The sequence below is a fragment of the Peromyscus californicus genome, unplaced genomic scaffold (genome assembly GCF_007827085.1).
Source record: "Peromyscus californicus insignis strain IS unplaced genomic scaffold, ASM782708v3 Scaffold_22__1_contigs__length_63687245, whole genome shotgun sequence".
Taxonomy (NCBI): Eukaryota; Metazoa; Chordata; class Mammalia; order Rodentia; family Cricetidae; genus Peromyscus; species Peromyscus californicus.
In genome coordinates this window covers 31,523,698-31,595,786 of record NW_026294525.1, presented here as the reverse complement: position 1 = coordinate 31,595,786, position 72,089 = coordinate 31,523,698, and the positions used below count along the sequence as shown (strand labels likewise).

Below are 72,089 nucleotides of genomic sequence, written 5' to 3'. Positions count from 1 at the left end.
CTACCAGTTATATTGGTTGGCAAGTTAATCCTGGGGAAGGGGTGTCCACATGTCTCTACTTCCCCAAAGTTGGGATTAAAGGGCACCCCGCTGCTGTGATCAGCTTTTTATGTAGGTACAGTAGTTCTGGACTAAGATCCTCATGTGTGTGCAACAAACGCTTTACCTGCTTAGCCCTCTGTTCAGCCCCTAAGAATACATTCTTAGCTTCTTTTTTTTTTTAAATCCAACTTTGCCTGGCCCCTGTATCCTGTGAGCATCCTTCCCAAATTCTTGTCTCACTTCAGTCTACTTCCATAAAACCAATTTAAGTGCTACACTGGAAAATTTGTCAAAGTCTGAGAATAGACAACCCATAGAAGTCTTAGTGCAGTTTTGTTAAACGTAAGGGCCTAAGCAAACTGGCATGCTAAGATTTTTCAGTACTCCCAGGGGAGCTGGAGCGATGTGAGGGGACATTAGACCAGAAAAGAGGAAAAGGACACAAAGTGGCAAAGCCCCAAGAATCCATGCTCAGCCACATGGGGCGTTCAGGTTGAGGTTATTAAATAACCAGGCTTGAGGCAAAACCCAGAGGGATGTGAGGGAGAGGTGTGTGTGTGGAGGGGGGGGGGACAGGATAGTGAGGTGTTCCCTGCTGCCCTCTGGAAGTTGATGGCTAATAAGGCATCCGTAAATAAATAAATAAATACATACATACATAAATAAATAAATAAATCCTTACACATTTTTCTTCTTCTCTGAATCTCTATTTCTGAGGCCAGAGCTGCCTGCTCACAAAAAAATGACATCATGAAATTTGCAGGCAAACACTCGTGGAAACCCATGAACTGTGGACTGGTGGCTGTGGAGCCCCCATGGGACTGGACTAGGCCCTCTGGATATGGAAGACGATTGTTTGGCTCCAACTGTTTAGGGGACACCCGGACAGTGGATTCAGGGTCTGTCCCTGGTCTATGGGCAGGCTTCTGGGAATCTGGTGCCTGTGGTGTTAACACCTTGCACAGCCTTGGTGCAGTGGGAAGGAGCTTGGACCTGCCGAGGCTCAGTGTGCTGGGCTCTGCTGACTCCCCATGGGAGACCTCGATTTGGGGGAATGTAGGGATGCGGGGTGGCTTGGGAAAGAGGGCTGGGGGTGGGAGGAGGGAAGAGGGGGGGTCTGTGGATGGTATGTGGAGTGAGTAGAAAATTTCTTAATAAAGAAAAATGAAAAAAAAAAACTCCAGATTTTGATAAGTTAGTTATATTAACCATGCTTTCTACAAAGTCAGATCCACATGAGAGCTCTAACTTGTCGATGCAGTAGAAACCGGGAGAGAAATCATAGCCTCTTGTGGATGAGACAGGTTTGAAACTGTACCTGAGCTGCTAAGACCCACGACAGTGACTTTGTGGAAACCACTCAGTAACAGAGGACGCCAGGAGGTCCAGAACAGTTAGGGTAATTAATGTCCCTGATGACTATAATCTCATGGAAAGAAAGGAGTGAAATCCTGGAGGCTTCTGAGAATGAGCACATCTGCTGAAATTTTATAGACTATATGGGGAAAAAAATAAAGTAGCCACAAATTGCATTTGAATAGCAAAAAGAACACTGGAAAAAGTGAAAAACAAAACAAAAGGGTTCTTTTGATATAATAAATAATAATAAACCTGAGCGTAGTAAAGCAATCAATCCCAAAGTTATCGCAATGGGGGAAGGGACCATTACATGTGGAAAGGTCCTTGGATTGTGAAATCTACAAGTGGCTCCCGGGTTCACACAAAGGAGTTTCCTAGTAGAGAAACAGAACCAGAATAGACTGGGTGTGGGGAAGTGGACAGACTGAATGGGAGTGACAGGATCAGATAATGCTTTCCCTGGGGCCTTCCTGTTCTCCAGAAGGGCTAAGAGGGCCTGACTGTTAGCTGGCTCAGGCCACTAGACAGATGGTTAGGATTTGGAGAAAGGAGTCTCAACTGAAGGTTCATCAATATGAGTTTTGGTCTTGGTCGTTAGTGGAGAACAGAAGCTGAAGTTGAGCTAGTTGGGAATGGAGTGCATGTGTGTCTATGTGTGAGGAAGTTCCTCTGTGTCTGGCCTTATCTCGGGGACAGATAGGGGACATTGTCTCAGTCCTATGGGGACTGTCTTTTCCAAAACACAAAACACGGGGGTCAGGGGTTCATAATCATTACTGCTTTCAAGGATCTTGGGCCCCAGGTGAAATTTAGTACTGTTGGACCCCGGAAATAGCCATATGACAAAGAATGAAATTTGTATTGATAAGGGGTGGGTGCAAGGGTACTGGTACTCTTACAGTGTTGCCGCTCTGTGATGAGAAGAACCTTTCTGCAAATGTATAAAAGTTACAAATGTAGTTGATTAAGTCTTTAGCCCATCCACTCTACGTTTGGATTGTATTCTGAGTGTCTGCTGGGAAAAGCATGCTGAAATGATACATCACTGCAGTGTTTTTAAATGCTCAACAGGGTGATGAGATGGCTTAGTGGGTAAGGAGGGCTTTCTACCAAGCATGGTAGACCAAGCATGACTATTTAAATTTGATTCCCAGAACTCACACCATAGGAGAGAACCGATCCCATCACGTTGTCCTCTGACTTCCACAGAAATACCATGGTGCACACACCCCCAAAATAAACAAAAGTAATAAAATAAAATAAAACCCACAATGTTTGTGAATAACATAAAAAGCCTGAAGGTGGGGCATTTAAAGGGCATTTCCACATGTTTAAGAGCAGAATAGCAAGTGGCCACTGGCACAGATAACAGCACTGTGTTGAGATGAACTCTACGTTCTCTGACCCAGTGTGCCTGGTTCAAACAGCAGCTCTGGGATTCACAGATATGTGATTTGGCTAATTCCTTTAATCTCTCGATGCTTTTGTTTCCTCACATGGGAAATAGAAACAAATATATTTTACAGGTTCACTGTGAGGATTACTGGAGTGAATATGTGGCACATGCCAATACAGATGCAATAAAATAGCCTTTATTATCAGAGAGAGAGAGAGAGAGACAGAAAGAGAGAGATTGTGTGTGTGAGAGAGAGACAGAGACAGAGAGACAGAGACAGAGAGAGAGAGGAAATCTAGAAGAACATACTTGTAAACATTCACTTGGTACATTTTGTTTTGTATGCTTCTAAACTTCCATTTATTTCTTTAAATGAGATACATCAGGAAAATTCAGTTCTTCTATTTGAAAGCAATGAATTATATAGACTCTTGGAGTGTGGACTGGTATTCTTTAGCTGGAGACTGGGTGATGGTTATGATAAATGGCGCTGGTGGTGGCACTGGTTACTGGCGGAAAAGTCACGGGCCACGGCCATGACTACCAGAGTTACAAAGAGCTTTATTAGAAAGAAGGAGGGGACAGGAGGGAGGAGAGCCAGGCCTGGAGAGAAAGAAAGATGGCAGGAGCAGAGCAGAGAGCAGGGAGCAGAGAAGGAACAGAGAGAGAGAGAGAGAGAGAGAGAGAGAGAGAGAGAGAGAGAGAGAGAGAGAGAGAGAGAGTGGGAGTCCCCATCAGGCTTTTTAAAGTGGGTACATAGTTGTCCATACCCGTTGATGACGTAAGACGCAAAACCCCAAGCTGTGCATGTGCTGGAGTGAGGGCAGGATCCTAACACTGGGTAAGAAATGTTGTAGCTAGAGATGATGTTGAGCCTGAGAAGATAACTCTCTGGTCACAGCAATTCAAGGGAGAACCATTTGATGTGCACTGAAACTATTCTATAGTTCATTAATACTTTATTGATGTATGGGGATGTCTTTTCTGCATGCATGTCTGTGTATCACATGTGCGCAGTGCTTGCTGAGGTCAGAAGAAGGCATCAGAACTGGACTTACAGATGGTTGTGACCCACTGTGGAGGTCATGGGAACCCAATCTGGGTCTGCTGAGAGCAACAAGTGCTCTTAATGGCTGGAACATCTTTCCAGCCCCCTTGAGTTTATTATTTAAATTTTAAACATTTTTAATTGAAAGACTGCCTGTGACAATAAAGTAATGCATAATTTAAAGGTTTGGAGATAACCAATTGAAGTTTGGGTTGAGATATTCCTACTCACGACCAGTTGGCTCCAATTTTTCTCAAAATTTCCTGACCATGAGAGTCATGGGCAAGATATCAGCACCATGTGTGGGTGATAGATTGCTTCAGGAAGGACATGGAAAGTATTTTGCTAGGCTACAGTGGCAGCAGCAGGATCACCAAAAATGTGTAGGTCACAATGCAGGGAAACACTTTCTCTGGCTCCTTGTGGCCCTTTCTTTGTCTTTCCTTTTTTCTTTTCCTTTTTTTTAAAATAATCTTTTTCTCTCTGTGGATCTCATGTCTCCTCACATTATTCACATAATTTTCCACTTGGACTCATATATTTCATGTTTACTGACAAAAAGTGTGTGACTAGCATTATGGAGTCAGCTCTGTCCCCTGTCACAAACCCAGTGAAAACTGTGAGCAGCCATCAAGCATCAATGAAAATCCCCACCAACAAACAAGCAAGTACAAATTCACATTTAGCCCTGTAAGAGTGACAAAGACATGCTCAGAGACTTTTAGGGTGTGTGCAGGGTCACAGATTAGAAAATGAATGCCATTTGTCGTAGCTCAATGTAGAGTACATTTGATGGGACACACTTCGACAAAGAATGTCTTCAGCCAGGCTCTCCCCAAGCCAGCCTCTCCTCCTCCCAGGGTGCCCTGCTGCTGTCTTTGCTGAACAGTTGATTGTTTACTGGGCCCCTCCCTAAGTAGACTATGAACTTACTCAGGCTGTTCCCTGCATTCTTAGCACCTGCACAGATGCCTGGACTGGAAGGTGCTTGGCAAGCCTGCCTGAGAAGGACAAATATGACCTTGACTTTTCTAACCCTAGTTTAGACGTCTCCTTTATAATCAGGCTAAGATCCCATGGAAAAGTTGTTCGGAAAAGCCTATTCCTCAAGAGGAGGATGTAGGCAGAACACCAGGAGATTTGAAACAGGCACTTTAATTATAATCAGGCTAAGATCCCATGGAAAAGTTGTTCGGAAAAGCCTATTCCTCAAGAGGAGGATGTAGGCAGAACACCAGGAGATTTGAAACAGGCACTTTAATGGAGAGTAGTAATATGATTCTGATGAAGACAATAGTTTTAAACCCTCAGGTGATTTTTATGGAGGGGTAGGTTGGAAAGGAGAGACTCTTGGAAACGTGGACTGGTATTCTTTAGCTGGAGACTGGGTAGGAAATGCTTTGACTAGGCATGATGTTGAGCCTGAGAAGATAACTCTCTGGTAACAGCAATTGAAAAGAGAATCATTTGATGTGCAGTGAAATTATTCTATCATTCACTAATATTTTTAAATGCTGTTTTGTTTTTATTTTATGCATGTGGGTATTATGTCTGTGTGTATGCCTGGTACACTATGGAAGTGTTTGGTTGCAGGTTAGGGGTGGAAGAGAAGTCTTATTTTTTTTAAAAAAAGATGGTTTTTAATGGGACCCAGAGCTATGGTTACAATTACTGTAGTCTGACACACACATCCATGAGCAATCAGGAATTGTTACTTAACAAGAGTAACACAGGATGGGGGAAGAAAAGCTATTCTGGGAATCCAGGACCCAATATGGCCTCTCCCTGAGATCCTGTCTCGTCTCAGCCCTGGAGTCCATCTTGCCAGAGGCAAAGTCATCTCTGTCTCCGACGGGTACAATCCCTGGGCAGAGAGGTCTCATTGGAAAGAAACAGCCCAGGTTTCTCATGCATTAGTTTTCTCTTTTGGTGTTAGCTGGAGTTATTCAAGTTGACCACTAAGGGGCAGCAAATTACAGCAAAATTAGAGAGCCTTCAGCTGTATTGGAGGTAATAGGCTTGAAATAGGCCGGTAACAAAAGCGCGTATCCCAACTGGGTTCCTACGTTTAGCTATTGTTCTCGAATACAGCTTATATTGTTGTTACATACATTATTTCTAAGTTGTGAGAGAATTTCCCTCAGAAGCAAGAAAATAGTGCCTAGAAACGTAACTCTGTCTTACTGTCTTTAAAAAACATTGTATTTCTTTTTTTTTTTTTTTAAAGGAAAATCATTTTATTGCAAGGAACTCACAAATAAAAATATCACACTGCAGGGCTAGAATGGTCATTTTGAAGCCACAAGGTTTTGCTTGGGGTTTGACATGTTCACTGTCAATTATTAAAAACAGCAACAAAAACCAGTTAGATTTATTAATTACTAACATTAATCATATCATTAATACAAACATTATAATAATTAACATTACATTATATGTAATATGATATTATCATAATGTTATATAAATATATCAATATAATAATTAATGTTAATAACATTACATATTAAAAACAATTAGCTTTGTGTCCTTTTTCACAACTTGTATCATTTTGCTTGCTTTCTGTCTTTTCCCCTCACCTAATACTACCCTTTATGGATCTCCTTTCCAAATATTATAATGTGCTCCCACTTAAATCTGTTTACATATATATGTGCACAAGTTATGTATTAAGACCTGTATCTGAGAGAGAACATGCATGTTTCTTTTTTTCAGAGATTGTGTGACCTCCTTCAGTACTATGCATTATAAGTTCTTCCATTTTCCTGGACAATTCTGATCTCATTTTTCTTTCTTGCTGGATAATATTCCTATATATGTACCAGGTTTTCTTTATCCAGGCATTTGTTGATGGGCATCTAGGTTGGTGGCATTTCCTTGCTAGAGCAGGATTCCACATGGATGGGCAAATGTCTTAGTAGTAGGATATGGAAAGGAATATCTGGGTCATATGGTACTTAGTCATTGTCCTTTTACTATAAAGAGACATCATGGTCACAGCAACTCTGATAAGGGAAAGCATTTTGTTAGGGCTGGCTTACAGTTTCATCATGGAGGAAGCAGGGTGGCATGCAGGCCATCTCAGACATGTAGTTGAGAGTGAACATCTGGATCAGCAGGCATCAGGAAGAAAGAGAAACACGGGGCCTGGCTTGGGCTTTTGAAACCTCAAAGTCCATGCCCAGTGGCACACTTCCTCTAGGGCAACACACCTTCTAATCTAAAAGTTGTGAGGGTGAGGCGGTATCTCAAAGTAGTTTTAATTTGCTTTCCTTTAAGACTAGAGATACTGAACATTTTCTTTCTTTCTTTTTTTATTTTTTTTCTATTAAGAATTTTTTTCATTCATTTTACACACCAATCAAAGATCTACCTCTTCCCTCTTCTGCCCCACCAGCCTCCCCCTCTCAACCTACCCCCCACTCCCTCCCACAAGAAGGCAAGCCCTCCCATGGGGAGGCACATCCTGTAGAGACAAGTCCAAGCCCTTCCTCCTGCCTCAAGGGTGCACAAGGCGTCCCATCATAGGTAGTGGGCTCCAAAAAGTCCGCTCATGCACCAGAGATGGATTCTGATCCTACTGCCAGGGGTCCCCCCAAGCAGATCAAGCTACACAACTCTCCCGCCATGCAGAGAGAGGGCCTAGTCCAGTCCCATGCAGGCTCCACAGCCATTGATCCAACTTTCATGAGTTCCCACTTGTTTGGTTTGGTCAACTCTGCAGATTTCCCCATCATGATCCTGATGTACTTGCACACAGAATCCTTCTCTCTCTTTGGACTTCTGGAGTTCTGCCTGGTGTTTGGTTATGGATCTCTGCATCTGCTTCCATCAGCCATTGGAGAAAAGCTCTGTGATGACAGTTAGGGTATTCACTGGTCTGATCAGAATACCCTAACTGTCATCACAGATCGGTGAACATTTTTTTAATGATTATTGGCCATTTTGTGTTTCTTCTTTTGAAAACTGTCTGTTCAGTTCATTAGCCTATTTGTTGACTAGCAATTTTATTTATTTGGTATTTAATTTCTGCAGTTCTTGGAAGTTCTGGATATTAGTCCCTTCTGTGGAATAATAGAGATTTTCTCCCATCCCATGGGCTGTTTGTGTGCAGTGCTGATAGTATCCTTTGCTGTGCAGAAAATTCTTACTTTCATCTGACTAAAGGCTAGTAGTTCCTCCTCCAGTCAGAAAGTTGTTGCCTACTCAGGTACCTTGAAAGTATCCATTAGGTTTTTATCTGGTAGTTTTGCCATTTCAAGTTTTAAATTAAGGCCTTTGGTCTATTCCATACTGATTTCTTTATACAAAGTGAAAGTTATTAATCTAATTTCACTCTTCTGCAGCTGGATATCTAATTTTGCAAATACTGTTTATTGAATAGGCCTCCCCCCACCCCCTGCCGGTGCCTGTTTTTGCCTCTTTTGTCAAAAATTAGGTGGCCACAACTGTGTCTGTTTATTTCCAGGTCGTGTATTCTGTTCCATGAGTACACCTGTCTATTCTTATGGCAGAACCAAACTGCCTTTGTCTCTATAGCTCTGTAGTATAGTTTGAGGTCAGGTATTGTGATACCACCAGCTATGGTTTTGCTCCTTATGGTTACTATGGCTATTCACAGTCTCTGGTGATTATATATTGTTACCTCCCTAGTTGGCAGCATGAACCTGGGAGAGTGAAGCTTAAAAATCAGGTGGTTTGAAGTCTCACGTAATAGCCAACTTTATTCAGAGCATCAGACAATTTATGTTCCAAGGGTTAAGTAAGATCAAATGAGCAAAGATCACATGAATTAATGCTGTATACAAAGACAACCTGTGCTTGGAAACATCATCTGAATAGTAATAGTAGATGATGGGTAATCTGAAGAAAACCCATTCCTCTTTACTAGGTCTGGGAGGGAAACGCAAGCACATTCCAAAAACAACCCATGTTATGGAGGAACAGAGGTCACAGGACTTTTATCTTGCATCTTGCTTTCTTCAAGTTTTCTCACAAGCTCTCAGAATTCTCCTCACCTAACTTCATTCATAGACCATGTTTCAACACATATGCATTCTTAGGTTGTTCTTTTCTCTGAGTCTGTGGAATATGATATGGAATGTTGACATGTGTTGCATTAAATTGATCCATTAACTTTGTTACTATATCCGTTTTCATACTATTAATTCTGCCAGTCCAGGAGCATGGAAGATATCTTCATTGTCCACTACCTTCTTTGACATCCTTTTCCAAAGCCTGAAGTTTTTGTTGTACATGTATATATTTTTCTATAACACTGTGAATGGAACTTGTTTCTTAATATCTTTCTCTGAGAACACATTGTTAGTATATATGTGAAGGCTCCTGGATTTTCTTATATTGATTTTGGATTATGCAACTTTAAGTGTTCATCAAGTCTGAAAGTTTTCTAGTAGATTCTATAGGGTCTTTTAAGTGTAGAATCGTGACATCTGCACATATGGATAATCTGATTTATTACTTTCCTATTTTTATTTATTTCATGTCTTGGTCTTGTCTGGTTGCTTTGGCTAAGATTTTCAGTACCATATTGAACAATTAAAAGGAGAGTAGGCGTTGTTGTCTCTTTCCAGAGCTTAGAGAACATCCTCTTATTGTCTTTGTTTCATATAAGGTTGCTATCTTAGTTATTATTCTATGTCTGTGAGGAGACACCATGGCCATGGCAACTTATAAAAGGATGTATTTGACTGGGGGCTTGTTTACAGTTTCAGAGGGTAGTCCACGAACACCATGACAGGGGACATGGTGGCAGGCAGGTATAGTGCTGGAGCACTAGGTGAGAGCTTACACCTGATCCATAAGTTGCAGACAGGGAAAGACTGGGCTTTTGAAACCTCAAAGCACACACTCAGTGACACACCTCTTTCAACAAGAATACACCTACTCCAACAAGACCACACCTCCTAATCCTCAAACAGTTTCACTAACCAAAGACCAAGATTTCAAATCCGCCTAGCTCTGCCTCCCAAGAGCTGGGATTAAAGGTGTGCACCACCACCGCCCAACTTCTGCTATGGCTTGTTATTAGCTCTGACCCCAGGCAACTTTATTTATGAACATGCAAATAAAATCACATTTCAGTATAAATAAAATAACACCATATTAATAAAATATCACCATAGACATTTTACTGTAGTTTGTTGTAATAATCAATTTTTTTCAGTTCTAATTTTGTTAATTTGTGTTTTTCTTCTCTTTCTTTTTGTTAGATTGTTGAAAAGTTTGTCAATCTAACTAACTTTTTCAAAGAAGCAATTCTTTGTTTTTTTGTGTATTATTATTTTAGTCTCTATTCCATTCATTTCTTTTTTTAGTTTGTATTAGTCTTTGCTGTCTGCTGGGTTTGTGAATGGCTGCTTGTTGTTTTTCAGGAGCCTTAGGTTCATCATTAGGTTATTTATCCAGGATTTCTCAGATTTTTGAATGGGGCACTTACTGCTATAAAGTTTCCTCTTAGGACTGCCTTGTCTATGTCCCAGAAGTTCTTGTAGTTTGTCTTCTCATTTTTATTGTTGTTAAGAATTTTTAGATTTTTTTCTATGATTTCTTTTGATGAACCACTGTTTGTTCAAAAATGTATTGCTTAGTCTCCAAAGCTTTTTGCAGTTTCTCATGTTATTTTCTACTTTTATTTCATTTTAATCTGATAGGACACAAAATTTATCTCCATTTCTTTTGTATTTGTTGATACTTGATTTGTATCTATGATATGATCAGTTATGGAGAAGGTTCCATGTGACACTGAGAAAATGTATATTCCATATCTGTTGGGAATATTTATCCATATTTGATAAGTCTAGTTGATCTATAGTGTATTTTAGCTCTGAAGTTTCTTTGCTTATTTTTAGTTTGGAAGACTTATCCAAATATGAGAGTGGGGTATTGAAATACCATTCCTCATGTTGTGTCAAGACCTACATGGCCTTTTAGTACTTGTCTTATGAAATTAGGGACTCTGGTTTTCAGTGCATCAGTGTTTATAATTTTTTTTACCATCTTGATGAATTACTCCATTCATAATATGTAGTATCCCCTTTTATCTCCCCTAATTAGCTTCAGCTTGGTGTCTACTTTATTTGATATAAGGAATCTCATGCCTGTTTATTTATGGTTTCCATTTGCTTGATAGTTTGTTTTCTATCCTTTGATACTGAACTTTGAAAATCATTATTTGCTAAATGTATTCTTGGAAAAGCCTCCTGTTTCTATTGGACCAGAGAATACTGAGTAACCAGATTTCTGGCTTCAGTGGGATGAGGAAGCATTGAAGGCCAAGGCCTTAAGCTCCATCAGGATAAGACAACACTGTGTTTAGACCTCTGACTTCTATACGGCCATGCCTGTAGCCCCAGTGACCCTTAAAGTCAGTGCAAGGTGTGAACTTCAGCTCCATCAGGATAAGACAACACTGTGTTTAGACCTCTGACTTCCATACGGCCATGCCTGTAGCGCCAGTGGCCCCTAAAGTCAGTGCAAGGTGTGAGCTTCAGCTCCAGTTGCCCAGGATCCCATAAGACTCTAGGGATTTGGCTTCAGCAGTCTCAAAGTGTGGGTCTGGAGTTTTTATTTTGGGGGTCTGCATGGTCAGTGCAAGTCTGGGAATCTATACCCTTGTGATCTGAGAGTGTTGGGGATTTCTTTCTGTATGCTGTGAATGTGTTGCTCTGATTGATTGATTGATCAATAAAACACTGATTGGCCAGGCAGGAAGTATAGTATAGGCAGGATAAGCAGAGAGGAGAACTCTGGGAAGTGAAAGGCTGAGTTAGGAGATGCTGCCAGTAGCCTCCATGAGAAGTAAAGTACCTGTAAGCCACAAGCCACATGGCAACTTATAGATTAATAGAAATGGGTTAATTTAAGATATAAGAACTAGATAGCAAGAAACCTGCCACAGCCATGCAGTTTATAATTAACATAAGTCTCTGTGTGTTTACTTGGGTCTGAGTGGCTGCGGGTGGGACTGGAGAAATCTCCAGCTACATGAAAGGTTAGTTTAGACCTGTGGTTTGAAGTACAGCCTCTGAACAGTAGAAAAACATTGGTGGGTTTGATAGTATCCTGCCCCCAGCAGGTTCACACAATGCTCAGGGTTTTTACTCCATCTGGTGCTTTGTGGGTAAGCTTAACCAATGGCCTCATTGACAGATAGCCAAGACAGGAACACCTCAGCAACCCCACCTAACAATCAGCACAATGTTTTATTAGTGCCTGAAGCTAACATCATACAGATATCCCTCTAGAAAAAGTCACCCAAAATAAAACAACTAAAATAGACTTAGAAGAAGGAGAAGTTAAAATTAAAATACAAACCCACCCCCAGATGTGCAAAACAAGACAAAAAACCCACAAAGAATATGACACGACAACCACCTGTGAATGATCCCTAATCAATAAACTCCCCTATAATAGAATCTAAAAACTACAGAGATAAACTACAGACATAGCTAAAATGTCTGAGAAAAATGTAGCCTTCCTTTTAAAAATAGTTAACAATCATATAGAAGATTCAAGTAAACAGACATACAAATCGAGGAAATTTATCCAAGACTTTGACAAGACATTCTCCAAAGTGAAGAAAACAGTAAATTGGAGGTAAAAGTCCAAAGTATGGAGGGAAAATTCAGCAAGGAGATTGAAAGACTGAAAAAGAAGCAAACAGAAATGCTTAAGATGAAAGAGATGGTCAATCTAATAAGAACCATACCATATAATATTGCTAACAGACAAGATTACATAAAAAAACAAATTTTAGGAATGGATGGCCATGTAGAGACAAAATAAAAACAGGCATACATGAGGACAAGTTTAAGGAGCATAAATGATATTTCTAAAAAGTCTAGGATGTACTCAAAAGGCCAAACCTGTAAACTCATGGTGTACAAGGAGCAGCGATCACATCAACTGGAATAGACAGACTGTTTAACAAAATGATAGCAGAAAACTACTCAAACATACAGAATGAGTTAGACATCCAAACATAAAACTCATATAGAACTCCTAATAGCATTACCAGAGAAGAGAATTTCCATAACACATCATAGTGAGAATATCAAATAAACAGAGTAAAGAAATAATATTAAGGGCAATACAAGAAAAATAGCAACTCAAATACAAAGACAGAAATACAAGATCTACAACAGACTTTTTATCAACAACTGTAAGAGCCAAAAGAGCATACAATGAAATATTTCAGGCTTTGAAGATAAATAGCTGTAAACCCAATGCTAGTCCTTGCAAAGTTGCTGTGGGATGGTCTGTATGTCAAATGTGTTGCTGATTGGTCAGTAAATAAATCACTGATTGGCCAGTGGTCAGGCAGGAAGTATAGGAGGGACTAACAGAGAGGAGAACTGAGAGAACAGGAAGCTGGGTGAGGGAGACACTGCCAGCCGCCATCAGGACAAGGAAGATATAAAGTACTGGTAAGCCACAAGCCACGTGGCAAGGTATAGATTAATAGAAATGGATTAATTTAAGCTGTAAGAACAGTTAGCAAAAAGCCTGCCATGGCCATACAGTTTGTAACCAATATAAGTCTCTGTGTTTACTTGGTCGGGTGTGAGTGGCTGTGGGACTGGCGGGTGACAGAGATTTGTCCTGACTGTGGGCCAGGCAGGAAAACTCTAGCTACAAATGGCGCCCAACGTGTTGGCAAGAGTTTCCACCTAAAACCTGAGTAAAAAGATTCTAAAACGGAGCTAAAAACAGCTCCTAGTTGTCTCTTTTAAGCTAGCGGCAGCCTGTGTGTTTGAGCTACTATGGTGGGTTCCTGGCGTGCATGCTCGACCTGCAGTATGGCGGGAATGAGGCCTCTGCAAGTGGCACATTAAGCTGTGTGGTGGATTTAGCCTTTGCTAGTACAAAACAAAACAAAACAAACAAACAAAAAAAGAGGTTTCTGGGCTACACGCTGCTTTGATAGAAGCATAGACCCACTATTTCTGAGAGTTGATGGCTCCCAGAGCTGGCGGAAAGCGTACCACCGCCATGTTGGGAAGCTGAAGTGGGTGGAGCCAGCAGCCATAGCGCCAGCACCGTTTCAGGCTTAGAAGGCTGCAGTTTAAAGCAATAGGCTCAAGCTAATATAAAAAAATAAGCCAGTAAAGATGGCTACCACACAGAGAATCTGGATTATGTTCTCTTTGATATTCGTAACTGAAGAAAAACATTTGATTACAAAAGCTATTGAGTTATGCCGAAATGTATATTTTAAAGGTACCTTGACTTCAAAATTTGGATGTAAAGATATGTTGCTTTGGAAAGGAGGCTCTGCTTTTGTTTCCACAGAAAAGCCAGAGGCTATGGATTTGTTCCAGATTAAGACACATCAGGTTTGACCAGCCAAGACCCCCTGAAAGGTCTCCAATGACACCATGGCCCAGATGATCCAACATCCAGAACGGTGTAAAGGCAACTGGCTCAGACAATACAACCTCATGGACTATTCCATAATCCTAAAATTTTCTTTGTGTCCCCATAAGATACAGTGCCCCCCTCCAGCAGGAAGTAGTAAGAGAAGCTATGCCCAAATTCCCAAATATACCAAGCTGACTTTGGAGATGTGTAAAGGTTAAAACCTTCCTTTTTAAGAAAAGAAAAGGGGAAGTGCTGTGGAATGGATTAATTTAAATGGATTAATTTAAGCTGTAAGAACAGTTAGCAAAAAGCCTGCCATGGCCATACAGTTTGTAACCAATATAAGTCTCTGTGTTTACTTGGTCGGGTGTGAGTGGCTGTGGGACTGGCGGGTGACAGAGATTTGTCCTGACTGTGGGCCAGGCAGGAAAACTCTAGCTACACAAAGTTGTCTTTTAAATTTGATAGATTGAAAAAAAGATGTTTCAAAACAAACACAAATCAAAGCAGTTCATGACAACCAAGATATTACTGCAGAAAATTCTTAATGGAATACTCTACAGCCAGGGAGAAGAAAGGGAGCCTCTCCTGTGAGAACAGATGAAACTATACACTTCATGAAAGGAACAGAGTACACTCAAGAAAGAAACAGCCACATCTAATACAGCAAATAAACAAACACTGAAAAACTAATAAGAGAGGAAGAAAAGAAATACCAATAACCCAGAAAATCAGAATGACATGTAACACATTTGTAGGAAATGACAGACTCCTCTCTAATAACCTCTGGTGTGAAAGACCTCAATTCACCACAGAAAACAACCCCAATTAACTGACTAGATTATAAAACCAAAAACCAATTCTATGTTTTCTCTAAGAAATACATCTAAACACTTTATTCTTAAAAAAAAATGTACATCTACTAGTTTGTGTGCAAGGGCGATCATGACAGGGCACACTTGTAAAAGTCAGAAGGCAGCCTGATAGAGTTGGGTCTCTGCTTTTACCACATGATTCCTGGACACTCTCACCAGCTGAATCTTTCTGAAGGTTCTTACTATACCTAACTTGTTCCATGTGCCAAAACAGGTACAAAATCTCAGGCAATGTTTTTCTTAGGTCATAGTGCAGAGCTATAAAGTCATTAATCTATTTCCACGTGATCTGAGAAAAGCATTTTCATAATCTTACAGTGACATTTAGGAGATGCCTGAAAGTTAAGATTTATTATGAATCATCCCATTCCCATTCTTAGTATGCTGGGTGATTAATTATGACATGCAAAAATGATGACCTCCACATTTTACTGAGAACCATTGCAATGCAAACGTCCAGATCTCCCCAAATGGTTTCCAGAATACTGTAGCCATTATCCTAAACGTGATGATGTCACCTTGAATTCCAGGAACAGCAGAGCTTCCTAGACAGATCACCCCATGATGAGACCATGCCTAAGCAGAAACATTAGTTTATGGGAATTGGTGTATCTCCCAGCAATAAAGACATTTTTTGAACCATCTTAAAAAACTAGAGTAGAGATAATGATCCACCAGATCATATGTTGATATAGACCACTTAATTATACATATATGCCTCTTGCCCATAACTTCAGTTTTTCCCCTATTTAAACCAAAAGTCCATGTCTATATTGTGAGCAAAAACTTGTGATCATTTTGCCAGTTTATTTGTGCTTCTTCTAAGTATCACCATATCAATTAAATCTACTTTCTTTGGGGAGAGAGAGAGAAAGAAAGAAAAAGAAAGAGAGAAGGGACAGAGGGAGAAAAGGAGAGAGAGAGAGAGAGAGAGAGAGAGAGAGAGAGAGAGAGAGAGAGAGAGAGGATGATGGCCTCTCCAAATAAATCTTTCTTGTCTTTTGGAGTACAATATGAATCTTCTCATTTCTTTGCGGGACATCTTTAATTCAATATTTCTGTACTGGAATTCCTGTCCCCTTTTCATTATCCATACTTACTCCTCTAGCAGGTCACATAGGACAGAATGTTAGAAATTGTCTTGGAATTTCAACATTTCTCATCCATATCATCAAGGCTGTTTTGAGGTAGAGAGGCTTAGGAAATATTTCCAGGCAGTAGAACCTAACTTAGATAAGAATCAGTAATGATTCAACCACTGCATAGTCTACTGGGAAAGCCACACAATAACATTCAACCTGATGTCTGTTTTGTCACTGTGGACATGGGACATACTTGTGTCACCAGATGTGAAGAGCTCTACATCAGTCAATGCTTGTATCACACCTACAGATTCTGAGCATGCATCTACATGTATCTTTGCACATTGAGAACATGCAGGGGGTGGCAAGCAACATTTCATGGATCCTGATGTCCTCTCTATTGTTTATTCCTCACTTTTAGGTAAATATTTGGGTATTGCACACTCAAATAACACATATACTTACATTCAACACACTTTCCTCCTCTAAAGTTACATACAAAAGTTCCTCTTCATATAATCACCCCTTACATAACCCAAAATTTATCACAGGAACAAGCAGTCCTCCCAGATACTGCTTCCAATTCCAAGTCTATGCCTTCTGGATGGCATCTATTCCTCTCCTATTTCTGTTAAAGTCTCCTATGAACAGTCAATAACCTATGGCTAAAAATATACAACTAAACAACACTTGTGAATCTAATAGTCATCACACTATTGAGAAGATGAGCTGCTTCTGCATTCCTATATGTATAGGCACAATCCTATAGCACATCAGTGTGATACTTCATTTCTTTCAACATAAATCTGCCTTGAACATTGTCCTGTGATGTATGTGAGATATGTCATAGGTAATAGGTGGTGGGGTTAACAGAACAAGGCAAGTGGAGAAACTAGATTTAGGTTCACATAAGTATTTTTACCACAGTGACAAATTCTGGCTTTCCTAAGATAGGTAACATTCTCTCTAACTTGTTTCCTGGTGTGTGGCTGTTCTGCTTTTCTGTTGAAAAGTAAGGAGGAGCTGGGCGGTGGTGGTGTATGCCTTTAATCCCAGCACTCGGGAGACAGAGTCAGGCAGATCTCTGTGAGTTCAAGACCAGCCTGGTCTACAGAGTAAGATCCAGGACAGGCACCAAAACTACACAGAGAAACCCTGTCTTGACAAAAACAAACACACATACAAAAAAAAAAAAATGTAAGGAGGGATGTTCACCATGTTCCGAACCTTCTTAGCCTCTATTTCTGCTGCTATGACCATTAGTTCATAAAGCTATTGACCAAGCAGCATTTTGGTTGAGAAGTGAGATTAGCTAGCATCTCTAAATGGACTACCTTCATTCCAACTTGTTAATAGTTTTCTCTTTAGGTGTGCCATTTGATAGGTGTTCACATGGAATATAGTTCTTTCCTTTTGGAGCCCATGTGAAGAGGTCTATTCATCATATCATTTGCTTAAATCTCCTTGCTATCGGTCCTTTCATACTGATTCTTCCAAGGTTCTGATTATCCAGGTAAATCGATACAGGTCATCTATATAACTCAATATCTAAAGACATCTCTTGTTCTAAATTAAGTGTGCATTGAAAAGTACCATGGTACCAAAAATTTTGTTTACTGAATTTATCCTAGCCATGATCCATAATGGTTATCTCCAGTATGACTATAATGTAATAGGTTTTGTGTTACAAGAAGTATGTGCATATTTCTATGTGCACAAAAACTAGGCTTGATTTCGTTCCTTTTTTTTTTTATCAAGTCATTATGGACATCCAAAAAGGTTGTCAAAGTAAATGCCAAAGTATGAGGGTGGTGGTTTGAATAGGAATGTCCCCCATAGAATCATGTGTTTGAATACTTGGTCCATAGGGAGTGACACTATTAGGAGGTGTGGTCTTGTTGTACTAGGTGTAGCTTTGCTAGAGGAAGTGTGTCACTAGGGGATGGGCTTTATGGTCTCAGAAGCTCAAGCCAGTCACATTTCCAATTTTCTGAGAAACTGGCATGTTGATTTCCAAAGTGGCTGTACACGTTTACATTCCCATCGGCAGTGGAAGAGTGTTCCCCTTGCTCCACATCCTCACCCACATGAGCTGTCACTTGTGTTTTTGATCTTATCCATTTTTGCAATGGAAACACCAAGGAATCTACTAGAGTAACTCTATCAAAGACTCCTACTAATGGGGGACATAGAGACTCAACAGGCCATCTTCCATAACCAGGCAAGGCCTCAAGTGGAGGGATTAGGACACCAACCCAGCCACAAAACCTTCAAACTACATTGTGTTTTGCCTGTAGAGTGCTTTGGGATCAGAGCCTATCAAAATCCTCAACAAAGAGACTAGAGAGATTTCATCCAGCAACTGATGGGAGCAGATGCAGAGTCCCATAGCCAAACATTAGGCAGCGCTCAGAGAGCCCTGTGGAGGAGGGGGAGGAAGGATCAGAGAAACCAGAGAGGACAGGGACACCAAGAGAACATGGCCCACAAAATCAACTAACTGGGACTCATGGAGGCTCATAGAGATCAGGGAGTCTAAAGGGGTCTGACGTAGGTCCTCTGCATATATGTTATGGCTGAGTAGCTTGGTGGTGTTCTTGTGAGATTCCTAACAGTGGGAGCAGGGCTGTTTCTGACTCTTTTGACTGCTTGTGGGACCCTTTTTCTACTACTGGGTCACCTCATCTAGCCTTGATATGATGGTATGTGCTATTGTAGCGTATTAGGCTATGTTTGGTTGATGTCCCTGGGATACCTGCTCTTTTCTGAGGATAGATGGACTGGGGATGGATCTGGGGGAGAAGAGAGGTAGAGTTGGGATTGAGGGTAGGAGAGGGGGGTGGGGAGACTGTGGTTGTGATGTAATATATGAAAGAAGAATTTTTAAAATAATAAAAACCAAATAGGAATTCAAAGTCAAGAAAAGGAGTTTGTGAAGCTTGAAATAGCACATATATCATTTAAAACTTGAGGATGTGGAAACTCATTACTTAAAAATAGTAAAAGCCAACAATGAGCACATCTGTATGTAAGCCTGAATTTCCAATAGATGCATGTCATGGAAGAAACGGTGATGAGAGCAGCCTGTTCTCTAGCTTAGAGATTAATATTCAAATGTGAGTCTTCTCTTACTCACAAAGTAGAAACTAAGCAGTTGCTTGTCAGGTACACTTCGGAAACCTTCTTTATGTCTACTCTAAGAACTAATTCAAACACCACAGCAACTATTTGTGCCTTGGATGGCAGCATGTATATGCACTTACAGGACACAGCGAATGTACAAACACACTCCAACCCACCCCAGCTACTGACATTCCTTTGTGGTAGGTTTAAAATTAAACTTCCTATTTCTTGATTGTTACATGAGGTGATAGGGAAGTTGGGGCTTATTTTAATAAATTCTTGCTGATTTTAGAAAACTCAAACAGACTATTTGCCTGAGAAATACATCCAGACTGATTATTACAGTAACTGTTTGGTAATAGGTTTCCAGGTTACTTCCAGCTGCTCAGACCATCAAGGTAAAAAAGAAAAAAGGAAAACATAAGTCACAGAAGTACATTCTTTAAGTGTGCATAATGCAACTGTGAGTGAGCTCTCCCAGCCTTCACACTCTATACTATGGGGATTTTGAAATTATGATTCAAAGGCTACGTAATTTAGTTTTTCCATTTTGAAAAGGAAAAACAAAAAGCAAAGTGGAGTTGCTGATCGCTGCTGGGGTGGTGAGCCTGGGGAGACAGCTAAGCAGTTAATAAAACTCAACCGTTGGTGACCGAGCTGTTTTCTCAATCCAGGGGGTCACAGACGAGATTTTGAAAGGGTAAGATAACACTCTCTCTCACACACACACACACACACACACACACACACACACACACACACACAAATGGCTTTTCAAATGACGAATAAATTCTATATTAATAGTATTATAGTAATAATATAATAAATAATAAATAAAATAATAATATAAAATAAAATGAATAGCTAGTAATTTATTTAGTAATACATTTGACTTTTAAAGTGGCTTTCTGGATCAAGTTCCTATTTAATAGCAACTTTGGAGTACTTTGGGAAGTCTAAAATGGCTATAGACAGTACATGGAAAGAATGAATGTAAAGATTATCTTCATTTTACCTAGAGGCTTTTTGTTGTTGCTGTTTGTTTGTTTGTTTATTCTTTACAAAAACTTTTAACGTTGTCACCCCATTTTTGATCTAGGTTGCTAAATGGAAGTCCGGGAAGTTTAAAACTATCAAGGTTGAATGCAATGGCAAGCAGCTTCTCCCCTTCGGAATCTTTGGAGCTCTGCTACGAGAATGTGAACGGATCCTGCATCAAAAGCGCTTACTCCCCTGGTCCGCGAGCCATCCTCTACGTGGTCCTTGGTTTGGGAAGCGTGCTGGCAGTGTTTGGAAACTTGCTGGTCATTATAGCCATCCTCCACTTTAAACAGTTACACACATCTACGAACTTTCTGGTGGCATCCCTGGCCTGTGCTGACTTCTTGGTGGGGGTGACCGTGATGCCCTTCAGCACCGTGCGGTCTGTGGAGAGCTGCTGGTACTTTGGGGAGAGTTACTGCAAGCTCCACACTTGTTTTGACACCTCCTTCTGCTTTGCGTCTCTCTTCCATCTGTGCTGCATCTCCATTGACAGGTACCTCGCAGTGACAGACCCGCTGACTTTACCCGACCAAGTTCACGGTGTCGGTTTCTGGAATATGCATTGCTCTCTCTTGGTTCTTTTCCGCCACGTACAGCTTTTCTATCTTTTACACGGGAGCCAATGAAGAAGGGATCGAGGAACTGGTGGTTGCTCTGACCTGCGTGGGAGGCTCTCAGGCTCCCCTGAACCGAAATTGGGTTTTACTTTGTTTCCTTTTATTCTTCCTGCCCACTGTTGTCATGGTGTTTCTATACGGTAGGATATTTTTGGTAGCAAAGCACCAGGCTAGGAAGATAGAGAGTGCAGCCAATCAAGCGCAGGCCTCCTGGGAGAGCTACAGAGAAAGAGTAGCTAAAAGAGAGAGGAAGGCTGCCAAAACCTTGGGGGTTACCATGGCAGCCTTCCTGGTGTCTTGGCTGCCGTATATTATCGATGCTGTGATCGATGCCTACATGAGCTTCATAACACCCCCCTACGTCTATGAGATCTTAGTGTGGTGTGTCTACTACAATTCAGCCATGAACCCCTTGAGAGATGCCTTTTTTTATCCTTGGTTTCGGAAGGCAATAAAAATTATTGTGAGTGGCAACGTCTTCAGGGGTGATTCATGCGCAACTAATTTATTCTCGGAAGAGGCAGAGGTAGGTTCAAAAGATCATGACAGAGATTTGAAAGTTGGCTTGGGTTGAAGGTCAGAGGCAAAATAAACACTCCAGTCTAGGGAGGCCCCAGAATCGTTCACCCAGTAGGAGGTCTGACATTCAAGGTTTGCTCTGAAGCATTTTTTTTTCCTTAGTGTGTCTGTGCATTTTAGGACTGAGTGACATGTGATCGGATCTCTTAATTCCTTCCAGTGTTGTGTGCTCTTTAATGTTTTTTTTGCTTTGCTCTAAAATTTCTACTTGTGTTGTATCAAGTAATTGGAAGCATTGTAGTTTTTCTCCTACCCACGAATAAGTATTCAGATAATTATGTTGACAATGATAAAGAGGGAGAGATGTTCTTGGGAATTTGGAGTTAGATTTTCAGGAGACCAAGCCTTCTTGAAAGTGTATCTTGCATAAGAAGTAAATTTAATTACAAATTCTTGAAATGTTTATTTTTAACCTTAAAGATCTTTACAGTGAGCTGGAATGTAGTACTTCTGATTGACTGAAAAGCATCTCTTTCCCTCCCCATTTCATAGAGACAGGTTCACAAGGAACATGTGTGCCACACAATACGACTTTTAGAGAACATACTTCATTATTGAAGGATTTGCATGTGAATAAAGAGATGGTCTGTCTACTTATTTGGATGGTAGTTTGTTTGTCCAGTTTTGTTTTTGTTTGAGACATAGTCTCACTATGTAGCCTGGGCTGGCAGGGCATTTGCTATGTAGACCAGGCTGGCCTTGGACTCAAAGAGATCTGCCTGCTTCTTCTCCACTTGTTTAGAATTTGAAGTAAAATGTGAATTTTGTTTTTTTAAATGTTAATTCAAATGAGTGTGTTTTAACCTTGGAGGTCTTCCTTTGAGTCAAGGAAAGCACATTTGGTGCTGAAAACACATAAAAACAGGGTGAACCAAGGGTTGTTTTAACACAACAAAAATCTCAAGCAGATATTTACTCCAGGAACAGTTCCCACTGTCTAGTCAGTTATACTTTTCTCAATCAACAGGAATCAAATTCATTTCGATTAAAATATATGTTGTATGTTTCAAGATACAGTGAGAACCTGAAAACAATTAATGAAAAGAAAATCCCACTTCTTACGGCCTTGAATGATGGCCTTAAATCTCCGTTTAGTTAGCTGATTACACAAACAATTTTGAAATAAGCATGTGTTACAGAGTGAAAGGGTTCTAAGCGAACAGTTCCATAAACATTCCACAGGAATACCGGCTGTATTCCTTGTAGATGAACTACTTTGGAAGCACTTCACAAAAAAGCTAAGCTGATAGATTTTTAAGTTGAGCTGAGAGTGTTTAGCAGAAAGACGATGACAGGAACATAAACTGTCCCAGCAGGGCACCTGGTTGTGGTTCAGAAAGCAACCACAAGCCATGGTTCTGCTGACCAGCTTTCAAGGGATCGCTGTTAAGCTCCTCACTCCTTCAGAAGCAACTAAAAGCTTGTGTCCCTTGGATGCTGTGTCAAGATGCCTTTAGACCAATGCCTGTTATTTCTTTCCACTGCAAATGTAAGCTGTGTACTAACATTTGTAAGTAATGAAGAAAACCACCTGATACAATTGGAAAGTACATCCTATGCTGTTTGGTTTTAGCTCTTCATTATTATTACTTCATAGAGCACATTCTTAGAGGAACAGACTACAAAAGTAATATATCCTAATGAGTGATGCTTTCAAATTCTTCCTGACATCTCTAAGTGGGGAATGTACTCCCAATCATCCGTCTTGCTTATTTCTGCACTCTATGCCCTTTCACAAAGGAAGCCTTCTGGTAAAACATCTGTGTCTGTTTCCTCAAGACCAATCAGCCTGTTAGCATAACTCCATCCTCTTGCCAATGACACACTGATTGTTAGAAATCAACCACAAACCTCTTAGCCAGCTGTGGGTCGAGACCCTGCAGAACCGTGGCCATGTTCAGAGCCAGACCCATGGAATAGGGAAGTAAGCTCTGCTCTCTGATATCTGGGACACGTGGCTCAACTTGGTCTTTCAACCTTGCTGAGATATAGGTCCTTTAACCAGTTAAAAAAAAAAGATTCCAGACTATTACAAAGGATAATTAGTCCACTTAAGCCACGGTGTGGCTATGAAAATAATATGCCTCTCACATATAAAGATTATTATGAAAATGCAAGTTTTAATTTTATTGATCAAATGTAAATCTGTTTTAAAGTGTTACTTAATTCACATGTGTTTTCTCAGGTTGACACTGAAAAATAACATCTAAATTATGTAAAGCTCTGTGTATTTTTAAAAAATCATATTTAAAAGAAGTGCTCAGACATAGTATAGAAAATATCAGCAATAGGACAATTTCCCTCTGTGCTGGTCAAGATTACAGTAACTTTTTTCCAATCATTTAGTGGTAATGCTATATCAGTAGTTCATCAGTAACAAAATATAGACACAGCAGTAGTGGACTGGGGGTACGGAACAGTAACAGAGTGCTTGCCTAGCATGTGTGTGGCCATGGATTTCATTCCCAGCACAGCCAAGAATGAATTCAGGAAGGAAGGAATGACAGCGTACCATCATCCACCTAGACCTCTAAGAACTACCAATGTGACTGAACATTGCTATAATGGAGTTTTACATTTGTTAAGGAACCCATAAAAAAAGCTTAACTGGCTGGGTTTCATGACCTCTTTATTTTTTACAGGCTCTTGATAGGCCATTGATATGCCATATTTGTTTTATTTCCCTCTAATGCCCTTGACTCAGTTTTATTCCTACACATTGAAGGTCGGCCTTAAAGAATTACAATTCTCATGACATTGGATCTGAAAAAAAAAAAAAAACAAGAACAGAACAATACTAGAAATACTAATTTCAACAGTATTTTTTAAAATAAGCATTAAAGACAACATACATGCCCCTAGATACTCTGAAAATGTAGTCCATTAATAATATTTTTCTTGTATTGTTAGAATTGGTTTATGTTAAAAAAGAAATGTTATTTTTGAGGTTGATATACCATGATGCTAACAAGATATCAATAAATGTATCTGTCATCTCTCTTATTATTGTTAAAAGAATGCCTAATGTCTGCTTATTTAATAAAGTCTCCAATGAAGTAAAACAGGAATGATAATACTTGTTTCACACATTAACCTTCTAGGTCTGATCCTAATCTAGAACTGTTGTGTGTTCCTTCTTCCCAAAATTTTCTGTTTCTTCTGTCTCTGATTACCATATAGGTATATATATATATATATATATATATATATATATATAGATAGATAGATAGATAGATAGATAGATAGATAGATAGATAGATATAGATAGATAGATAGATATAGATATAGATATAGATATATAGATATAGATAGATAGATAGATAGATATAGATATAGATATATATAGATATATATTTGTGCGTCTCTATGTGTATGTGTCTGTCTGTCTACTGTGTTAATGTATGCTGTGTATGTAGGTGCTTGTGGAGGTCAAAAAAAGTCTTTGGGTCCCCTGGAGCTAGAGTTGCAGGAGGTTGTGAACTGCCTGATGTGTGTTGTGTGCTGGGAACTGAACTAAGGTTCTCTGGAAGAGCAGCAGGGACTCTTACTGCTGAGCTACCTCTCCAGATGTCTTTTGCTGTGCTGTAAAGACCACTTGTTGTAATACTTAGGCAATAGTGTGAAGATACTTTCCACTTTGGGTAGATAACATTTCCGTCCTTTACAAATCAAAATATTGGATGCTTACAGAAAATACTAAATTGCCACACCTTTTGCTTGCTAATGAAATCTTGTCTACACTATTTGAATGTTTTGAATATTGCCTTGCAGTTTTTAAACCTCTAGAAATATTTTTAAAGCAAGCAAGCTATCAGTTTTTAAATTTTCACCTGCCTATTGATGGTCTGTCTTTTACTTTTAAAAACTTGTGTCACTTTTCATCTTTGTTTGGTTTTGTAAAGTACCTGATGATTAGTAGTTGAGGAAAGCCCAACATTAGTTTCGCTCTACTTACACTAAGAACATACAAGCCAATATCTTAGGAACTGCACATGGTGGGTTTGTTTCTGACAGCATTTACTTTCTTTTATCTGAAAAGGCTGTGCCCAAGGCAAAGGCCCAGAGAGAGCTCCTCAGGGCAGGCTGCCTGTGTTTGAAATGCTCAAATTTGTCCACATCATTCATTGGCTTCACTTGGGTTAGAGTTCTTACCATGTGTGTAGAAGAGTTATCATCTGTAAAATGGCAAAAAAAAAGAGTGTTCTCCATGAAGTACTGACTGCAAAGCAAAATGGACCTATAGATTCTGAAACAAAAGAGGTCATAAACCACCACAGCACAATCTGTGTTCTCTGTCAGAAAAAAATTATTAAGATGTTTTATTCAGAGAATTTAATGCATGCCCAGTAAAACAAGTTCAAAAACAAGTCTTACATAAAGAAGTATCAAGTCCAAACTTCCACAGAGAGATCAGGAATCCAAAGGTACAGAATAAAGACAATGTAATTACAAAATAAAATGATACTTATATGAATAGCTTGCAGTACATTCATATTATGTGTGTTTTCAGAATTAGTATTTTGTTTTTCTTATTGTTAATATTGTTTTAAAAGCATTAATTAAGAAACATATTTTGGAGAGATTTTATATACTAAATTCTGAAGCTATAGTATATTTTATACACTAAATTTTGAAGTTACAGCCACATCTGTTTTCAAAGTCAATGCTCTATTCCCATTGTAAACAGGTCAGGGGCAAATAAATTAATAAATAATAAAATAAAATAAACCCATTCCAACATTTCCAGAAGTACAAGACAGGGACTATCATCTCAGGAATTGCATAGGAACTGATTTAGATATTTTATTCCATTGAAACATACATACATATGTACACGATACTAATGCCAGAGGGCAACATTGCATCATTTTGTAAGACAGTACTAAGTAAGCACTGAACACCATATATAAAAAAAAACATAAATGTGTAGGTTCCCTGGAGTGACTTATGATGGAGTAAATTCGTAAAGACAGCAAAACCCACTTGAAAGCCCCTGAGCTGACTCATTTCTCCTCTAGTTTTTGTTCTTTCTCTTAAGAGACCCCTGAATTCCAGGCTACTGTGAACATATTTGTGTCCTTTCCCCTCATCAATATGAACTTCTAAACAGTAACTATTTGCTAAGAATTATTCATATAAAATATATTTTTTTGAACAAAAAACCCCACAATTTCCAGAGGGGTTCTCTTCTGAGATGGTAGTGAATGAAAGAGCAAGAGAAATTTTAGAAAACATTCAGAGGTAGTTTAGACAGTAAATAAAAACCTGAGTGAAGTTCTAGGAAAGGAAGGTTTCGTTAGGTAGGGACAAGTCCTGGTGTCGACATCAACTGATCAAAACCAACACTTCACCTCCTGGGAAGAGTCGCCTTCTCTGGGTTCACCTAAGACCATGCTGAGCAAGTTTAAAACCTAACTGTCCATTTTGGTGCATGCCAAGAGAACGAAGCAGCTCTTGACAAACCCACCTTGAGCTTTTGCTCAAGTTCTCTGAAGTAGGAGGTAGAGGTGGAACAGTGGAGGCCAGTAACATGAGCTCTGACCTCATGAAGCTCCTACGGGCTGAAGTAGGAGGTAGAGGTGGATCAGTGGAGGTTAGTAACAGGAGCTCTGACCTCATGAAGCTCCTATGGGCCCATCAGCCTGCCTATGCCTGACCTCAGATGGTTCACCTCCATGGAATGACCCACTAAGACGTAGCTTACAGTGGACAGTGTCAGACACCATGAGATCACTTGATGTCACGGACCTAAGGCTCTATCACCATTTCAGTTCAGTAGACACAAAGAACTGTCTTTCAAAATGGTGTTGTAGCCCACCACTACCTATAGCATGGCCTTGCTTTGAACTACCAAGGGCTCCCTGTTTATCTCAGTGCACATCGTCTGCACAACTTCTCTACAATTGATACCTCCAACCAGCACCACAAGGTCACCATCTAAACACAGGACATTATCCTGCTCTCAGCTCCAGATAGAACTGGCCAGAATGATATTCCTAAGTATGAGATATGTCACTTGAGATCATGAAGAGATCTACCAGTCACTACACTTCTCTTGATGTGTACAGATACAAGATGTAGTGATTTGACTTTTCCTTTAAGTGGGATATCTTTGACTAATGAAGTATAAAAGCCTGAATCCTTATAGGGACTGTCTATAAATTTACAGGAAACCTTTATCTGATTAAGGCTTTTAGTGTTCAAGGTACCATTTGCTCATTCCTCCCCATGCATCATCAATAAGATACCTAGATGGTGTTTCCCATATCCTGTTTCCTGTTTTAGTCTTTATTGGTTCTTTTTTAGAATTATATTTTATCATGTGCTTTGAGTTTTTGTATGATTTATTATTTGAAATGAAAACATTATTCAGTTATTGTTTTAACTTTATTCCCACGCCACTTAAAGCATGCTTTTGGTGCCTGGTGGTTTTTAATTGTCTCCATCCAGTTGTGAATATCCTCACATGACAGTCATACTCTAAAAGATGCTGTGGGTTCCCACTCAGAACAACATGAAAATTTTGTTAATAGAGACTATGTATCTCAGCCCAGGTGAATGGTATAGCATGTGTAAAAGAGTATGACCAGTAAGACTTTGGTGAATGTGTGACTGAATCATCTATTTCATGCCACATAATTAATGTGTGTTGTTGTAAATTAATTCCAAAACATTTTTAGAATCTTTGCCCTGAATAGTAGACTATATTTGTCTTCCAAAGTTTTGAATCCTCTGTTCTAGAGGCGAGGTGAGGGGAAGTATTTGAAACATCTGAACTGATAATTGCTTCATCGGATAACAACTATGTCTCAGCCTAAGAATATTAAATGGATAATATCATTGTCAAATACTGAACTGTGCCATTTCAGGGCAGTCAAAGAAATGCTTGGTTGTGACTATCAGCAGTATTTGCACAAATTAGCAGTGTACAGAGAAACATAATTTGTAGAACTTACTAATTATAGTTAACAACAGTGTGTGTGCTTTCAAAATTCACATCTTGCACTGTAGGGATTCCTCATGTGAAGTTCACAAAAGATGAAGTGGATTGGCTGGCTTCTCCAAACATCTTAGGGCTTGGAATACTATTAAAGGTGACTTTTTGAATAGGAAATTATATTACAAGCCATCTTCTTTTGCAAGAAAGAAATCTATACTCAATTACACAGGTAATTGTTTTCTGGACAGGTGAAAATTAGTGTTGTTTGTCTGGGTTTATCAGTGGAGTTTAACATAGTTATAGGAATAATTCTATGGCTGAAGATGGGGAAATTGATTTTCTGAGTTTTTAAATTTCCTCATTTCTCTATAATGAAAATAGTAAAAGGGGTTATGATCCTGGGCATTATTTAAAATCAATAATGCAGATATGGCATTCCATTCCTTTAATTTTTAGATCTCAAAATTGCTGTTGTCTTCTACCAGAACAGAAATCCCTCAAGCACCATAAAGCAGACTCATGACCAGCAACGTTTCCCAACCAGCCCTGCAGCTCTGTTATGAGGACATGAATGGATCCTGCATTAAAACACCCTACTCGCCAGGGGTCAGGGTCATCCTGTACATGGTCTTTGGCTTTGGGGCTGTGCTGGCAGTGTGTGGGAACCTCCTGGTGGTGATTTCAGTTCTCCATTTCAAGCAGCTGCACTCTCCAGCCAATTTCCTCATCGCCTCTCTGGCCAGTGCTGACTTTTTGGTGGGTATCTCTGTGATGCCCTTCAGCATGGTCAGGTCCATTGAGAGCTGCTGGTACTTTGGAGACAAATTTTGTAGCCTTCACAGTTGCTGGGATGTGGCATTTTGTTATTCTTCTGTCCTCCACCTGTGCTTCATCTCCATCGACAGGTACATCGCTGTCACTGACCCTCTGGTCTATCCCACCAAGTTCACGGTGTCTGTGTCAGGAATTTGCATCAGCATCTCCTGGACTCTGTCCCTGGTGTACAGCGGTGCTGTGTTCTACACAGGCATCAGTGCCAAGGGAATGGAAAGCTTAGTGAGTGCTCTCAACTGTGTAGGGGGTTGCCAAATTGTTGTCAATCAAGACTGGGTTCTGATAGATTTTCTTTTGTTCTTCATACCTACCCTTGTTATGATCATTCTCTATAGCAAAATTTTTTTGGTAGCTAAACAGCAAGCTGTAAAAATTGAAACTACCATAGGTAGCAACAAAACAGAATCATCATTAGAGAGTTACAAAGCCAGAGTGGCCAAGAGAGAGAGGAAGGCTGCAAAAACCTTGGGGATCACTGTAGTGGCATTTATGTTCTCATGGTTACCATATACAATTGACACACTGATTGATGCTTATATGGGTTTCATCACTCCTGCCTACATCTATGAAATTTGTTGCTGGAGTGCCTATTATAACTCAGCCCTGAATCCTTTGATTTATGCTTTGTTTTATCCTTGGTTTAGGAAAGCCATAAGGCTTATTTTAAGTGGGGAGATTTTAAAGGGACATTCAGCAACCACAACTTTGTTTTCAGAATAAGCTTTAATGCTAAATTCAGAAAGTATCTCAAGGGACAAAATTATGAAGCAGTGATGGAACTAAATGTAAGAAGTGACTCTTTGGGAAACACAGTATTTTGAAAACAAGAGAAAAAGCCAAGGCAAAGTTAAACCATTAACCTGTCATACAGGTGGTTATTATACTATGTGACAAAGCAATACATGACCTCTATACATCACCAGTGTCAATGTTTTTGAACATATGTCTCTCAGTGCATTGAGTTTTTGATCTCATTTTGGGTGTGAAATCCTCTTACCAAGTGATCTTTCTTCCTTTGCCTTTTGCAACACTACATTAGGTTTCTTTCATTATTAGGACAAAAATACCATAAACCCGCTGGCTTAATCACAGCAATGTACTGTCTGTCTCAAAGCTGAGAGCCAGGAAGTCCACGATCAAGCCATGCCAGAACTGACTTCTTCTGAAAGAGCCTGTCTTCAGATTTCAGAAGCCGCTCGCTCTTTGTCAGTGCCCTTATCTCCTTTTACAGGGTCATCAGACACATTGGATTAAGGTGTACCTTAAATTATCCATTTTAACTCAATTGCCTCTTAAAGACGGAGTACTCAATGGTAGGACTTCATCTTGCAAAATTGTAGAACTCGGTCTTACAAACGAATCTGGGGTGACATGAAGCAGCCATAACAGACACAGCCACCCATGGTAACACAGCACAGGAGTAATTTTTCTCACTGCTCTTCTGTGATTATTCCTCCATCTCCTCCCATCATTGTTCACTTCTCAGGATATGAAGACATGTGGAATCCTCCTGTGTCCAACAGAGGTCGGAATCTTGGAGCATTACCAATGTGGTAGGACTGGTATTTTAGTTTTAAAGACATACACTACCTAGAAAGTGGGAAAATCTTCCACCAAAAGGAAGAGCCAAGGAAGAGAATATGATATGGAAGATGGACAAGATGGTGTACTTAAGAGAAGGAAAAGTATTAGCAAGAGACAAGGGATGAATTAGACTAAAGTATATTGCAATGTATGTCCATAGTCAGATAATGCAATAACAAAGCCACCATAATGAAACCCATCACTTTGTATGTTGACTTAAAATTTCTTATTGAAACATTATATCCACAAAATATGTGCAGTTGCTACTTGTCAATTAAAAATAAAAATATTTTTCAAAATAATATAAAGCTTTTTTTTCATTTTTCTGAGACTGGGTTTCTCTGTGTAGTTTTGGTGCCTGTCCTGGATCTCGCGCTGTAGACCAGGCTGGCCTTGAACTCACAGAGATCCGCTTGGCTCTGCCTCCCGAGTGCTGGGATTAAAGGCATGTACCACCATTGCCCAGCATAATATAAACCTTTAAAAAAAAAGCAGGACCAATGACTATAATCAACTTGAAGACTGTGGATGAAGTATTAATCATCACTGGAAAAATGCCATTTATACAACATATTTCACTTGAATTCATGCCAAATTTACTTCTGTGTCTTTCTTCAATAGTTTTCTCACTTAAAAAGAATGCATAGAGCAGTTCTTTCTCACCCTTGCAAGATAAAATCTCAGCAGATATCACAAAATGTATCAGTACTGATGTCTATATTTAAGTTTTTCATATATAATTCACATATCTTTATTTTTACATATTGTTACTAATACCTCACTGTACATAACCTAGTTACTATATACTAAAATGTACACTATGTACAGTGAGATATTAGTAACAACATGTGAAAATAAAAGTTATAATATTCCGATAAAAGTTGTATGAATGTAGTCTCAAAATATCCTGCAATCATACTACATCAGTCACTCCTTTTCATCTCAAATGTGAGGTGACGTAATGTCTAGTTGATAACATGTAGTGATATGAGTGACTAAGCACTTATCAGCCATTAGGGGCATAACTTGGGTAGTTTGAAGTATGACACAAATCGTGCTTCTTTTTTTCTTAAAAATTTCATAAAATGAAACCATGTTCTTCCTGCCGCTCTTGACAACCTCAGCACATGACTTTTTTAAAATTCCATAACAAAACACAGGATTGCTACATTTACACTTAGTGGAAGCAATGTCTGGCTGCTCTTTGGCAAACCTGAATTGACAGTTTTGTTACCTTTGTGCACTGAGGTTATTAACTAACGTGAGAGACACTGATCTCAAGCACTGTTCTCCCACAATGGTGAACACGACCAAGGCAGTTGCTGTATGGCCAGTGGGCCAGTCAGCTTTCAATGTCTAGGTACTGGAGAAAGGATGATTATATTACTCAGAATCATGTTCAATTTGAAATTTGAATTTTAACATCCACTCACTGTGGAGCTCAGACTGGCCTTATTCTGAGGTGATCGTTTACTCCCAAATCCTGGGTACTGGGGATGTTGGAGAGATGGTTTAGTGAGGTAAATGGTTGCTATATAAGCATAAGTACCCTGGTTCAGACCCCCCAACAGCCATGTAAAAAGCAGGGCACATGAATGCAAACATGGAATCTCAGTGCTGGGAGGCAGAGACGAGAGAGTCTCAAGGACTTGTTGATTGATTAGACACTCTAGGAAGTCACTGAGCTCCAGTTTCAGTGAGAGATCTTGCCTTAAACAATAAATTGATGGATAGTAGAGAAAGCCATTCAGTGTTGACCTTTGTCCTCTACACATGCACGCAAACTGTGCGGATCCACACACATAAGTGCACACATATTCGTATGTAGCATATACACACAAATGATGATGATGAAAGAAAAATTACAGGCATGTGCCACCATGTCTGGGAAAATAGGATTATTTTATTTCTGGAATTTCCCACTTGCCATTCCTTGACTAAAGTTAATAGTGAATAGCTGGACTAAAGAAAGCAAAATGTGAGGGAGTTTGTGTAGGAAAGAACATTAATCTTTATGTTACCACCCCCATCTCTTTCCTTCATTGAATGATGAGATATCTTCTCGTCATATTCAACACATACTTAGAGGAAGAACTATAGAAGCATCCTCTTTAGGACTAGGATGACAGCAGGGTCCAATATTATCCAGTATTATTACACTATTTAAATATTGCTTTGGAAATGTTAGTTGATATTAATGAAACCAGAGGGGGAAAAGATAAGGGAATTAATTAGGGAATTAAACTATCATTATTTTGAGACGTGATGGCTGAAAATCAATTTGTTTAAACTTACTTCTTACCATTGAGGTCTATTCCTACATCCCAATCGGTCTTTTTGTGACATTGAAGCAGACTACAGATCCCTCTCACACAAAGAATTATTTGGTTTCCCTGAGATATGAAAATGCTTAGCCACTTTAGGTTATGTTACAGGTAACACATAATGCAATTTCCTTTCTACATTTGTTAAAAGTTCCACCCCAAGACATCTTGTTCCAGTGGTGGTGGAACACGTTATGCACACCAATATTTCAAATGAGAACACTTAGAAAATCTGGGTAAAGCATTTTTTTTTAAAAAAAAAAAAAAACCTTAATATCAGAATGCACTTTATACATGAATGGAATTGTCAAAGAACAAACTCAGTAAACCAATAAACAAAATACATCAGAGGGGTAAAAAGGCAGTAAGAATTAGTCAAGGTTCACCAGGGGAAAAAGAATAAGTGAACTTAAAATTTAGAATGCTGTTTTCTTTTCACCAGATAGTGTCCAATTCCAGAAGAAATATTCGAGAGAAGAAAGAGTGCAGCTCAATTCTGCCAGGCTCATTGGGCAGTGACAAACGATTAGGTATTTTATGTCCCAAATAGAAAGAGGAGCCCACATCATGCCCACAGCCAGTGTTTCTAGTAAAACCTTGGAGCACAAATATTTCCAGAACATGAGGGCTGGCCTTTCTCTCAAATTGTTTCAGGGTCTATAGTAGAGAGAAGGCTGGGGAGAGACTGTTGGGTCTCGTAGTGACATGCCAGGAGCAAGTGCATCTGCTGGAAAAAGATCATATCCATGTCCCTCAAAATATACAAAAATTTCATAGGGAAAGGTTCAACTTCAGTAAAAATAACCAGGAACAAAACGATATGAGACAATATTATGGAAATCAACAGATAGAATGGATAATTTAAAATGTATGGAAATTCATGTTATTCTTTTACAATAACTAACTTGAATCTCATTGATAGTTTTAATACACCTATGCTGAGAATATTGAATGAAATAATCATCAAATTTGGAAAGTTCAGAAAAGAAGTATAAACTGTTTTTATTTTATTTTTATTGAAAATAGATTTTTATACAATATATTCTGATTACAGTTTCCCCTCCCTCTCCTCCACCCAGTTCCTCCCCACCTCCCCTCCCATCCAGATCCACCCCCTTTCTGTCTCTCACTAGAAAGCAAATTGACATCTAAGAGATAATACTAAAATAAAATAAGAAGTTATAAGACAAAACAAAGAACCAAATCACAAGAGGACAAAACAAACGAAAGAAAACGAGCCCAAGAAAAGGCATGAGAAACAGATATAGATGTGATGACCCACTTGTTCTTACACTCAGGAATCCCATAAAAACATAAAACTGGAGGGCATAACATATATGTAGGAAAAAAAAAAGAAAGAAAAGAAAAAAAGCCCTGACATGACATTATTAGATAAGGACTCTCCAAAGATGTCCTTGAGATTGTTTTCTGTGGCCATCTACTACTGCGCATGCAGCCTACCCTTAAGAGTAGTTAGTTTCCTGAGTGAGATGCCCTTAGAGAAAACTAAATTTTTGATTGCAAATGATTATAAACTGGAGACAGCTTCTGGGTCAGGGATGGGGGTACGTGTCCTATTCTTCTTTCAGCTCTAGGACCCTATCTGATACAGACCTGTGCATACCCTTTGCATGCTGCCTCAGACTCTGGGAGGAGTTCATATGTGTGGTGTTGTATTTAGAAGGCCTTATTTCCTTAGTGCCCTCCATCTCCTCTAGCTCTTACACTCTTTCCTTCTCTTCTTCCTTAGGGTTTCCTGAGCCCTGTGGGGAGAGATTTGATGGAGACATCCTATTTAGGATTGAGTGTTCTGTGGTCTCTTACTCTCTAGTCTCTGTATATTACCTGACTGTGGGTATCTGTATTCCCATTTGCTGCAGGAGGAAGCTTCTCTGATGATGGCTAAGCAAGACACTGGTCTATGAGTATAGCAGAATGTCATTAGGAGTCGTTTTATTGCTGTGTTCCTTTAGTAGAACAAGAGAAGTTGGGTTTTGCCTAGGGCCCTGGGCTATCTAGTCTCAGGTTCTTACTTACCCAAGCAGTGTCAGGAACAGGTTCTATCTGTGGAGTGGGCCTTAAGTCAAATCAGACATTGGCTGGTCATTCCCACAAGCTTGGTACCACATTGCACTAGCCTGTGTTTCACGTAGGTCACCATTGTAGATTGCAGGGTTTGTAGCTGGATTGATGTTTACTTTCCTCCTTTGGTACCCTGCAGAGTCATTTCCGGTATCAAGAACACTAGTTTATAAGGGTGGAGGCTCTAGTTAGGCATCAGCTTGACTCCCTCAGGTGCAGTGAATTGTGCAGGTGTTGTCTTCAGCCACGGGGCCGTGCTATCAGTTTGTGGAGAGCAGCCTACAGCCTTGGCAACAACTTGAGTTGCTTACGGGTTCCTCTAAGACCCCTTAGGCCAACAACTCAATTAGATGTAGCCCTCTCCCAGCACTGGGAACTCCATTTGGTGAGAAGAGATTTCCAGTTGGAGCTTTGTCTCCCCATTGTTTAACAATTTCATTTAGATCGCCTTCATAGAGGCACATATTTAAGAAGCTTCTACTATATTATGCTTCCATATGACCCCTCAAATGGCCCTTAACTTCAGCTTCTCTTCCAGTGGTCCCTCTCGTTCCTCTCTTCTTTTCCATTCCCTTCTTGATGCTCCCATTCCAGCGCCCCCACCCCACCCATCTATAACTACCTATTCTACTTCCCTTTCCCCTAGTCTTACGGACCATTTATGTCTCTTCTGTATAAACAGATGAATTGTCCATTCCAAATTGACTCCTTTGGTTTTTCAGTTGTTAGCTCTTTTGTGTCCTTATATGTTCTAGAGACTAAACACTCACCAGATGAATAACAGGCAAAAATTAGTCTCCCATTGTGTAAGGTGTTTTCTCATTCGTGTATTTTGCTGTGCTTTCGTTTTAATTTGATGTGAGCCCATTCATCAGATCATCCTGCCCTTCCTTCTTTCCCCTTTTCTCTCATTTCCTAAGAGTCTTTTTGTTTACTCCAGCCTATTTTTTGCTTACTGCCTCAGCCTCCACACTGCTGCACTTATAGGGTGTCACAATACCCACATAGAATTTCTATACAACATTTATAAGTGAGAAAGTCCTTTTAGTTTTCTTTCTCATATTGTCTCTGTTGGATTCTTCCATTGAAGCTATTCAAACCAACACATTAAAATTTAAGCACAAGTTATCAAGCACAGATTCTTCTCATTATTTACATCTTGCAATTCAGAGACTCCACTTTTAGGTGGTTTCAGATGTGCAGTGCCTAGACTTCCTGGGGAATTTTCACCAACTGCTAAGACAGCCTCGTTGGTATAAGCTATACTGTGGCCCATGCAGCTGGACTTTGTGACCCTGACTGGGGGCAACAGAAGATTAAGAAAGACAGACAGAAGGAACACAGTCGAGGCTGGGATTGGGTGGACCATACACTCTCTGATGGAGATGCATCAGTGGCCTGGAAACTCGGTGTGTTTATTATACACTGTAAGACCCAGTAGGCAGGTTAACCAGTCTCTGAAGGTGGGGTCTCTGTGGGGAGCAGTCTCCAGCTGCAGTCATCTAGGATGAAGGAGCTGCATTTGCTACGGCTATGGTGGACACTTTCTGCACACTTTCAACATCCATTCTTATCAAGAGATGGATTTCCTATTTCCATGGGACTAAGGCATTGGCCTCTGTGGCATGGCAAACTGGGCTGGGAGGAGAGAAGGAAGGGGAAACTGTGGTCAGGATGTAAAATAAATTACAAAAAAAAAAAATGTAAGAACCAGAGGAGATGTGGGACACTAAGGAAATAAGTTCTTCTAAACACAACATCACACATATGTAGTGGGTAGTCATTCCAGCTTTGATCTGAAAAGTTCCAACCCCCATTGAGGCTTCGGTAACTGTCACACCTACAAGGCGGGGCCAAGAGAGGACCCTGAAGACCCAAGATCCGGATGGGCTGGCTCTCTTGGTGGCTGGACCCTGGACGCTGGAGGTAGACTGAGCAGAGTTCTCCAGAGAGCACCACCGGACTGCACCACACCTTTCCCAGACCCTGTAGCCTATCCCTTCACTTGTAAGTTACCCCACAAAATAAACCTCCCTTTTAGCTACGTGGAGTGGCCTTAATAATTTCACCAATACACATATGAACTCCCAGAGTTTGAGGTAGCATGCAAAGGGTCTACACAGGTCTGTATCAGAAAGGGTCCTAGAGCTGAAAGAAGAATAGGACACATACCTCCATCCCTGACCCAGAAGCTATCTCAAATTGATAACCACTAATAAAAATTTAGTTTTCTCTCAGGGAGATTGGTGTCTACCCTAATTGTCATCAGAGATACTCTGTCCAGTAACTGATGGAAGCAGATGCAGAGATCCACAACCAAGCACTGGGCTGAGCTCCAGGAGTCTTGCTGAAGAAAGGGAGGAGGGATTGTACAAGCTGGGGTGGGGGTTTACCTAGATCTCTTCTATTTCCCCTTCCCAGGGAAATCCATGTGACTCTCTTTGGGCTCTCCTTATTCTCTAGCTTCTCTGGGGCTGTGGATTGTAGCCTGGTTATCCTTTACTTTACAGCTAATATCCACTTATGAGTGAGTACATACCATGTTTGTCTTTCTGGGTCTGGGTTACCTTACTCAGGATGATTTAAAAAAAAAATCTATCTTCAATAAAAGGAAAAAATACAATTCAAAGACAAACAAAAATGGTATTTTACTAAAAGACAAATAAAAACATGTCTTAGTTAATTGGTATAACAGCAGAAATTGTGCCTATATAACTGCAGTGGCATAAGCAGTTACTCATCTCCACCAATGGCCCTGCAGCTCTGCTCGGAGAACGTGAAAGGGTCCTGTGTGTAAACTCCCTACTCCTTCAGGTCCTGGGTTAGGGTTTGTAAGATCTCCAGCTCCCTCTACAGTAGGTAACACTCACATGCTGTAGTCAGTCTGGGAAAGCTATTAAGAGGAAGGTACAAGATCCATTCCATCCTCAAACAGATGGTTATATTTCATACTAAGAATGACCACCCACTATGAGCTTGGTATAATAAAGCCCCACAGAGTTTGGGGAATAAAGGTTTGGGGTTTCAGTAAGGGAGTAGAGACAGGAGACTTTCTATTGAGATGCAGCTAATATTAACATGCCCCAGTCCTTTTTAGCACAGGGACCAGGGATGAGACCTGAGAGTCATTCTCATAGGTGCGGGAGATGTTCTGGATTTTCTCCATGCCTCCATGGATTTTCCTTAAAGGTGTAGGAGACATTCTGAATTTTTTCCATGCCACAAATATCTGAACTACATACTCACTGAAGCCATGACTTGACTCTGAGACAGTTGGTTTAGAGTGGTATCAGCAGTGACTTCAAAACCAACAGAGGACTGTGAAGATATGTGTTTGGAGAAGTCCTACTTGATATTTTTTTTACCAGATGGGCAGACACAGGTGATTGGCATATACAATTAAAAGGCAAAGAAATGAACAAAATTGGAGAAGGCGTTTAAAGTCATTAACTGCCATGAAAGGACCAATAGGCACAAGACATTTGTAGTTCTCTATATCAAACTATTGTGAACATATCATCTCCTCTAAAAGTTACTGCTTTCTCAGGGATAGGAAGATGACTGAGACAGACGTAGCTGTAAGAACGGACTTCTGTGGCTGGTCATGAATACTCAATAGACAAGCTGCCCATCACGGTTCCATTGGTGTGTGTGTGTGTGTGTGTGTGTGTGTGTGTGTGTGTGTGTGTGTGCGCGCGCGTGCGCGCGTGCGCGCGTTAACCTTCCCCCAGGAGAAATTCTCAGAGATAAAGGAAAAAATTCCTTAAATGCAGGTGTAGCCTCTAGCTATTGTTTAAAGAGGCCGAGCTTCTTCAGTTAGAAATATTTCATGGTTTACGTAGGATTAGACATTGTCATAATCTTGTGACTGTCTTAGGGTGTTTTGTAGTTTTTTTTTGGTTATTTTTGTTTTTGTTTTTTGTTGTTGGTGGTTTTTGTTTTCTTTTTGTTTATTTGTTTGTTTTTGTTTTTGTTTTTGTTTTTGTTTTTTTGGTTTTTTGAGACAGGGTTTCTCTGTGTAGCTTTGGAGCCTTTCCTGGAACTCACTCTGTAGCCCAGGCTGGCCTCGAACTCACAGAGATCCGCCTGGCTCTGCCTCTTGAGCGCTGGGATTAAAGGCAAGTGCCACTACTGCCTGGCCTTTTTTTTTTTTTTGAATCCGTGACCCAAAGGAGATTTTTTTGTGGAGCTAAGGAAGTTTTGCAGAAGCTGAAATTTGCAGATTTCTAGTTAGACAGCTTTATCTTCAGCAAACAGAACTTGCTTTCTAAGTGAAATATTGGTGGTGGTCTCGTCTCAAGGGAAAAGGCAGATTTTAATCTTTCATAATAGAGGAAGGGGCAAACAGGTTTACAGAAACAGAAATCAGCAGTTCAGTTTAGCTTTGTTGTCTGAGACCAGAGAGAGTTCCTTATTCTGTTTTCATATTCCTATGTAACCGAATATTTTCCTAAGTAAGCATGATAATCGTATTTAATTAGCATTAAAGCTTGCTATTTTCCTTTCTCCTTCACCATCATGGCTTCACCATCATGGCTAGAAACCAGGGTCTCCCCCATTTGGGGTGGGGGGGGCTGCTAAATCTGCTCCCTGGAGTTAGAGAATTGCATTCCAAAAATAGAGCACAACCAGAATCCTCATGGGGTCCTTGAATGCCAGCCTGCAGAAAAGGAGTGCATCCTAGACTTACCGAGATGTGTTTCTTGTACTCTCTGGCATACAAGTCTATAAGCAATTTAAGTGACCGCAGAAAAATGAGCTATAATTACAGCAAGCCTGAGTCTGATAGCCAATATAGGTCCATGTCACTCAGTATGCTTTGCTCTTTCTTTTTCCCTCTGTAGAAATCGAAATGGCTTGTCATGGTGAGCACATGTGTGCTCAGCCTCAATCTCTATGCATTAGCAGCTAATATATTTTGGAGAGGGGTAAGGCCTTGTGTGTACAATACACTACTTTGTGCTCTGCTCATGTGATGCCCTATGAAACTTTTGGATGCCACCTCATGAACTACTCATGACCAGCTTCTGTCCTACCCTGTGAGCCTCTTCTCTCCTCCCCATGAGGGAATGTTAATTGGCTCCATGCTGTGAGGGTATAAAGAGAAAATCAGAATCTTCTGGTTTCAAGAGAACTAAGGCCTTGCCATGCCCAGAAGATAAGACTCTCCACCACAAAGACAATTGGAATGAACCAGGTGAAAGCAGGGAGAATGACTTGTTTCGTCATCCAGGAAAAGACCTGAGGCAAGAAACACACTGAAAGTGAAAAGAGAGCTGGGAGGTGATGGTGCATGCCTTTAAGCCAAGCACTTGGGAGACAGAGGCAGGTGGATTTCTGTGAATTTGAGGCCAACCTGGTATACAGAGTAAGGTCCAGGAGAGCTAGCGCTACACAGAGAAACCTGTCTCAAAAACCTGAAAAGAAAAAAAAAAAATGAAAAGAGACAGAAGACACAAACCATGATTGTTTAATGCTGGGATACACATGACCTTTGAGTTTAACCATATCAACACTCCTTTATTATCCCTACCCTTAAACCGTGTACTCTAGAAAAGTCATTTTTATTACTTCACTTACAAAATGGAAATTCTTAAGAGAAATAAGCACAACAGCCAGTTTATTTAACTTAATTTTTAAACTGTTTAATTGTTGAATTAGGTTGAACACCGTATCCTTTGAAGAGTATACCTTCAAAAGCCACAAAATCATATCCATGCATATTGTTAAAAGACTTAATGGCCTCTCTCTCTCTCTCTCTCTCTCTCTCTCTCTGAATGTGCACATCTAACTCTAAAGCATGTACTCTCTCTCACCTCTCCTGGATAAATCCAACTGCGCTTCATACTCACTCATCCTGAAATCCTTCTTTGATAAAGATGCGTTCTGAACCTGAGTGGGCTTCTGTAACTGCGAGGCTCCCAGCTACCACCAGCAGCCCTGGAATGCGCTTGTCCTGCTGTCATTGGGAGAACTCAGGCAAAAGTGGCAGCAACCGAAGTTCACGCAGAAGCGAAAAAAGGAGCATGGGTTGAGGAGAACGTGCAGTGGATTGAAGAAGTCAGGGGGAAGGAGCGCCAGCAGGGGGGAAGGGACAAGAGCTTCTCTTCTGGGGGAAACTGGGAAGTAGTGTGAGCATAGGCTTGACGACAGTCCTGTCTGCTGCATGACAGAGGTAGAGGATTCACACAGCAGTTCCTACCAATAACCATTGTTTGCGAGAGTCTAACCACTTGTGTGTGGATTGAATGATGGACAGTCTCACAGTGGGAGACAGACAGACAGTGGGCTGAAAGCAGTCCGGTGCCTATGTTTGGAAGATCAGTCAGGATGTGCTGCCGCAGGAAGAGGATGAAGACGAGAAAGTCAGAAGTCGCATTCCTGACGACTTGTTTTCAGAACCCAAAGAGGGTTTTGTATAACAAAGCACCGTGACATGATTCCCCACAGACTGTGAGGATAAGTGGAATGCTAAGCAGGTAGCGCACAGTCCTCAGACCTTTTGCCGGTGGCCCACGGCATGAGTGGTACTGAAGACAAGAACGTGCAAGTTCTCTCAGTGGGCAGTAGGTTTTCTCTGCAGGAAGATTTAGAACCATCTTTTCCCTTGGGGCAAATCGGTTTTTATAACCTATTTATTTATTTATACTTATTATTTACTTACGTATCTGTGTGAGCATGCAAATGAAAGTCAGAAGAAAACTTGTAGGAGTTGGTTCTCTATTTCCATTATGATCAATCTTGTGATCAATCTCTCAGGTCATCAAGTTTAATGTCCAGTATCTTTATCCTCTGCACCATCTCTCTGGCCTTCACATTTCTTTTTTTTTTTTCATAGAATATTGCTATAATTCTTCCAGTTTGCCACTAGTAATTGAATTTCCTAATGAGCCTAATTTATAAGTTACACTTCATCTATATCTCTAGGAAGAGAGACAGACTGACAGACAGACTAAATAGATGGGAAAACTGTATAAATAGGATATAGTGTCATCTATCATTTCAGTCATCCATTGGGTATCTTTGTCTTAAGAAGAAACACGTGTGACACACACCATTTTAGGGTGACAAAAACTATATAGATATCATGCAGAAGTGAATTATGCAATGCTTAAGGTGACTACACTTGTTCATTGTGACAAGCCTATGTGGCAGATGTTCTCCTTACCAGTTTTCTGGAAATCTTTGTACTAATTGTATGACCCCCAAGGCCAAATTCCTGGTTCCATAATATTATATATGCTCCTAGATTCTTCCTCAACACTGAGTACAAGACCTTCCCCTTCATTCCCCCAATCTCCTGTTAGGTGCAAAAAACTGAAGAAAGGGAATGGAGTGTCACAGAGGAACAAGAAGTAGACAGTCGCTTGCATCGTGTCATCAAATTTGGATAGGTCTATTATGAGCTGTATTGTGTCACCTGAACTATACATGTTGAAGTATTCATTCCCAACCCTCCAGCAGTGAAGAAATAATTACATTATGTAATTAACATCCTAGTCAAAACCAATATGACAGATGTGCCGGCAAGAAGAGAAGACAAGGGCACAGACACACAGATGATGAACCTGTGGGACAAAAGCCATCTCAGAAAGACTTAACAGAGACTCTTGTGCCAGGGACTAGCCTCAGCAGTTTTGAGGGTCTCAAAGGGCAGGGATGTCTGGCAGGTGCAAGAAAAGACTCGGACACAGGAGTTGGTGCAAGCTGATGAGTTTTGTCAGATCTGAAGATCTGCGTTTTCTCTGTCTTCTCCCGATCTGATGACTCAACCCCAGTCTTTTATTGTAATAATACAAGGAAATAGGGGATGAGAAAATTCAACAGGGAATTGGGTTCTTCAAATAGTTTCAAAAGTTCTTTTTGTAAATCAGCAAAGTGCACCCCATGCCCCTTGATTGCACATAGAATTTCCCAGGTAGAAAGCCAAAGCATACCAGCTTATTCTTTCGCAGGTTAATAATTATCAGAACATCTGAGGTAATCACCCTAGAGGCCATCTACTAATGGTTTCTCAGAAAGCACAGAAATACAAGCAATGGTTTAAGGTACCAGACTGTCAGCTTCCTCTCAGCTTAAGTCCTTCTTCATCACTCTGTAATTTGTCAAGTTGTCTTCTAACTAGTTCTGGACAACTCTTGTCTTTTATCCCATCTATATGTCACTCCATCCACAGCTTTCTGCCACCAGCCTTCTGGGTTTTTCCCATGACCTGCATAGCAGCTTTAACTCCTGCCACTGTCACAATCTCAATATCATTTCTAATTTCATGGAAACCACCCCAGGAGAGAGAGAGAAAAATCTTAAAGAGCAAATGGAGTAGGAGGATTATAAGAACCAGTAACGGTTGGATGGGTGAGAACATGACATGCATACGCCATAAAGTCTGCCCTCGGGACACAAGGATTGTTTTCTCCCTGGCCCACAGAAGGCAGGTATCTGGTGGGGCAGGCCCGGAGGGATTGATGTCCTCATTCTCGGGTGCCTCTAACACAGATTCCCCTGGTAACACGTCAGGCTTTTCATATGCCATCTCTGGCACTCTTGAAAGAAACCAGTGCTGACATTCCATGATCTTTGACTTCCAGCCTCTAGAAACTATCCATTCATGGACCATTATGGCATCCTTAGCCACTCACACAGAATTTCAAAAGAAAAGAATGACCATATAAGAAGGTGTGACAGTCCGGCATAAGCTAGAACCTTAGAAATTTCACATCAAAAATGATTTCCAATATGGAAGACACAAGTGCATATGCCAAGGATACATACAAAACGTGGCTGAAGATGACACACACCAAGCATTTATTATTCATTATTTAATGCAATAAACATCTTTACAATAGTATAATCTGTCCATGACTTCTTTCCCACTCAACTAAAAAATATTATGTCTCCCAACTCAGAAAAAGTATATTTACTTCTTACATTGAATTCCACCCTCACTTACTATTGTGAAAATATCTTTAACAGTATTAATGCAGTGTTAATAATTATTCTGAAAACAAACTCACGGTAGACGAATGACTCTTTAGCACCTCCCCACTTAAAATAAGCCTTATGGCTTTCCTAAACCAAGGATAAAACAAAGCATAAATCAAAGGATTCAGGGCTGAGTTATAATAGGCACTCCAGCAACAAATTTCATAGATGTAGGCAGGAGTGATGAAACCCATATAAGCATCAATCAATGTGTCAATTGTATATGGTAACCATGAGAACATAAATGCCACCACAGTGACCCCCAAAGTTTTTGCAGCCTTCCTCTCTCTCTTGGCCACTCTGGCTTTGTAACTCTCTAATGATGATTCTGTTTTGTTGCTACCTATGGTAGTTTCAATTTTTACAGCTTGCTGTTTAGCAACCAAAAAAATTTTGCTATAGAGAATGATCATAACAAGGGTAGGTATGAAGAACAAAAGAAAACTCATCAGAACCCAGTCTTGATTGACAACAACTTGGCAGCCCCCTACACAGTTGAGAGCACTCACTAAGCTTTCCATTCCCTTGGCACTGATGCCTGTGTAGAACACAGCACCGCTGTACACCAGGGACAGAGTCCAGGAGATGCTGATGCAAATTCCTGACACAGACACTGTGAACTTGGTGGGATAGACCAGAGGGTCAGTGACAGCGATGTACCTGTCGATGGAGATGAAGCACAGGTGGAAGAGAGAAGAGTAACAAAATGCCGCATCCCAGCAACTGTGAAGGCTACAAAACTTGTCTCCAAAGTACCAGCAGCTCTCAATGGACCTGACCATACTGAAGGGCATCACAGAGATACCCACCAAAAAGTCAGCACTGGCCAGAGAGGCGATGAGGAAATTGGCTGGAGAGTGCAGCTGCTTGAAATGGAGAACTGAAATCACCACCAGGAGGTTCCCACACACTGCCAGCACAGCCCCAAAGCCAAAGACCATGTACAGGATGACCCTGACCCCTGGCGAGTAGGGAGTTTTAATGCAGGATCCATTCATGTCCTCATAACAGAGCTGCAGGGCTGGTTGGGAAAAGTTGCTGGTCATGAGTCTGCTTTGTGGTGCTTGAGGGATTTCTGTTCTGGTAGAAGACAACAGTAATTTTGAGATCTAAAAATTAAAGAAATGGAACTCCATATCTGAAGAATTGGTTTTAAATATTGCCTAAGATTATATTCCTTTTCAATTTTACTTTTTTAATTTAAAATCGGAAAACCATTTTTGTAATTATGTTTAGCTTCATCCTTAACTCTAGGTATATCTACTATAAACCTTAACTTTAGTCCAGAAATTATTATCTGAATAGTTGAAGAAAAGTAATCTCAATTAAATTTTGAGTTCTGAAGTTAAAAAAAAATCATATAGCTTATTTGATTGCTTACTTTAAGAATTTACTGGTTCACAACCTTTTACACACAATGAAAAATTAAAAGACATTCAAAATTCTGAAAATTATCCTGAGTTTATAATCGCTTGATAATTTTATAATTATCTCTAAACTTCATCACTAACCCAAGCAAATGTCCTATGCATTGTCATCAGCCCAGAATCGTATTATCTAAATAATTTATACATTTGTTACTTAAATACCTGTTCACCCGATGTTCTTCTCTGCAAAAGATAATCACACGCACATATATATAATATTATATATATATATATATATGTAAATATCAGAGAAGGGACCTTTTAATGAGTTTCTCCCTCTTAGAATTTTCAGGCAGTCAGCCAACCCACTTCAACCATTATAAAAATCCTCTAAAATGGTCCCTGTGGCATGAGGTGTGAATCATAAAGGGAACTTAACTTTGATAATTATAATCACTAGTTCTTCTCTGAAGTGTGCTCTCTGCGTCGTGCCCCTTTGTAGAGATGATTCTCATTTTCACCACCCTAGGGTTTGTCTCAGTTCAACCATCTTGAAAGAGCCCAGCCCAGTATTTAACTCCTTTATGATGTTTCTTTTTTCATTCATCTGCCTTTAAATTTCATATGGCCTAGGACAAAACAAAAATGAACAAAAGAAAGGCTACTTACTTAAAAATGGGCTTTGGGGGCAGCATATGAAAGGTCTAAAACACCAACTTTTTGTGTCTTTTGTGGTCTCTCATGGCGTTTGATGTTTGCAATGCTTCCCTTTATTAGTGCCACAATTACTTTTCCATTGCCATAACAAAATACCAAGACCAAAGAGGCTTATAAAAGAAAGCATTTTATTTGGGCTCACACCTCCAGAGGGTTAGAGTCCATGACCATCATGGTGTGGAGCACTGGCAACAAGCAGACAAGCATGATCCTGGAGAAGTAGCTGAGAGAGAGAGAGAGCTAACTGAGATTGGCATGGGTTTGTGAACCTCAAAGCTCACCTCAAGGCCATGTCTACTAATCCATTCCAAACAGTTCCACCAACTGATGACCATGTATTCAAACATATGAGCCTGCGGGGACCATTCTCATTTAACCTATCATTTATGTATAGAGGTTTGTTTTTACAGGGCATATGAAGAGCCTCAGAGATGCCATTCTACCCAGCAGCTCAGCATTGATGTGTCACAGATACTGCCAAATTCACTTCCTGTCAGTGTTGAGCCCATATGTCATGCCCATGATGGAAACAAGGAAGTAGAGCCAGACATCTTCCCTTTTCACTGGACTGCCAGTTCAGCCAAAGATAGGTGTGTGACTTCAAAGGAATTGTAATGTCTACAGCACAAGTAATGTGATTTGGAGAGGGAGTAAGTGAGTAGGAGAATTGGCCCTTCTAAATACCGTAACAAAAATTTTCTGACACCAGCTTATGCCTAGTCCTGAGACTGAAAGAAAACACATGACACAATTCTGTCCATGCATCCAGGTGGGAAGAGGGTGGCTGGGTAGCAATGGTGGAAGAAGGAATTTGAAAGAAACTCAGAGAAGTATAGAGGTGGGTGACTGAACCTATCAGAAATGAGGAAATGGGGTATGGTACAGGAGTATTATCTTGTATATAATATAATACAGGAGTAGTATTTCATTTAATGGAAATTGAACAAAAAATATTTTTAAGAAAAAATTTAAATAAATTAAAAACAACAGTCTCAGAAACCAAAGCTGAATTGCAAGGCTCTGATACTGCTCCAGTTGCCAGCCCATGTATCAACTGTTCTTATTTCATTTTGTGTATTGTTATATCTTAGTAGTAGCAATTCAATGATGAAGCCAGAAATGACTTACACTGTGCTTTGTGGCATGGCAGCCAGGCAGAGGGGTGTGAAAGGTAAGAGTCAGGTAACTACAACATCAGCACCTTTTCTGACCTAGAGTCTTGCACTGGCAATTTATCAGGAGTGCGGGAACTCAAGAAGGAAACTGAAGACCTAGAGCTGCCAGAGAGGATTTTCTGTTTGAGAAAATCTCATAAACCAAATACCAATGGGAAGATAATAAATATTAATTTTTTCCACAGAAATTTGCTGAAGATTGAAATAGAAAAATAACCTGCCACCTAGGATAAAAACATTAAGAAAAACTCATTGGAATAATATTAGAAAATAATAGTAGGAAAGCAAATATTAGAAATGTTTCATGAAAGCAGTCATTCAGTTAGTCACCTACCTAATTTATCATGGAGATGCTAGATGTTACCGTCTCTGTAAATGCTTTCGAATGCAGACATTTACAGTATGCATCAAATACTGTAAAGCTTTTGCTTATGAACACTGTCACTCTAGAGATGGGACACTGCTCTATGGCTGCAGGATAAGTCACTCTTATTGAAACAGCTGAAGTCAAAAGGAAATGATGATGTTTAATATCTGAGCTGAAGAGCTATGGGCAGAGGACATTAAGGAGTCTGAGGAGCCTTTAGTCATCTGTCAATCACAAAGACAGACTTCCTCAAACACATTAAATTAAGGAATAAGGCAAAGGTGATAGCTTAAGCCTCTAATCAGAAATTCAGAAAGCTGAGGCAGGAGGATTTCCTGAAGTTCCAACACAACACAGAGTCTGAGCTACAGAGAAAGATTCTATCACGAATAAAAATCAGAACTAGGATAGAACCTAAGGGGAAGCTTTACCAGTTCAAATAGATCTGACAATAAAAGACAGCATACATTAATAATAAATAGTCTTGGTATATGTCAACATGGAAATTAGAAAAAATAAGAAGCAAAGGACATTTCAGTATGTCTTAATAATTTTATAAAATATAAAAGGCTCAATTTTTTCTTTATTTTTCTATTATATGTGTGGGTGCTTTTCTTGCATATATGTCTATGCCCCATATGCTTGCAGCGCGTGCAGAGCCTGGAGTTTACAGATGGGGCTGGGGATACAAAGGGCCGTGAACTGTAATGGAGTGTCCTCTGAAAGAGCGGCCAGTGAGTGCTTTTAATTGCAGAGCTGTTGCTCCAGCCCCAAGACTTGAAGTTTTATAATTTCTGGTCTTAAACATATTAATCAAGAATAGAATATGCAGTTTGTTTATTCCTCTGCTGTACAATGCATTCTGGTTTATTATTACATTAGTCATTTTAAAAAAACAGAGCTATCTTATCCAGGGTAAATTGTATAACAAATTTAGACCTTTACAGAGAGGAGCTTTAGAAACACATTGTGGACCCTAACAAAAATGTATTTTCCAGACTCGAGGTGATGGCATATTTTGTCCTTTCTCTGAGTGTTTTCTTCTTCTGAACACATCATTAATTCGGCTTTTGTGTATATCTTTGAAAACTTTTTTACATCTTTAGAAACTTTACAAATTAGTGACATATCAGCTGATTTGTAAATCCCATTGAATAAAGAATAAGCATCTTCAAATCCTTGAATTAAGCAAATAACAACTTGTAAAGCTTTTGGACAGTGACTATTCCTCTGTGTGCCTATTGCCTAGAAAGCAGGTCACTGAACTACATCTTGAAAATTGAGGCTTAAAAAATTTAACAAAGGCCAACAGTTAGAATTGTAGAAAGGCAGGAAAAGGGGCTACAGAGAACTAACCAACATTAACCAGTGCGAAACACAGTGGAGAATGGTTAGATCCAGGGTCATCTAGTTCCATTACAGATAGAAACTAATTTTACATTTCTTGAAGAAGGCAGAAGCTGGATTTAACTGTTTCGTTCAGAGCTGAAGCATAATCCATGACTCTACAAGATAAGATGTGGCACTCAGTTCCCTGGTGATGTTCTGCTGTGACTCTCTTTTCAATCCCTACTAACCTGAGAATCTACTCAAGAAACAAGTTGGTGTCTGAGGAGTTCTCCCTCAAGATTCTGCCAGTGACAATCAGTCTGATGGCTTTTCGAAACCAAGGATAAAAGAAAGCATAAATCAAGGGGTTCATGGCTGAGTTGTAGTAGGCGATCCAAACTAGTATTTCATACACATACGTGGGTGTGATGAAGCCCAGGAAGGCATCAATGATGGAGTCAATGAAGTATGGCAGCCAGGAAAGGAGGAAGGCTGCCACTGAGATTCCCAGGGTTTTGGCTGCTTTTCTCTCCCTCTTGGCCACTCTGTCCTTGTAGCTGTCTGATGCCTTGGCCGTCTGGTCACTCATTCTCTCAATCCTCTGAGCCTGTTGCTTAGCAATGAAGAAAATCTTAGTGCAGACAGTTATCATGACAAGTGTGGGAATAAAAAATAGTAGAAAATTGATGAAGACCCAGCTTTGATTCACTGGGACTTGACAGCCTCCCACACAGGTGAGGGCAGTCACTAGATCCTCCAGTCCAGCTTTATTTGCCCCTGTGTAAAGGAGGGAAAAACTGTAGATGATGGACAGGAGCCAGGAGAAGGCGATGCACTTGCCAGAAACAGATGCAGTGAACCTGGTGGGATAAGTCAGGGGGTCACTGACAGCAATATATCTATCCACAGAGATGAAGCACAAGTGGAAGATAGAAGAATAACAGAATGACCCATCAAAATAAGAATGAAATTTACAGTAATTGTCCCCAAAGTACCAGCAGCTCTCCACAGACCTCACTGTGCTGAAGGGCATCACGGTCAGTCCCACCAAGAAGTCAGCACAGGCCAGGGATGCCACCAGAAAGTTGGCAGGAGAGTGCAGCTGCCTGAAATGAAGAATGGACATCATCACCAGGAGGTTTCCACACACAGCCAGCACAGCCCCAAAGCCAAAGACTGCATAGAGGATGAGGCGAGGGCCTGGGGAGTAAGGGTTCCTGATGCAGGATCCATTCAGGTTCTCAAAGCACAGCTGGGAAGTTGTGGGAGGGACCAGATCTTCACTCATGATTCTGGCTAGATCTCTGAGAAAACTACCATCATCTGTAGCCATGTATGCTATTCCAAAAATCCTCAGGAAAAAAATACAGAATATATAATTGCTAATGGATTTTCATTTCCTAAAATTATTTGCTTCCTATTTTACAGTCAACCTTCTTTATTACATGAATGCTGTTTAAGTCTGTTTCAATTTTTTTCTCTGTTTAATCTATTTCCTCACATCTCAAAAGTAGCAGTTCTGGTGACACAAGTTTCAGTCCTACCTTTTATTAGCATTTTCATCCTTATTTAACTAACCTATGGTAATACCCAGAGATGCCAAATACAGTGTGTCCCTAGGATGGAATCCCCATGGTGTAAGGTGAGGTAAGTGAGAACTTGCCAGTGAGTATGTTGTTTATGCCACAGCCAAGTTTTCCCCCTTCTAATTTGCTAGTGACAGCTGACCTTTCTGTATAATGTAGGTGAATATGATATCTGCCACAACAGACCTTTACCCAGAATTGGAAATTTTGTTCATTTATTTTAAATGACCTTTCCCCTTCATGAGAATTGCTATCAATGGCTCTTATAACGAAAGTGATCAAAATTCCTGCATAAAAGCTCTTTCTTCCTTCAGGCATTCATCCTTGTTAGAGAAATAAGATACATAGTTGTGAGAACAACTACTTTTCTCCAGGTTCACTTTTGGAAAAGTGGGGGTATGGACTACAAGGATTTGCTCATGGAATAAAGTAAGGAGGCTAGGATAACAAACAGGACTTTCTTCTTTGATTTAACAGAATTATTGGAAAGATACTGTGAAATTCAAATGTGGAAGGAATCCTCAGACTGTGGTGTCCTAATGTGTGACTCTATTTTACTTTGGAAATATTTCTCCTCACAAAACACTATTACAGAATCTTCTTAAGCTCTGAGAATTCTTTTCTATTGAGAATCTGTGCATTCTTAGTACTGGTTTTGGGGTTGAGTTGTAAATTATACTTTAAATACTTCACATTAAAAACTATCTAAAGATTTTTTAATGTGTTTTTACTTTCATCAATACATATGAACATGAATCTTCCCTGTAGTTTAATGGTAGTCAAAATGGAATTGCCTTCTTCATAATAATGATAATAATAATAAATAAAATAGTTTCTTTTTTGCCTAATGTAACAACAGAAGTTCAATACACTTTGATTACAGTTATGGTTCTATTCAAAATAAAACCACACTTTCAAGACAAGGAGTAGCCCAGTAAACAAAGTGCTGGCAGTGCACATGTCAGGATGGGAGTCTGGATCCTCAGCACCCTAATAAATGCCTGATAGACATAGACGTCCACCTGTAACTCCAGTGCTCAGAAGGAAGACACAGTTGATTCCCAGAACAAGTGGGCCAGCTAGAACAGTAGTGTTAGTAAGTATGGATTCAACCGAGAGACCTTGCCTCAAAGAAGAAGGGGAGAGCAACTGGAGACAACCCCAATGTCACCTACAGGTTATCACATGCCTGCGCACACATGTGGACATTCCTACGCATGCTAAATATAATGATAATGCTTTTAACTCCTCTGTTTAATTGCAAACTGTTCATTTTATTATTGGAGATATTTTTGCCTATACTTTATGAATTTAGGAGCATTTATTTAGTTTTAATTGTTTGGATTTTAGATGGAACAGCATCATCTTTTAATATACATCTCAGGGGTGGTGTACAATTTCTGTTGGTCATAATTTCAAACAATTACTCATGTTCTTAGTTTCCATTTTTGTAACAAGTGTATCAAAATCTATGTTTATATTTAATAATATTATTTTGTCCAAGAAATAAAACCAACGTTTTCTTCTAATACTTGAAAATCCAAATGAATTAATTATAATTTCCTGAGGATAAGAATAAGTTACTTAAGATTTTTAAGAGCCCTACACTCCATTACCATTTCTTAAATAATCTATTTTTTCAGGTATTCTGGGTTTTTTATTATCAAAACTATAAAAATAGGAGTGTTTACAGACAATCATGAAAAACTTACTGTATATTGTGATATTAAACATACAAAATTTCAGATGAAGAGTGAAAGAATCCCACAAAAGACAATCTCTAGGGACTGGAGAGATAGTTCAGTGGTTAAGAACACTTGTGATCTTGCACAGGACCTGGATTCAGTTCCCATAACCCACATGGTGGTTCATAACTGTCATTACTGCCAGTTCCAGGGGATCTCGTACCTTCTTCTGATATCCATGGGCATTATATATGCAAGTGGTACACAGACATACAGGTAGACAAAACATTCACATGTAAAATGAATACATCTAATAAAATTATTTTAAAACTTTATAAGAAGTCTCTATCGCAGAAACTGCATTGGCTGCTCTAGTAAAACATGATGAGATGCTTTTCAAAGACAATAATTAGCCACAAAGTAGGCATCCAGGCAGATTTGAGTTAAGGTACCTAAGAAATATTGCATAAACTAGTATTTACTAAACCATATTTCTATCAAGTGATTTAAGATGATCATGAAACCAAGAACCTCCTAGAATAAAGGCTATGCTATGACATATAAATATCATTTCTCCTCATCAAACTAAAGCAACATATTATGGGCAGTATAATAACTCTCATAATGACAACAAAGTTCCCATTCTATAAATAAATTCCTTAGTTACAGATTTGGGCTGAGTTATAAGGTGATAAATTATTGATACCTATAGAGTTAGTGGATGTTTTTCATGTTCTCATGAATGAAAGAAAAAAAATAAAGCACAAATCAATGGATTTTGAGCTGAGTTATAGCAGCTAAACCACCAAAATTTCTTATAACTGGAGAGATCTGTTATGAATTCTTTAAAAGAATCAGTGAAGAAAGTGATCATCATACATAGTCACAGATAATCACAAATGCTATCACTTTGACCCATGGTTTGGCAGTTTTTCTCTCTCCTTTGTCCACACTGTCCTCACCCCCCTCCCCAAATGACTGTCCTTGTCACCGATGTTTTTTAACTGTTTCTTTTTAGCTTGTTTTCTAGTCACTATAAAAATATGACTATATAGTATTACCATAATAGAGGCAAGTCTGAAAAATAATAGAAAACCTGTGAATACTCAGCCTTAGTTTCGGCTGACATCCTTCTATGTAGTTGACAGCACTGGATAATTCTTCTAGCCCAGGGTCATTGACCCCTATGTAGAACACACCACTGTTGTTAGGTAAGCAGGCTGATCCCTGTAGCAGGAATCTTAACAGGTCTTATTAATAAAATCAAACCTGAAGCCAGATATTGGGGTGAATGCTGGAAGATCAGAGAAGCAAAACAATTCACAGCCACCTCACCTCGCCAATTCCTCAGCTGATCCTGTTTCCTCAGACTGGAAGCTTCTGAGTCCTCATCCAAATGAATCTCAGCTGAACTGCTGCTCAAAAGCCTAAAAACTTAACCAGCCAAAAGCTTCTAGTTTCTGATTTTCATGCCTTGTATACCTTTTTGCTTTCTGCCATCTCTTCCTGGGATTAAAGGCGTGAGTCACCATGCCTGGCTGTTTCCAGTGTGGCCTTGAACACACAGAGATCCAGACGGATCTCTGCTTCTAGAATGCTAGGATTAAAGGTGTGTGTGCCACCATTTTCTGTCCTCTGTATCTAGGGGCTGTTCTGTTCTCTGACCCCAGATAAGTTTATTAGGGTGCACAATATTTTGGGGAACACAATATCATCAGAGATCCCAGACTAGCCTATTGTATACAGGAGTATACAGAAAGATATAACAATACTGACTTTGATTTATTTGGGTACACTGTAACAAATGATGTATCATGTGGTAGTGACTAGAGTTGCTGTAAGCACTAGAAAGGGAAATCCAGTGCCCTATAGTGCAGTAAACACACGATGGTCAGGTACAGGTAAAGCAAAACGTCACTTCAGTGTTTTGATATTGTAACTATTCTACACTTACATTAGACAATATAAACTCAACAGTGTCATCCAGGTTAATTTGACCTTTACTTTTAGGCTAACTCCATGAAAACTTAATGCTGAGGTAAGATATAATTAGGAAATATTCCCAGTGCCTGTGACATGCTTTTACAAATGTTACTTCCACAGTTCACAAATTTATTTTTAGTAAATTGGTTCGCTAAAAGTCAGATCAAAGTTAGAAGTTTTGCTTTCCTGGCGTTTAAGATTCTCACCCTGAGAGCATGATTCTCAGACAAACTTTTGGTTTTTTGGTGAACATAAGTTTTCACTCTCATTTCTGCACTTGAGCGTTAGTTACAGGTTGTTGGCTCCTGAAACACATTATTAAATGTTCACTAATTTGTCATCACCCAAGTGGTAGAGAGTGTGACCCATTCCTCTTTGGAGAAGGATGTAGTAATGATGGTCTGCAGTCATAGCATAGTCATAATTAAGAAGACATTTAGTGAGAGGTAATAGGGAGAAAGGTTTTATGCCCTATCTTTGTGGGTTGAACTCTAATACAGTGGTTCTCAATATTCCTAGTGCAGTGACCCTTTAATTCAGTTCCTTTTGTTATGGAGACCCCTCAACCAAAAAAGTATTTCATTGCTACTTCATAATTGTAATTTTGCTACTGTCATGAATCATAATACAATTATCTTATATGCAGGATATCTGATATATATGATCCAAGTGTAAAAAGTAGTTCAACTACAAGGAGGGGTCAAGACCTACAGGTTGAGAACCCCTGTATAAGAGGCAAACAAACATAAGGAAAATCAAAGAACTAAGGTGTATATGAACAGCTGTGAGCACTGAACACATGCAGCAAATTATCTACTAAGGGGTCCAGGCAATACTTTGAGTTCGTGAATAACTGTACCAGTTCAACTTGATTCATTACATAATCTACATATATTTCACAAACATTTCTTTTTTTTGTTTTGGTTTTTTTTTTTTCTTTTTGAGACAGGGTTTCTCTGTGTACCTTTGGAGCCTTTCCTGGAACTCACTCTGTAGCCCAGGCTGGCCCCAAACTCACAGAGATCCACATGCCTCTGTCTCCTGAGTGCTGGGATTAAAGGCATGCACCACCACCACCCGACCACAAACATTTCTTATAGATACTGTTAATTGCCTATGGAATTATTAGATGGGTGTAAAACTGTATAAAATTATGCTTGCTTCAACCGTAGTATATAAGTGTTCTGTAGCCAATCTTTCTTTTCCTCTTTTGCTAAACCCTCAATTGTCAGTCACTATGAGCACTGAAAATTTGGATTTCATACAACTTCAGTTCCAAATCTTCAGTCCACATCTGAATATTGTCCCCTTTCTTCCAGTGATAGACAAGCAAGAGTGAATCATGTTTGGTTTGAGGAAGATAAATATCTTTCTTCATATTCGTTATACTATAGACTTTGCTGTTTCTGTCCCTTAAGGAGGAGGGGAAAAGGGTGGATTAACATGAATGAAATAATTTTATAACAAAATTTGTCCACTCTTAGCCTTCATCTTTGTGTTTCAAGCCTCTAATCCTGATGGTCTCATCTTCAGTACTCTGTGGGAATCATAATAATCCCAAGTTGCAAAAGGCTTGCACCAAGATGACCTTTTTCTACAGATTCATCTCCTGTATGGAATCCATGCAAGCTCTGTCAAGGCTCATCACCTTCCATGAGTGCTCTATGTCATGAAGAACTCACACTTCTTTGTTACATGGCAGAGAGGGTTAGAGTAGATTTCTCCCAATCACTCAAATTACCTTCCCAATCATACCTTCCTTCAGCTCTAAATAAACTCAAGGCAAGTTAAGGAATATTACTACATAAGGAGACTTAAGAAGGCACTAAAACTTGAACCCCTTTGTCAGTACCTTCTTCAAAGTCATAGTCCTTAAATAACATGATCTTTTGAAAATCCCATAAAGTTTCCTGTCTTGGACAGACTGCCAGCAGGGATTAGAGAGATCCATTGAAAAAAATCTCACCTACATGTTTTGGTAGGGCATGATTCTCCCAATGGAATCAGTGTGTACCATATCACAGAGCTTACATTTACTTGGTGACTACCTCGTGGGCTTTCTCCATCAAGGCTACATGACTACTACACACAGAGAATTTCATTTTGCGATATCAATATTCTCTTGGTTTCATCTTTCTCGATTCTGGACAGTGAGTAGGTTTATAAAGAGGGAATGGAAAGACTGAGAAATAAGAGATATCATTCAATGGTCTGGAACTGGACAGCATGAGCAGGAAAAATGATGTGCTAAATTGTACATTGTTTTGAAGTTTTATTTTAAATTATACTCTAAATAACCTTTAAATTCATCAAGTATGTAATAGGCTGTGGAATCTACCTAGTGGATTTATCTACCATGGTGAATTGATGGAGGGACAGTAAACACAGCAGAGAGAATGATAAAGCCATTTTGTGTTTAGAGTAGATCAAATTACATTAAAATGAAACTAGAGACACATTTGACTGGTCAGGCTTCCTGGTACAAGAAGACATATGGAAAAACATGGTGGTTAAACTCTGTTCCTTGTTCCTTTTCTGAACAATTTCAATATTCTATAGTATAACACCACTTGTTTTGACATATTTCATTTAGTTATTGAACATAAATAACAATTGATGCTTTAATATTTTTGGACACATCTTAAATTTCTGTATTTGGGCTTTCATTATCAAAATTTAAGTTTATTGTAGTGAAAAGCATTCAACCAGATGTACTCACTTGATTCCTGAGTTCATATTCAGATCTCATATTCTAAAACCACATGAGCAAGACACAAGCAGTGACCAACTAGAATCTGTTATTCTGAGAGTGGAGTAAGTCCTGAGATGAAATCAGCTCTCGACCATGTGGCAGCATTAGAAGTATGGAGGAAGGAATCAGATCACATGGGCCCCAGGGCCTAGATATTTTTTAATAAGTAATGGTGCAATTCCACATTTTAATAATTGAGTGGTTAAATCAGTGTACACTACTTAACATCACACCAACTGAATACAAAGTTTTACTTACATTATTCCTAAATTCTCACTGAAATGACCTAATACATAGATCTGAAAGATAAAAAGCAGAGGTGAGCTTAGCTCGGGGAATCCTGATGATGAGAGGGGGGAAGGTTATACTAGCCATAGGGGTCATGTCATGGCAAGGGAACTCACAGGAACAACTAACCCAGGCCCTTAGGAGCTCACAGAGTCTGTGAACTGACAACCAGGGAACCTGCATGGGACCAACATAGGCTGTCTACATTTGAGTGACAGTTTTGTAGTTGGTCTACTTGTGAGAGGTCTAGGAGTGGGAGCAGGGGCTATCTCTAAAGCTCTGGCTGACTTTGGGGAACTTATTCCTCACACTGGGTTGCCTTCCCCAGCCTTAAAACTGAGGTCCTCCTTCAACTTGATAGATCAAGCTTTGTTTATACCCAAGTGATGTCTGCCCTTTTCTGAACAGAAACAGTAGGACTTCATTGGAGAGAGTGCAGAGGCAAGGTAGGGGAAGAGAACTAGAAAAGAGGAGGAAGAGGAAACTGGTCAGGATGTAAAATAAATGAGTACATTTTAAAAAAAGCAGAGGTGGTCAAATTGATGGAAAAAACAAAAAAGCACATGCATACACACACAAACACATATATAGGCACATATATATCCCACACACATATATAAATACACACACATGAACATATACAAATATGTATACACATATATACATAGAAACACATGTACACATATAATACAAATCTTTAATTAGAATTTTCTTGATGAAAATCATATTTTCCCTTAAAATAATTATGTGAAATTTATGTGTTCCATAATTCATGCTCTAAGAACTTGGCCGAGTTCTACTTCATGATGGGAGGGAGGCACATTAGGAGCAGCAGCACTTACTCTCTGAGTCCAGGTGGGGCAGGTTCACATGTGACTGATGGCAACAGCCATGAGACTTGACCTCTTCTGACCTAAGTGCACTCAGTAACCAAGTCTTACCTGTTCTACCAGATTGTACTGAAGAATATAAACCCTTGTAATTAAAGAGGTCCACAGCACAGAATAAACATCTCATAAATTCACATACCAACTTCAGAAGGGTTAAGTTCCCCCTTGTTGCATGCTCCCAGTTCCAGATCAGTGTGTCTGCTACTGGATTCACTGGCTACCTTGTTTAGAAATCACAATAGATTCTAGGCCTTTTAGCCACGGTGTACACCTACAGGGTCACATGGAGTTTGCAAAGGAGTTTCTATGTAGTCCAATCTTAAACTTTACTGTGTGTGTGGAATTGGAATGGTTGTTGCTTGGAAAACTGTTTCCAAATTCTATTGTGTTTAAATATGCTTACAATAAGCCACCTTGCATTAGACTTCCTGAAGTTTGATCCAGGTTGACAAATTCAGTCTGAACTGAGTTTTTATTTTCACTTCTTCATTTTCCTGTCTGCTATGACACCTGCATGGATTCCTTCTGATGTGATAAAACACCATGGCCAAAGCAACATTTGGAGGAAATGGTTTATTTCAACCTTTATTACACAACCAGGTAACAACCCATCACTGAGGGAAGTCAGGGCAGGGATTCAAACAGGCCAGGAACCTGCAGGCAGCAGTTGATGCAGAAGTCATGGAGGAGTGTTACTTACTGTCTAGCTCAACATAGCTTGCTCAGTCTGCTATCTTATAGAACCCAAGGCCATCAGCCCAGGGATGGCACCACTCACAATGGGCTGGGCCATCCCCCAGCAATTACTGATTGAGAAAATGCCCTACAGCTAGAGCATATGGAAGCATTTTGTCCAATGAGGTTCCATCCTTGTAGATAGCTCTAGACATAAAAACTTGATAGCACAAAGGTTTACTAAAAAAAATTAATAAATAAAAAAGGAATTGCTTCTTCGAATGTACTGAAGTAAATATTAGAGTTGCTTTTGAATGTATACATTTACACTATGTATCAATTACTGTAAAGCTTTTGTTTATGTACGCTGTCACTCAAGTGAAGATGGGACACTGTTCTATGGCTGCAGGATAAGTCACTCTCATTGAAACAGCTGAAGTCAGAAGAAACTGGTGATGTTTAATATCTGAGCTGAAGAGCTATGGGCAGAGGACTTCAAGGAGTCTGAGGAGCCTTTAGTCATCTGCCAATCACACAAGGACAGACTTCCTCAAACACATTAAAATAAGAAATAAGGCTACCAAGAGTGGTAGTTTAAGCCTCTAATCACAATGTTCAGGAAGCAGAGGCAGGGGGATTGCCTGGATTTAAATCCAATATATGTTAGTCTGACCAATAGAGAAACTGTCTCAACTAAAAATCAGATATAGTATCATCTCTAAGGGAAAACTTAACCAGTTTAAAACAGATTTGATAACAAAACACAACAGTCATTAATAATAAATATTCATGGAGTATGTCAACATAGAAATTAGAAAAAATAGTAAGCAAGAACATCTCAGTATATATCCATAACTCGGGCAAATACAGAAGGCTCAGATTTTTCCTTCATTTTTTTCTATTATATGCGTGGGTGCTTTGCTTGCATGTATGTCTGTGCACCACTCGCTTGCAATGCCTGCAAAAGCCAACGTTATAGACAGGACGAGAGTTACAAAGGGCTGTGAGTGTTCTCTGAAAGAGCAGCCAGTGCTCCTAACTGCAGAGCTGCCGCTCCAGGCCCAAGGCTTAGTATTTATTTAATAATGTCTTGTCTGAACAAAAACTAATCTAGACTAGAGTATGGAGTTTGTTTATTCCACGATGATACACTGTTCTCTAATTTACTATTGAGAGAGTCATCTGTAAACCAGCTAGTTGCCTTTATCCAGGATAATTTTTATGACAAAATCAGACTTTTTAGGGGGCGGGGTTAGAAATATATACGGGAATCCTTATAAAAATGTTTTTCCATTTCCAAAAAAAAAAAGTGTTTCCCAGACTCCAGGTGACTGCACAGTTTGACCTTTATTTCTTCTTCTGAACACATTAATTTGACTCTTGTGTATAGTTTTGAAAACTTCTATAAATCTATAGAAACCTTGCAAAATAAGTGAAGGATCAGCTAATTTATAAATCACATGGAAAAAATCATCTTTAAATTCTTGATTAACACAAATAGCAACTTGTGAGGCTTTTGGACAGTGACCGTTCCTCTGTGTGCTTATTCCCTAGAGAGCAGGTCACTGAACAGATGTGACCTTTGTGACACCGTTTTTCCTTCCTCTGTAAACAATGAAGTAGATGTTAGTTAATACATCAACTTCTTGGTTTATTTTTCCTGACCTTAAAAAAATCACATTTTTAAAAGTTTAAATCTGTGACCCAGTTAATAGAGAATCACATTTACTCTTTCTCTGAGGAAGAGACAGGCTGTAAGGGTCTCTTTGACTCATTAACATCGTATTAGAAAGTACTATTAAGGAATTTAATGACTATACATTCAAAATTGAGGCTTTGAGAGTTTAACAAAAGCCAACAACTAGAATTTTACAAAAGGAGGAAAAGGGATTACAGGAAACCAACCAACACTAACCAGTACAAAACACAATGGAAAATTGTTAGATCTGGGGTCATCTAGTTCCATTACGGATAGAAACTAATTTTACATTTCTTGATCAAAACAGAAGCTGGTTTTAACTGTTTCGTTCAGAGTTGAAGCATAATCCACGACTCTACAAGATCAGAAGTGGCACTCAGTTTTCCCGGTGATGTTCTGTTGAGACTCTTTTCAATCCCCAACTAAACTGAATCTATTCAAGAAACAAGTTGGTGTCTGAGGAATTCTCCCTCAAGATTCTGCCAGTGACAATCAGTCTGATGGCTTTTCGAAACCAAGGATAAAAGAAAGCATAAATCAAGGGGTTCATGGCTGAGTTGTAGTAGGCAATCCAAACTAGTATTTCATACACGTACGTGGGTGTGATGAAGCCCAGGAGAGCATCAATGATTGCATCAATGTAGTATGGCAACCACGAAAATAGAAAAGCTGCCACTGCAGTTCCCAGGGTTTTGGCTGCTTTCCTCTCCCTCTTGGCCACTCTGTCCTTGTAGCTGTCTGAAGCCTTGGCCGTCTGGTCACTCATTCTCTCAATCCTCTGAGCCTGTTGCTTAGCAATGAAGAAAATCTTAGTGTAGACAGTTATCATGACAAGTGTGGGGGTGAAAAATAATACAAAATTAACGAAGACCCAGATTTGATTCATTGGGAGTTGACAGCCTCCCACACAGGTAAGGGCAGTCACTAGATCCTCTAGCCCAGCTTCATTGGCCCCTGTGTAAATAAGAGAAAAGCTATAGACGATGGACAGTAACCAGGAGAAGGCGATGCACTTGCCAGAAACAGATGCAGTGAACCTGGTGGGGTAGGTCAGGGGGTCACTGACAGCAATGTATCTATCCACAGAGATGAAACACAAGTGAAAGATAGAAGAAAAACAGAATGATACATCAAAATAAGAATGAACTTTACAGTAACTGTCCCCAAAGTACCAGCAGCTCTCCACAGACCTCACTGTGCTGAAGGGCATCACGGTCAGTCCCACCAAGAAGTCAGCACAGGCCAGGGATGCCACCAGAAAGTTGGCAGGAGAGTGCAGCTGTCTGAAATGAAGAATGGACATCATCACCAGGAGGTTTCCACACACAGCCAGCACAGCCCCAAAGCCAAAGACTGCATAGAGGACGAGGCGAGGGCCTGGGGAGTAAGGGTTCTTGATGCAGGATCCATTCAAGTTCTCATAGCACAGCTGGACAGGTGTGGGAGGGACCAGATCTTCACTCATGATTCTGGCTAGATCTCTGAGAAAGCTGCCATCATCTGTAGCCATGTATACTATTCCAAAAATCCTCAGGAAAAAAATACAGAACATGTAATTGCTAATGGATTTTCATTTCCTAAAATTATTTACTTCCTAATTTACAGTCAACCTTCTGTATTACATGAAGCTGCTTAAGTCCATTTCAGTTTTTTTCTCTGCTTAATCTATTTCCTCACATCTCAAAAGTAGCAGTCTATTCTGTGACCCACACTTAAATCCCACCTTTTATTAGCATTCTCATCCTTATTTAACTAACCTATGGTAATGCCTCCCAAGCACTTTTAGCCCTCAAGAAAGCAGCCTAATGATGCCAAGTACAGTGTGTCCCTAGGATGGAATCCCCGTGGTGTAAGGTGAGGTAAGTGAGAACTTGCCAGTGAGTATGTTGTTTGCGCCACAACCAAGTTTACCCCTTCTCATTTGCTAATGACAGCTGACCTTTCTGTATAATGTATGTGAGCATAATACCTGATGTAACAGAACTTCACCCAGAATTGGAAACTTTGTTCATTTATTAAAAATGACCTTTCCTCTTCATGGGAATTGCTGTCAATGGCTCTTATATTGAAAATGATCAAAATTCCTGCATAAAAGCTCTTTCTTCCTTCTGGCATTCATCCTTGTTAGAGAAATAAAATACAGAGCCATGAGGACATCTACTTTTCTCCAGGGTCAGCTTTAACCATTTTGATTTGGAAAAGTGGAGGTATGGATTGCAAGGATTTGCTCATGGAACGAAGTAAGAGGCTAGTATAATAAACAGGACTTTCTTCTTTGATTTAACAGAATCATTAGAAATATAAAATTCAAATGTGGAAGGAATCCTCAGACTGTGGTGTCCTAATGTGTGACTTTATTTTACTTTGAGATGTTTCTCCTCACAAAACACTGTTACAGAATCTGCCTAAGCTCTGAAAAGTCTTTTATGTTGAAAATCTGGACATTGTTAGTACTGGTTTTGGGGTTGAGTTATAAATTATACTTTACATAGTTCACATTAAAATCTATCTGAAGATTTTTAACCAATTTTTGCTCTCATCAATACATACGAACATGAATTTTCCCTGTACTTTAATAGTAGTCAAAATGGAATAACATTTTTCATAATAATGACAATAATAGTAATATATAAAATAATTTATTTCTTTTTTTGCCTAGTGTAACAACAAAAGTTCAATACACTTTGATTACAGTTATGGTTCTATCCAAAATAAAACCACACTTTCAAGACAAGGAGTAGCCCAGTAAACAAAGTGCTGGCAGTGTACGTGTCAGGATGGGAGTCTGGATCCTCAGCACCCTAACAAATGCCTGGTAGACACAGACGCCCACCTGTAACTCCTGTGCTCAGAAGGAAGAGACATTTGATTCCCAGAACCAGTGGGCAGCTAGATTAGTAGTGTTGGCAAGTATGGGTTCAACCGAGAGACCTTGCCTCAAAGAAGAAGGGGAGAACAACTGGAGAAGACTCCCAATGTCACCTACAAGTTATCACATGCCTGCGCACACATGTGGACATTCCTACGCATGCTAAATATAATGATAATGTTTTTAACTCCTCTGTCTAATTGCAACTGTTCATTTTATTATTGGAGATATTTTTGCCTGTACTTTATGACTTCAGTAGCATTTATTTAGTTTTAATTGTTTGGATTTTAGATGGAACAGCATCATCTTTTAATATATATCTCAGGGGTGGTGTACAATTTCTATTGGTCATAATTTCAAACATTTACTGATCTTCTTAGTTTCCATTTTTGTAACAAGTATACCAAAATCTATGTTTATATTTAATAATACTATTTTGTCCAAGAAATAAAACCAACATTTTCTTCTAATACTTGAAAATCCAAATGAATTAATTATAATTTCCTCAGGATAAGAATAAGTTACTTAACATTTTTTTAAGAGCCCTACACTCGATTACCCTTTCTTAAATAATCTATTCTTAAATAATTCTTTTTTCAGGTATTATTTCACATTATGGGTTTTTTATTATCAACATGGTAGAAATATGAATATTTATAAAAAAATCATGACAAAATTATTCTATATTATGACATTAGACATACAAAATTCTAGGGAAAAAGAAAAGGAATTCTACAAAATACCGTCTCTAGTGACTGGAGAGATGGTTCAGTGGTTAAGAACTTTCAGAGGACCAGGGTTTATTTCCCATAACCCACATGATGATACACAAATCTCATTAATGTCAGTTCCAGGCCATCTGGTACCTTCTTCTGATATCCCTGGGCACCAAAATTGCAGGATGTGCACAGACCTACAGGAAAGCCAAACAATCACATATAAAATGGATACACCTAATAAAAATATTTTAAGACTTAAAAATAAGTCTCTTATTGTAGAAACTGAATTTGTTGCTAATAGTAAAGCATAAATGGGAGGCTTTTAGAAGACAATAATTAGCCACAGACAAAGAAGGCATCTAGGAAGATTTGAGTTGACATACCTAGGAAATATTGCATATACTAATATTTACTAAACCATATTTCTATCAAGTGATTTAAGATGATCATACAACCAAGAACCCACTAGAATAAAAGCTATGCTATAAAATTAAATATCAATTTCCCTCCTCAAATTAAAGCAGCATATTTATGGGCAGTATAATAACTGTCATGATGACAACGAAACTCCCACTCTGTCAAAAAATTCCTTAATTACAGATTTGGGCTGAGTTACAAGGTAATGGATTACTGGTACCTGTCAAGTTAGTAGATATTTTGATGTTCTCATGAATCAGAGAAGGAAATAAAGTTCAAATCAATGTATTTTGAACTGATTGACAGTAGCTAAACTAGCAAAATGTCTTATAACTGGAGAAAGACGTTATGCACTCCTTAAAAGAATCAGTGAAAGAAGTGTTCCTACACAGTCATAGATGATCACAAATGTTCTCACTTCGACCCAAGGTTTGGCAGCTTTTCTCTCTACTTTGGCCACATTGGCTTTATATCTCCTTAAAATAACTGTCCTTGTAACTGATGTTTTCTATCTTTTTGTTTTTAGCTTGTTTTCTATATAGTCACTGTAAAAAATATGACTATTTAGTATTGCCATAATAGAAGCAGGTCTGAAAAATAACAGAAAACTTGTGACTACTCAGCCTTAGTTTGGAACATACTGACATCCTTCTTTACAGTTATCAACACTGGATAATTCTCCCAGCCCACAGCCATCGAGACCTGTGTACAACACAGCCCTGGTGTACAACAGGGGCAGAATCCAAAGATGCTGGTATAAATCCCTGACACAGACACCTTGAACTCGGTTGGATTGATCCAAGAGTCAGTTACAATGATGTTCCTGCTGATAGAGGTGAAGCATGGGTGTAAGAGATAAGAGTAACAAAATGCCACGTCCACATCACAGTCGGTGAGAAAAGGAGAGAAATTTCTCCAAAAGTACCAACAGCTCTCAATGGATGTGAACATGCTGAAGAGCATTACAGAGACTCCCACCCAGAATCAGAATAAGCCAGAAATACAGTGATGAAATACATGATTTGAAATGGAGAGTGAGGCTCATATTCAAGAGCTCTTCAAATACAGCCAATACAACCTTGAGTTCAAATACTGTGTAGACAATGACCAAGGTCCCAGGTGAATGGGTTATCACAGAGGACTCCTTTGGGTTCTTGTAGCAGAGGGCTATGGGTGACAAGATTCTTCTCTTAGCACCATCTCTTTCTTGCTGTTCATTCGGGCACAAGTTCAGAATTTTGATCAATCACATAAGATGACAATTTTTTAAGTACTGAAAAGAGAGAAGAACTCTCATTAATTTACATATCTAAGGTGTCCTTGTCAAACATTCCCTGTCACATCTTGATTTCAGCTTTAATCTTTGAACCTACAAAGCAGTTGTGAATTCTACTTAAATTTGTGTGTTCCATAAATTTCATTGTTATGATCACGATTCTTACATCTCAGTGTAATCTGAGAAAAACTTATTCTTAATCCAGCAGCAATTACTCTTCCAAAAATATGCAGCAAATCTTCTGCTGTGACTTTATAATTTAACCAGTCATTTTCAGTACCTTCTCTGTGTGCCTAGGACTGTCCTCATTGTTAAAGCCCTGAAATTTGGTGAGGGTTTAACATGTATTACTCACTTTTCAATACTTCCACTCCTAATGTTGAGTAATAAGTAAGGAAAAGTTCCCAGGAAACAAAGCCAAATTGCACATCAGAAATGATAACAATAGGAATCTCCAAAGGGTGAGATATGAACAACAAGAAGAAACTTACGTAACTCTCTTCTTAAGATTTGGTGTTTAACAGAGAATACCCTCAATGCTAAAAATGGCAGAGATGGTAGAAAAAAGGAAAATGAGAGAAATTCTCACCTTTAAATGAAATGCATAAAGTTAAAACCAAAAACATATACACACTAACAAATAACCCAGTACAACCAAGCATGGTGGCACACACCTTAATCCCATCACTGAGGAGGCAGAGGCAAGGGGATCTCTACAAATTCAAGACTGCTCTGATCTACAGAGTAAGTTCTAGGTCAGCCAGGGCTACAAAGTGAGATCCTACCAAAAAGAAAGGTCATCTATCATAATTGGAGTCTCTGTTGATGTTGGTATGTGTGATGTGGAAGTTACAGGTATGTGGTAGGCAGGTTACTCTTCCTCTTTTTTTTTTAGATAGAGTCTATAACTAAACATGGAGCTGGTCATTCCCTATTGGACTAGAAAGACTGGTCAGTGGACCCATTAGATCCACCTGTCTTTGTTCCCCAGGAGTGGGTGACAGGCATACATTGCCACACATGGTGTCTTTACCTATGTGTCTGTACATGGGTTTGTTCATGTGACTGTAGGTTCCAAAAGAAGCCAGATCCACCTGATCCTGTGTTACTACAGACAGTTGGGAGCTGCCTGATGTAGGTACTGGAAACTCAACTCAGGTCTTCCACAAGAGCTGCACATCCTTTTACTACCACAAATTCTAAGTAGTTATAGCTCTTGATCTAAAACTTCATGTTGCATAATTTGACCTCAAACACTCTTAGGAACTGAAGATGACCTTGAAGTCTAATACCGCTGTCTCCATCTCCCAAGAGATGGACTCACAAGTAATATTATTTTCTGAAACTGAATAATACCCCATTTGATATGTATACAACATTTCCTTAATTCATTCTTCCATTGTTAGGTAAGCAGGCTGACTCCACACTTGCCTATTGTGAAGACTGCAGCCATTAACAGGAATATACAGATAGATAGATCACATAGTGACTTTGATTCGAGTACACTGTAACGAACGGTGTAACTGCATCATGTGGTAGTGACTAGAGTTGCTGTAAGCACTAGAAAGGGAAAGCCAATGCCCTATAGTGCAGTAACACAAGATTGGTCAGGTACAGGCAAAACTTCACTTCAAAGTTTTTATATTGCAACTACTCTACACTTAAATCAGGCAATCTAAACTCAATAGAGTCATCCAGGTTAATTTGACCTTTGCTTTCAGGCTAACTCCATGAAAACTTAATGCTGAGGTAAGATATAATTAGGAGATTTTCCCAACGCCTGTAACATTCCTGTAGAAATGTTACTTCCATGGTTGTTTACAAATTTATTTTTAGTATATTGGTTCGCTAAAAGTCAGATCAAGGTTGGACAGAAGTTTTGCTTCCCTGGAGTTTAAGATTCTAACCCTGAGAGCACAATTCTCAGAAAAACTTTTGGTTCTTTGGTGAACAAAAGTTTTCATTCTCATTTCTTCACTTGAGCATTAGTTTACAAGTTGTTGGCTCCTGAAACACATAATTAAAAATCCACTAACTTGTATCACCCAAGTGATAGAGAGTGTGAAGCATTCCTCATTAGAGAAGGATACAGTAATGATGGTCTGAGGTCATATCACAGCCAAAATTAAGAAGACATCTAGTGAGAGGAAAGGGAGAAAGTTTTTATGCCCTGTCCTTATGGCTTAGACTCTAACACAGTGGTTCCCAATCTTCCTAATGAAGTGACCCTTCAATTCAGTTTTTCCTGTTATGGAGACACCCCCCCCCCCAACCATAATTTATGTCATTGCTACTTCCTAAGTGTAATTTTGCTACTTTCATAAATCATAATGCAATTATCTGATATACAGGATATCTGATATGACCCCAGTGAAAAAGTAGTTCATCCTTACAGAAGGGTCAAGACCCACAGGTTGAGAACCCCTGTATAAGAGGATGGCAGCAACCAAACACAGGAAAGATGAAAGTTACAAGCTGTGTATGAACTACTATGAGCACTGAACACATGCAGCAAATTGTCTACTAGGGGTCCATGCAATTCTTTGAGTTCATGAATAATTGTACCAGTTTAGCTTGATTCATTACATGATCTACATGTATTTCAAAAATATTTCTTATTGATACTGGTAATTGCCTAAGGAATTCTTAGATGTGTGTGTGAAACTGTATGAAATTGTGGATGCCTCAACCATAGTATATAAGTGTTCTGTAGCCAATCTTCCCTTTTCCTTTTTTGGTAAACTCTCAATTGTTAGTCAACATGAGCATTGAAAATTTGGATTTCTTTCAATTTCAGTTCCAAAACTTCAGTCCACATCTGAATATTATCCCCCCTTTCTTCCAGTGATATACAAGCAATAGAGAATAATATTTGCTTTGAGGAAGATAAATGTCTTTCTTCATATTCATTATACTACGGACTTTTCTGTTTCTATCCCATAAGGAGGAGGAGCAAAGGGTGTAGCTTAAGTTTTCCTGCCTGGCCCACAGTCAGAACAAATCTCTCTCACCTGCCAGTCCCACAGCCTCTCAAACCCGACCAAGTAAACACAGAGACTTATATTGGTTTCAAACTGTATGGCCGTGGCAGGCTTCTTGCTAACTGTTCTTACAGCTTAAATTAATCCATTTCCATAAATCTATACCTTGCCACATGGCTCGTGGCTTACTGGCATCTTCACATGCTGTTTCTCATCTTGGCGGCTGGCAGTGTCTCTCTGACTCAGCCTTCCACTTCCCAGCTTTATTCTCCTCCTTGTCCCGCCTACACTTCCTGCCTAGCCAATGGCCAATCAGTGCTTTATTTATTGACTAATTAGCAACACATTTGCCATACAGAATATCCCACAGCACTTCCCCCTTTTTTTTTCAAAAAGGAAGGTTTTTTTTTTTTTTTATTAATTTATTTTGCAATACAATTCAGTTCTACATATCAGCCACGGATTCCCTTGTTCTCCCCCCTCCCGTCCCCCTCACCTTCCCCCCAACCCCCCCCCCCATTCCCATCTCCTCCAGGGCAAAGCCTTCCCCACAGACTGAGGTCAACCTGGTAGACTCAGTCCAGGTAGGTCTAGTCCCCTCCTCCCAGGCCGAGCCAAACAATCCTGTATAGGCCCCAGGTTTCAAACAGCCAACTCATGCAATGAGCACAAGATCTGGTCCCACTGCCTGGGTGCCTCCCAAACAGATCAAGCCAATCAACTGTCTCATCCATTCAGAGGGCCTGATCCAGTGGGGACCCCTCAGCCATTGGTTCATAGTTCATGTGTTTCCATTCATTTGGCTATTTGTCCCTGTGCTTTATCCAACCTTGGTCTCAACAATTCTCGCTCATATAAACCCTCCTCATTCTCGCTAATTGGACTCCCAGAGATCCACCCGGGGCCTAGTCATGGATCTCTGCATCCAGATCCCTCAGTAGTTGGATGAGGTTTCTAGCACAACAATTAGGGTGTTTGGCCATCCCATCACCAGAGTAGGTCAGTTCAGGCTGTCTCTCGACCTCTGCCAGCAGTCTGTTGTGTGGGTATCTTTGTGGATTTCTGTGGGCCTCTCTAGCACTTTGCTTCTTCCTATTCTCATGTGGTAAAAAGGAAGGTTTTAACCTTAACAAAGTAAAATTACATATAATTTGGGAATTTGGGCGTAGCTTCTCTTACTACTTCCTGCTGGAGGGGGGCGCTGTATCTTATGGGGAAACAAAGAAAATTTTAGGATTATGGAATAGTCCATGAAGCTGTAACGTCTGAGCCAGTTGCCTTGAAACCATTCTGGATGTTGGATCATCTGGACCATGGTGTCATCGGAGACCTTTCAGGGGGTCTTGGCTGGTCAAACCTGATGTATCTTAACCTGGAACAAATCCATAGCCTCTGGCTTTCTGTGGGAACAAAAGCAGAGTCTCCTTTCCAAAGCAACATATCCTTATATCCAAATTTTGAAGTCATGGTATCTTTAAAATATACATATTGGTTTAACTCAACATCTTTTATGATCAAATGTTTTTCTGCAGTTAAAAATCCCAAAGACAACACAATCCAGATTCTCTGTGTAATATCCATTTTTACGTGGCTTATTTTTTGTACTACCTTTACTGTCCCTTTAAAGACTTTATTTTTTAAAACTATGTATTTGTTTCTATAACTCTATATATCACCTTTTTTGTCTCTTTCAAGCCTACGTATCTTTTACACACATTGTAAACTATTACATCTGAATCTGTCTTATTGTGAATCTATTGCCTTAAACTGCAGCAGCTGTGGCTGCTGGCTCCACCCACCTTACCTTCCCAACAGGGCGTGGTACTTTACCACCAGCTCTGGGAGCTGTCGTGGGTCTATGCTTTTAGCCAAGCAGCGTGTAGTCCAGAAACCTCCTTTTTTTTTTTTTTTGTACTAGAAAAGGCTAAATCCACCATGCAGCTTAATGTGCCATTTGCAGAAGCCTCATTCAGGCCATACTGCAGGTCGGGCGCACACTCCAGGAACCCACCAGTAGCTCATTTGAGAGAGACAATTAGGAACTGTTTTTAGCTCCGTTTTAGAATCTTTTTTCTCAGTTTTTAGATGGAAACTCTTGCCCCACGTTGGGCGCCATTTGTAGCTTGAGTTTTCCTGCCTGGCCCACAGTCAGGACAAATCTCTCTCACCTGCCAGTCCCACAGCCTCTCAAACCCGACCAAGTAAACACAGAGACTTATATTGGTTTCAAACTGTATGGCCGTGGCAGGCTTCTTGCTAACTGTTCTTACAGCTTAAATTAATCCATTTCCATAAATCTATACCTTGCCACATGGCTCGTGGCTTACCGGCATCTTCACATGCTGTTTCTCATCTTGGCGGCTGGCAGTGTCTCTCTGACTCAGCCTTCCACTTCCCAGCTTTATTCTCCTCCTTGTCCCACCTACACTTCCTGCCTAGCCAATGGCCAATCAGTGCTTTATTTATTGACTAATTAGCAACACATTTGCCATACAGAACATCCCACAGCAAAAGGGTTGATTAAAATGAATGAAATAGTTTTATAACCACTCTTAGCCCTCTTTTGGTGGGCTCCATCTTTGTGTTTCAAGCCTCTAATCAGGGAGGTCTCATCTTCAGTACTCTGTGGGAATCATAATAATCCCCAATTACAGAAGGCTTGCATCAAGATGACCTCTTTCTACAGATTCACCTCTTGTATGGAATCCATGCATGCTCTGTCAAGGCTCTTTGCCTTCTGTATGTGTTCTGTATCATGTGGAACTCACACTTCTTTGTTACATGGCAGAGAGAGAGAGTGCAGGTTTCTTCCAGTCACTCAAATTGCCCAATTTTATCTTCTTTCTGTTCTAAATAAACACAGTGCAGGTTAAGGAATATTGCTACATGAGGAACCTTAAGTAGAGACTAAAACTTGAACCCCTTTGTTAGTACCTTCTTCAAAGTCATAGTCCTTAAGCAACATGACCTTATGAAAATCCCATAAAGTTACCTGTCATGGACAGACTGCCAGCAGGGAT

At 39.6% G+C, this 72,089-nt stretch overlaps 5 protein-coding genes across 5 annotated transcripts; 2 read left to right on the top strand and 3 right to left on the bottom strand.

Moving 5' to 3' along the window:
* The first annotated feature begins 20,456 nt into the window (after positions 1 to 20,456).
* Positions 20,457 to 21,543, top strand: Taar9 (trace amine associated receptor 9). The gene is given in 2 exon segments (XM_052751577.1): positions 20,457 to 20,873; positions 20,875 to 21,543. Coding segments are annotated over 2 exon segments (1,086 nt in total).
* A 7,399-nt stretch (positions 21,544 to 28,942) lies between these two features.
* Positions 28,943 to 30,042, top strand: LOC128118130 (trace amine-associated receptor 8b-like). The gene has a single exon (XM_052750633.1). The coding sequence runs from the start codon at positions 29,008 to 29,010 to the stop codon at positions 30,040 to 30,042; it is 1,035 nt and encodes a 344-aa protein (XP_052606593.1). The 5' UTR covers positions 28,943 to 29,007.
* Positions 30,043 to 44,305: 14,263 nt separating this feature from the next.
* Positions 44,306 to 45,381, bottom strand: LOC128118129 (trace amine-associated receptor 8a). The gene has a single exon (XM_052750632.1). It carries the CDS (start codon positions 45,338 to 45,340, stop codon positions 44,306 to 44,308), a length of 1,035 nt encoding a protein of 344 aa, XP_052606592.1. The 5' UTR covers positions 45,341 to 45,381.
* Positions 45,382 to 49,505: 4,124 nt separating this feature from the next.
* On the bottom strand, positions 49,506 to 50,582 carry LOC128118127 (trace amine-associated receptor 7a-like). The gene has a single exon (XM_052750631.1). It carries the CDS (start codon positions 50,580 to 50,582, stop codon positions 49,506 to 49,508), a length of 1,077 nt encoding a protein of 358 aa, XP_052606591.1.
* Positions 50,583 to 61,240: 10,658 nt separating this feature from the next.
* Positions 61,241 to 62,317, bottom strand: LOC128118126 (trace amine-associated receptor 7a-like). Its single transcript, XM_052750630.1, has one exon. It carries the CDS (start codon positions 62,315 to 62,317, stop codon positions 61,241 to 61,243), a length of 1,077 nt encoding a protein of 358 aa, XP_052606590.1.
* Positions 62,318 to 72,089: the final 9,772 nt, after the last annotated feature.

Excerpts from the sequence above, each read along its gene's own strand:
- LOC128118130 (XM_052750633.1), top strand. The coding sequence starts at position 29,008 with ATGACCAGCAACGTTTCCCAACCAGCCCTGCAGCTCTGTTATGAGGAC.
- LOC128118127 (XM_052750631.1), bottom strand. The coding sequence starts at position 50,582 with ATGGCTACAGATGATGGTAGTTTTCTCAGAGATCTAGCCAGAATCATG.
- LOC128118129 (XM_052750632.1), bottom strand. The coding sequence starts at position 45,340 with ATGACCAGCAACTTTTCCCAACCAGCCCTGCAGCTCTGTTATGAGGAC.
- LOC128118126 (XM_052750630.1), bottom strand. The coding sequence starts at position 62,317 with ATGGCTACAGATGATGGCAGCTTTCTCAGAGATCTAGCCAGAATCATG.